This window comes from Hordeum vulgare, chromosome 5H, assembly GCF_904849725.1.
Source record: "Hordeum vulgare subsp. vulgare chromosome 5H, MorexV3_pseudomolecules_assembly, whole genome shotgun sequence".
NCBI lineage: Eukaryota > Viridiplantae > Streptophyta > Magnoliopsida > Poales > Poaceae > Hordeum > Hordeum vulgare.
In genome coordinates, this window is record NC_058522.1 from 309,100,917 (window position 1) to 309,173,005 (window position 72,089).

The 72,089-nt window shown below is 44.9% G+C and overlaps 1 protein-coding gene across 1 annotated transcript; it reads left to right on the top strand.

The window, feature by feature from the left end:
* Positions 1-31,547: 31,547 nt before the first annotated feature.
* Positions 31,548-36,473, top strand: LOC123398012. Its single transcript, XM_045092523.1, has 5 exons — positions 31,548-31,834; positions 32,259-32,365; positions 34,623-35,462; positions 35,637-35,798; positions 35,901-36,473. The coding sequence occupies exons 1-5, from the start codon at positions 31,762-31,764 to the stop codon at positions 36,291-36,293; spliced, it is 1,575 nt and encodes a 524-aa protein (XP_044948458.1). The 5' UTR covers positions 31,548-31,761; the 3' UTR covers positions 36,294-36,473.
* The last annotated feature ends 35,616 nt before the right edge of the window (positions 36,474-72,089 follow it).

Here is a 72,089-nt window from a genome sequence, read left to right on the forward strand (position 1 = left end):
AGGAGGAAGAAGGGGGCGTGGCGCAGCCGAATCTTATCTGACTGTTGTTGGCTTCGGTGATGCTGATTGGGCTTGTTGACCTCTAGTAGGCCGACTGCATGCGCAGCAGGCCGAGTGACGTGGTTGAGCCAATCATCGGCTCTTACATGGCTGACTAGCCACTAATCGGCCTTGTGTGGCCAACTAGTCCCTGTCGGCCCCAACAAAGCCGAGTGAAGCTAGTCGACATTGGTAAGGCCAACGTCGTATCGCAATATTCGGCTAATTTAATATAAAAAAATGTATTATTCTTAAAAAAATAGCTAGGCCTTACCCGGTAGAAACCGGTTCCAGTAGCTCACTCTTTAACTAGTTTCTTTTTAGACAAACTCTCGTTGAACTAGTATTTTTTTAGCGAAAACATGCTATCTTTATTGATGAAACAAAATGTTTACAGGAATCGCAACCAGATCATGAGGAAAACCTAACTAAATGTGCCTCCCAGGAAGGAGTTACACACTGAACCTAGCAAGTCTATGAGCATCAACGTTAGCTGCTCGAGGTTCAAAACAAAAATTACACGACTCAAATACTTCACAATTAACTAAGATCTCCTTTATTATTCGTCCATCTTCTCCTCCTTCCCCATTTAGTATATGCTTCACACACTGCTGACAACGTGAAGCCACGTGAACTCTTTGTAGCCCGAGGTGTTGAGTTAGTGCAATAGCTTCTCTACACGCTACAACGTCAAGAATTGTCAGATCGACTAATCCTTGTATTGTGACCACTGTGGAGCCAAGAAGTGTCCCCTCTTGACTTCTACATCTATACTACTAATAAACAAGCAAACAAGAACTTTTTTATGTATACCCAATAAAATATACACGGATCTATTGTCACCGCATGATTAGGCCCACTAAATTCAATCTAACGGCTAGAGTTAACCTAATCCATTCTCTGAGTGCACTTAACAATTTGCATTGACTGACCTACTCCACCGTGGAGAAAAATATGAAACTCCACACCCGATTAATTAGGAAACTATAATCACGATGACGCCTTATTAGAAAACTAATGATGACCGTGTATTATTAGGAAACTAATTGGGTATTCGCACATATTGACACGTCCATCACCTCAACCTCATCCCGACTGCGGCGGCGGGGAAGGAGATGGGCGCGCTTCCTATATCCGAATCAAGCACGAGGAGGAGCGGCGCGAGGCATCCTGGGACTGGAAGAAGCCCAAGGGTCAGGTCTTCTATGCCACCAAGGACACCGATGTCGCCACGCGCCTCGTCGAGCTCCACAATCAGATCCTCATCGGCAACGCCTCCTTCGCTGACCTCGTCGCTGCTCCTCCGTGAGATGCGGCGGCAACCTAGGTACGCCTCCACTTGCCCTGCCTACGCGCTTTGCAGGCTTCTAGATAGGGTCTCCGATCGTGGCGAACTGGAAGCACGAGCCAAGGAAGAGCTCGACAGCGCGGAGGTCCTCTCCAGTCAGGACTGCGTGACCAGCCCGAGATCCACCGCGAGGCAGGCACTTCTTCGTCCTTTTTGTTCTTCTGTTACCCAGCCAAACCAATTTTTTAGAACAATCTTATCTGGTTAGGACCAACACATGAACCTACAACACAAATAATGGGGGAGCGACTACGATAGAGGATGAACCCGTGGTTGCTCTCTGGCTCTTTTCTTCAAAACAATCTGAGAAAGGGTGCAAAGGAAACTATATTTTATTCCTGAGAGAGCAATCTTATATGAAACTAGATCATCGATGGCGCGCGTTGCAGCGCCCGTCTATTTTGGCAATTAAATGATAGTAAAATTCATTAAAAAAACCATTTCAAGAAATTGTACTAAATAACCTAATCAGACAGATATAGATGAGTTCTTTATCGTACATGCATCATATTGTCTCTTAATGTTAGAAATGCATGCAAGTGCTCTTGCACGATGCATAATTATCATTTAGAACAAATAATTACAATTTCACCATCCCTAATATTAAACATCAAGTAAGACCAGCAAGTTGTGCATAAGTCTACGAGGCATAAAAATGTAAATATTCAATTTTCTATGGACTGAATTCACAATTGATGCCGCCAACAAAACAAACCTATTCGCAAATTAAGGTGGCCTTTGTTTGAGCTTCAGCTTCTAATTCCGGGATTCTACTTCTCTGGAAATCTGAATCGTAAACAAACAACTAGTAGCTACCAACCATAGATTCTAGGAATCGATTCATAGACGTGGAATCAAATTGCACCTTTTTATATTTCCTCCTTTCTTCACCATAACAGTAGTTGCTCAATCATGAGGGTGTTATGGTGTAGAAAATACTAATTTGGTTCTTATAAAAAGAGTCTGGCTTGCCTCAATCCTTGCTCAATAAATTCCTTGTTGCAATACATTTTTAATTAACTTTCAGTATCACCATAAGATCACAAAGATGTAGTTGATACAGAGTATCCAATAAAACACAGGTTGATAAACAAGAAAAATTTCATGCAAGACCACCCTTAATTTGACGCCAAGTAATAATTCCTTTTATTTATTTTTCACTAATACATTCAACATAAACTTGGCAAGGCACGTGTTGCAGTGCCCGTTCATTATAGCAATGGAACAATAGGAATTATCTCACAAATATGGACTACGAATAATGGAAGTTAAAATTTCCATTACAGTCCTAGGGCATTTCTTGCAAAAAGAAAAACAGAAGTAAACAAGTTATATAATATAGGGACACTTCACAATTTGAAGTATAAGTTCCATATAAACACTTAATTACTTGATTTTCTAGTCTCGAAGAGGAATTCGTTGCAATCAATACTTGGTAAACACAGTATATGTAATAAATAATTTTAGACACCAATATGTAAGAGATAAGAAAACATTTCCACTGCACATGGTTGTGTTGCCATGCAACATTATGCCAATATTCAACATCTTGTAGATATAAATAATGCAGATGCCAATAGAGCTATTTAGGCATCATAAATACCATAACTGAATAGTGGCACAGGAAATAAAATGTGTTAGATGCAACATGTATGAACAAAAACACATCATTGTAAGTAAAAGAACCTTCTACAGTTAAATCTTGCTCAATTTTTCGAGTACAATTAATGAACTACAAAGCTTATTATTTATTTTTCTGGTGTCTAATTATTAGTAGTACATTTCACATGACCCACTAAATAGCTAATAGTGTTAAGGAACATAAAGATCAGTTATAAAATCAGAATTCTAACCGAGGTACGCGAAACCTGTTTTACTGGGAAGGAGATCGGATCATACTACTCTAGGTTTCTGTCTCATCAGCACATATTGTCTTTTTTAGCATATAGGCCTATAAACTAATCATTTTTTGTGAGAATACATGGCATAGCTTTCATCAAATTGCAGGCATTAAAAAATGTGGAACAGAGAATACAAATAACTAATCTTTGCTGCACAATGAATTTGTACAAATACAACCAGCTCAAGCCCCTCCTGATGCATGCATGTTTTTGCCGCTGTGACATAAAGCTCAGCAAGAATAAACATAACTAAAAATATTAGGGTGAATCACTTTGCCAACAGAAAGAGTATAGTTCCCAAATTACATAATTCAAGTTGGAAGTGTCTCGAATGGTATAGCATCTAAAGATGAACAAACTGATAGTGCAAACTTGGATTATTTTTTTGATTAGCCTGCAATTTATCATCAATTATCTGTGAAGATGTACAAAGCTACTAACTGATCATAACTATTATACGCCCAAGCTTGTCAAAACCAACGAACTAAAAGCACACCAAATACATTTGTAAATGGAATATTTTGCCTGATCCATGACATATGTTGAATAATTTCTCAATTGGGCTCGGTAACCAATATAACTAAGAAAGTTTGCAGCTGCATTAGTTTAGATTCACATGACCAATTTTCTCAACAAAACAGTGTCTAAATACTCTTAACTACATAGCCCTGACCAAAAATAATGATCTTGTTCTTAGTCGATGTAGTGCAACACGAGAAAATAGGCCAGACCAATGAATTGATATCTCACAGAAAGAAAGAACAAATCTCCATCTTAATATTTCTGAAAATAAGACTTACTTCCAGCTGAAACTTGAAGCCATCAGTGGTAGGGAAAAGAATCAATATCAAGGATGTAATTCTCGAAAGTATCTGCTAAAGGCCTCGCAAGGAGATGGAGAGAACTGGTTGTAACTTGTCAGCACTAAGACATTCCCTCGAGACGCGCGGATGGCCACCTCTCTAATCTATCATGTTCCACTTGCACCAAGGCTACGATGAACTTCCACCGTCCTGGCCACAGCCACAAGCTGGAGTGAGTTGAGAAGAAATAAATACGAGGCATAAGGTATATGAAAGAACCCATCAACAAAGAGCTAATACTATAGTAATGTACATGCAACACTTCCAACAGTTATATAAGGGAGACCGGGGAGCTTCAACGTCATTATGCGGCAGATTAGGATGATACACCATGAGGAGCATGAAGCTACATGAGTGCAGCGACCGATGGATCCCTTCACCTCCCAGCGAATTTTGGAGCATCTGCTGATATTGTTGCAAAGGGGGGGCATGGGGATGAACGAAGAGTTGGTGGCATGGGAGGCAGGGGTGTACCCAGTGTTCCACGGTCCGGCGGCAGCTGGATCGATCCCCTCCTATGTCTCCTCTTTCTATCTAGTGTCAGTCTGGTTGTCCTAAATATATATTATCTGTTGGCTGCATTTTTCAATATCTTCGTACCACATTTAAGTAACTCTCTTGGAAATATAGTGGACACTACGCTGCAAAAAGGATGCAGAATGATTTTTATCTTGGGAAGTGATTTTGTTCCCATTCATCTTTAGGAAAGGGTAACGAAAATACTTTGGAGAAAATAAACGGTACAAATATCTATGAAATTTGATCTATAGTGCCTCAACTTGTAGCACATACAGCAGTATATTTGCAGTACTATTAAAGAAGGCGCACTTCAAAGTTCAAGCAACAGTCAAATACCACGAGATGTACAGGGTGCCGCAAAATACTTTTAGCTAAATACCACAGCAGATAGATCTTTTTTTTGAAAGGTAACAATACATACATATGAAGGTACAAACATTTCCAATATATGAAATCGAAAGATGATGGGCCATATCAATCAACAAAATTATTGAAACGGTATAAGAAGAATACATGTCAGAATTATTAGAATAAGAGGCAGGGGAAGTTACATGTGAAGGGGTTCTTGTTGAACAGACACGAACAAAAGCATTTCAAAACAATGAATAGGTGATGTTTTTATATAGGAGTAATCCACTGATGGCTTCAGCGCATCGCTTTGCACTGTTGTCTGCTGAAGAACCAAAGCACTTCGAACCTGTATTTTTGCACTGCTAGACGACTTGGTATTTCGTGTGCTCGCCTCCATGCAGTAGCATGGTCCCACGAACGACGAGAGCCTACCGAGGCCAACCTGCACACCGTCGTCAAGGAAGACGGCCTACGCATCGGCTTACCAGATCCCATCTCTCTCGGACCGACGGACGGATAGCTTCACCCACTGGTATTGTTGCAACGCTAGGAACCTAGGGTAGGCAGCGGCAGGAGGCAAGCCTGTGGCCGGAAGCAGTATCCCACCGGCGCCGAGGCATGGGGTTGAATGAACGGGGTTGTTGGTGTGTGGGAGGCGGCGGCGACGTACCTAGGGTTTCATGGTCCCGTGGGGGCTGGATCGATCCCTTCCTCAGTCTATCTCGCGTCGGTCATCGGATCCCGCAACTCCGGTGGATCGAATCAAACTGACTTACCCCAGCTGCTGTTGTGCTTGTGCAGGCCTCGCATCGGGAGTCGATCTACGCGGTGCGCCTGCATCGGGAGTCGATGAAACTGGAGACTCCTCTGTGCGCGTCGCATCGGCAAAAAAAATTCCCATCGGGTCGAAGCCCAAACACGTCGCTGCTTCGATGGTTCGCTAGAAGCCCAGCGGTAGATTGGGCTGACAGACGGCCCAGTGCACCAGAGACCTTCATTTCGGCCTTTGGAGCAGCAGCACAGAGGACAGTTGGGCCAGGTTTTATACAGTGCGGGTTAGACTGCTTTACACAATAGATCCGACGGCCAAAAGCACTTAGATCACGAAAACGAACGACCTAGAATGCAAATCGCTGTGAGACCTCGGTTTAGATGCAGTTTTACTGTCCTAAATATAGTGTTGTGTTTGTGCGCCCTCATTTGGCAAGAGTTCATATTACTATTTGTGTCTGTATGAAAGTTCTCACATTAGTTGATGCAGAATATGTCTATATTTTTACCAAGGGGTTCTGATGATTCGAAGACTGCGGTATGTGCGGATCTAGAAACTCTTTCTTCCCACGGTGGGCAATGGGCCAAGCCGATCCGTTGTTTCCTTTGAAAGTGCACAGGCATTGTTTCTGTACAGTACTAATTATTAAAGGAATATGGGGCTGTTTGGACAAGAGCCAAGGGTTGCCCAACCAAATTTTTGGCCTTGACCAGCGCATTGGCGGATGTTTGGATCAACTCCAAATATTTGCATCTCCCTGAGCCCATCAGCTCTCCATGCTGATTAAGTAGCCAAAATATTGGTGAGACCGTGGCGGCTGAATTGTCCACCAATTTTTTGGCATGCCGATGGTTGGCAGGGCCACCACGAGCAGCAACCAAACAGACCCTATATTTCGTAAGGATCCATTTTTTATCGTGACGTCAACCATGATCGGCTTTGCAAAAAGCCAAGTTTAGTGACAATTGTCTTTCATTTCCTCACAAAGGTGTGTGCATGTGTGTTGAATATCATCTTTCGCTTTTTAGTTGGAGGTATTGCAGTCAGTAACAAAGTCCTTTTGTACTTATGACCAGGTGTCAGGTACAGATCAACTTAATGTTTATATTTGAACAAATACATAATTGTGCTTGATCTTCAAATAGAGGCACCGATTGGGAGGTAACTCACACTACTCTAAACACCTTATGCTTATGGTGTAGCCATATATAACACATTTTGCACAAGAAGATCACATATTTTGATTCACATCCATTTCTTACCACACGCATAATAGAAAACCTTGGTATGTATGATGGGGACCCTGGAACATAAGGTGGATAAATACAGTAGGGTATGGACATAACGGGAATCTATTCATCACATTGATTTCTCTCAATGGATTCATATTAAGGCCCGGGTGTATCTGAATGCCCAACATATTATCTGGCTGCAACTGTACGTTAGGGAGTTACAGTTATCTCAAAGCTAATGGCAGGCCAATTTTTTTTGAGTGTTTGCATCTCAAAGGATGAACACGTTTGTCATGACCTCCAGATTATGAGTAAGCGTGGTTCTACCGTCAACGAGTTCTACGACTGGTTTCACGTGTACGGTGTACCTGACATTGCTTGGACAGCCGCAAGATGTCATATTGATGCAACTTGATGGTTTGATTCTGTACGAACTAGCAATATTCTGTTTCTTACACGTACAAACTTGTATCTCACAAATTTGATGAAATTTGTCATTTGATCAACTTATATATGGATTTTCATTGGAGTGTGGACGTACTGAACCCATGGGCATATGAACCCGTTTTCTAAAAATTGTTTTAAAATGTTAAAAAATTTAAACAAAATTCCACACATACATCTTCACAACCTGTGTGCGTGGCACAAAGTTTTATGGAAGAATGTGTTTTTATTATGCCTTCATAAAAAAACAAATTTCAAGGATGGTAAATAGCGTTTCATTACATATATTATTTTTTTTGCACAGGCCAAACAAAAAGTTGTTTTTCCACAAAATTTTCTGTGCGCGCATAAAATGTGAAGATGTATACATGAAACATTTTTCAGAATTTTTAGGCAATTAAAAATGAATTTTCAAAATGGGTTCATATGCCCATGGATTCATCCATGACTTTTCCTTTCCATTGCCTCTATACACACACACTTGCATATCTTTCTTTCCTAGTGCTTATTTGCAATGGCCCATTCGTAGGTTCCAGCTAGAAGAAAATAAGATTAAAGATATATTTAGTTCAGTGTGGATACAATGATGACTAATTTCTGAATAATAGGTGAAGTACGTAAGTTATATAATTTAAGAGGTCATCTCTGCGATATACGGCAAATAGTTATGTCTGCGATACAGGACAAAGACCTATATTTTTGTACTGCCCCAAGTGTGTAACTTGTCATAATTGGAACCTTCTCTATGTGGGTCCACCTTGTCATTGCAATGAGAGCTTAATGCATGTGTTATTTCATGTGTCACCTTGTCATGTTTCCTTCCTTGCATGCATGCATGGCATATCATCTCTTCCATGTATCTTTGTGACTTGGTATTGCTAGGTGGTAGTGATGATGTGGGGTCTTGTGAGTTCTTGTGATGTGGATGCATTTGTGTTGTGGTGATTAGAAGTAATGTTGTGGTGATAGTTGGTTTGTAAAACCCTTTGACTCCAAAACCCCTCTCTCTCTCTCTCTATTAATCCCCTAGTTCAAATATTTACTTGTACCTTCTCTATTTTTAAAATGTCCAATGTTTAGAGAATATTGTGAGGATGATGGAGTGACATATTTGGTGTTTTGTTGAGTTGAGATAAGGGTGCAAATAAATCCAAAACAGTAAATAAATTGTTGTTTTGCATTTATTCAAGTTGCTCCAAAAATTCCCTTTGCATTTTATTCAAATATGTTAAATGTTTTCATGACCAGGGGCATTTTTAATTTGTTTTTATCTCCTACAGAAAACCCTGTGTTTATTTTTTCTCTTCTCTGGTATTTCTGTAAAAGAAAAGCACCAGGGTTACATCTCTCTAAAGTGGCGCCTCAGGTGGGATCTCTCCCTCCCTGGCGGCCCACTCCTTCTCTCTCGCGCAGCGACCAGGGCCCGTTTCCCTTTCATTCTTCTTCCTGACACCGTCACCCCCAGTGCGCACCTTTCCGTCAGGCCGAGAGACAAAGAGAGATGCCGCCGTTGCACTAACGTCGAGGGGGCCCATATAAGCATTGGTGTCCGTGCCTTCCCCCGCCTAGGGTTCATCTCCATTCCCTCCTGCCTCCGCCACCATCTTCTTCCCCATCTCCTTCTCTTCTTCCCCTCGGTAAGGCTCTATAGGTTAGGGTACCCGAGAGAGAGCAGCTCCTCGCCGGCGTCCACCACGCTCCCGTCTCCGTTCGCCGCCGTCGCCATGTCCCGGAGCTCGGGGTGGATCCCCGTGATCCATTCCCGGCGCTAGGAACCCCGAGGACCGACTACACCGACGGCCCCGAGCTCGTCAAGGGCGTGCCCGCGGTGCTCCTTCCCCTGCTTCGGTTCTGCAGATCAGGGGTTTTCTTCGTCAGCATATTCTTCATCTCCAGGGCTCTCCTCCTCCGATCGGATCCCCCCTTCCTTCCCAAGGTGAGGTTGTACCTCCCCTTCCTTCTTCCTCCTTAGGTCGGCCCGGATCCGGCAAGAGCATGAGCGTGTGCTTCTCTGTAGTAGCAGGGCAGCAGCAGCGTGTGTAGTGGTAGTAGATGGATGGCATGTAGTGTGTGGGTGTCTAGTGCAGAGAGGAGATCCCTTCCCCCACGCAGCAGCATCGGCAGTATGTCACGCCCAAGATGCGACCCTATCCTCAATTTGGCACGAAGGCCTCGTCAGGGATACAAGCGCATCTCGTCGTGTCGCAAGAATGGATATCGTTACAAGTACATGTACTGAAAAGAATAGATATATTTATAGAATTGGCTTACACTCGCCACAAGCTACATCAGAGTCACATCAGTACATTACATAATCATCAAGAGTAAAAGCAGGGTCCTACTACGGACGAAAACAAACCAAAAAAGAAGAACGACGTCCATCCTTGCTATCCTAGGCTGCCGGCCTGGAACCCATCCTAGATCGATGAAGAAGAAGAAGAAGAAGCAACTCCAAATGATCAATCAACGCGCTCGCGTCAAGTAACCTTTACATGTACCTGCAACTAGTGTTGTAGTAATCTGTGAGCCACAGGGGACTCAGCAATCTCATTTCCAAAGGTATCAAGACTAGCAAAGCTTAATGGGTGAGGCATGGTTAAGTGGTGAGGCTGCAGTAGCGACTAAGCATATATTTGGTGGCTAAACTTACGAGTACAAGAATAAGAGGGGGAAGATCTACGCATAACGGACGTGAACTACTGATGATCAAATGAATGATCCTGAACACCTACCTACGTTAGACATAACCCCACTGTGTCCTCGATCGGAGAAAGAACTCACGAAAGAGACAGTCATGGTTACGCACACAGTTGGCAAGTTTTAATTAAGTCAACTTCAAGTTATCTAGAACCAGTGTTAAACAAAGTTTCCACGTTGCCACATAACCGCGGGCACGGCTTTCCGAAAAGATTTAACCCTGCAGGGGTGCTCCAACTAGTCCATCACAAATTACCACAAGCCGCATAGAAATCCTAAATCACGAAGCTCGCGATCTCGTCGGATTCCCTGGTGGAAAACCTCAACTCTGAGATTACCCAAAGCATCACCGGAATCCCGATGCACAAGATATCTCGCCAAAGGTAAAACTAATCCAGCAAGGCCGCCCGACGTGTCGACGATCCCGATAGGAGTCGCGTACCTCGTTCTTAGGACACGGCGGATGGAAAAGCCTACAGGTACCAAACCTCGAGTTGCCCAGTGGTGGCCCCGCAGTCTGTCCATTTTGGACAAACACTCATGAGGAGCACTGGCCCAGGGGTTGATTAAATTATCCTCGAGTTAATTACTCCCTATGGAGTTCATTAGTTATTAGGCAAATGTAGTACCAAAGTTGGCCCCTGCCAGACCAGCTTTAATCAAAAATGAATTATCTAGGGGGTCCCCATAACAACCCCGATCGTGTTAGGAGCGCTCATTTATGGAATATAACACCGGTAGCCGAAACTAAGGGGGCAAAGGTGGAACAAAACACCAGGCTATGAAAGGCCGAGCCTTCCACCTTTTACCAAGTATATAGGTGCATTAAATTAAATAGTTCTAATATATGGTGATATGACAAGGGACCCATGTTATCACATGGAAGCATCTGCACCTGCAACTAGCAACGCTAACAACAGGGTTAAGGAAGCAGTAACATAGCCAATCAGTGGTTTGCTAGGTCGTACAGGTTGAAGGTGATCATGGCATTGTTGAGAGGCTGATATTTAACAGGTGGTAGGCAACGAGACATAATCGATAGAAACGGTAAAACTAGCATGGCAATGGTAGTAATGGTATCTGGGGAAATGATCATCTTGCCTGAGATCCCGCTTGGAAGAAGAACTCTGTGAAGTCGGCGAACCAACGAAGTCGAACGGGTCCTCACATTCCGGCACGCTTGTGGAACTCTAACGAGACGGAGCAAACAAGAAACAAACATCAACACAGATATTCACGACATGATGCACAACATGATGCATACCCTAATATGATGCATGATCAGTTCAATGATGCAGGGGATGGCATGGCAATTCACCTCAAGCAAACTCTACACATTAAGTGGAGCTCGATATGCAACGGGTTGCATATCGACGATAATCCACGTTTAATTATTTAATTCACTCCCGATTATTTACGCGATATATTAAGTTGTTGTTAACATGGCAAGGGGGTGAAGCGATGATTCTACCCGTAATACTAGTCGATAGCACGCGGGACTTAGAACGGAGCTACGGCACAAGAACATGCAACACAAGATGTATATGCCATGAATGCGTCATGCATGCGAGTTCATAACACGGGCAAGAAGGGAAAGAAACAGGTATCGCCACGACGAGCAAAAGGGGAACTATGGTGGCAAGATGTAAACGATGCCACGACAACGCTCCTATCCCGAAAACTCGTCGAGATATCGTGCCAACGAATAGGGAGCATGTGCGGGAACGCTAAATAAAGAATGGGGTGATCCCAGTTACCGGGTTCCCATGTGTCGAGGGCACGATGAAAAGGAAACAACGTGCAACAGGCAAACATACGGTGCAAACACACGATACAGCTCATACAACACTACACACGGTCACGACAACGTCTCAACGTTATACCTTCGAAGCGTGCACATCGGAGCGGATCGGTTCGTGGCGGACGTCGTGGAAGTCATGGTCGTCGTGGAAGTAGTGGTACTCGGGTCTCGTCGAGGGTAGTCGAACACGGTTCCGTAGATGTTCAGGGTCGTCGAGGACGTTGAGGTACTCGGCGAACTTGTCGGATCCACAATGGTGAGGACGGTGCACGCGGTCTTCAGCGACGTTCCCAAAAGGCAATAGGGCAAGGCAATGCAACAGCAAGTAGTAACTAAGCAGATTTTTGGTGGCTACAAGCAAGCAGCTCAGCAGCTAGCAACAACAGCGGCGGCATCAGCAAGCATCAAGCATCACTAGCAGCAAACTACAGCGTCAGCAAGCGATAGCAGCATGCACAAGCAACAGCAACTAGCACGCAAGCTACAGCAAGCAACACGGCATAGCAACAGCAAACAGCATCGGCGCACGCAGGCAAGCGACGGCAACAACAAACAACAGCCGACAGTAACTACAACACCAAGCAGCATAGCAGCAGGCAACAGCTGCACGCGGCAACAGCGACAGCAACAGGCGGCATCGGCTAGCAACAACTAGTAGCCAATAGCTAGCAGCAACAGCAGCAAACTCAGCAGCAAGCAACGCAGTCAGGCAAGCAAGCGGCAGCAGCACGGCAGCAACAGCAGGAGCACGGCTACATGGCGCGGTGGCAGGAGCACTGCGGGACTCACGCCGGCGGGGAGGGGGCGACGGGGCAAGCAGCGCGGGCACGGGCTCCCTGGAGGCGGAGGCCACACGGCGGCGCGGGCAGAGCACAACTACAGGAGCGGTGCGTCGTCGGCATCTAGTCGGGGCTGGCCGGTTCCTGGCCGGAGCGCGGGGAGGCGGCGTGGCGCGGCACTGGCGGACTGGGCGGCGCGCGGACGAGAGGCGAGGCGGCTGCGCGGGGCGCCATGGGGAGGCGAGTCCGAGGCGAGGCGAGGGGCAGCTGCATGGGCCGACAACGGGCATGCCATGGATGCAGCAGGGGGAACGGCGGCCGGCTCTGCGCAGCAGGTGAACGGGGCGAGCACGGGTGCCAGGGGATCCGGCTGGCGGCGGGTGAGCGCCGGCGGGGAGCGGGAGGCTGCGGCCGACGGACAGGCGCACCAGCGAGGGGAGAGGAGAGCGGATCGGGCAGAGGCCCTGAGGACGAAGGAGGCGCTGGGAGAACGAGGCTCGGGGTCGAGCCGAGCGAGGCCTCCTGCTCGCTAGGGTAGCGGGGGTTGCTGGGCCTGGGCCGGCTGGCCTAGGCAGGCTTCCCTTCCTGCTGGTTTTTCTTTTATCTTTTTTTCTAAAACAGAAAACTTAAACAAAACAAAAAAAGGTTTAAACAAAAATAAAATAAATAAATGCTTTTGTCTTCTTGAAAATAAAATAGACCCCAACTATAGAAATAGTTTGGGCATTTTTAAAACGAATAAAAAAACCTCTTTTAAAGAATACATTAAAACCTTTTTTAGAAGAGAATAAAATGAACCCTTTTTGAGATAGAAAGAGACTCTAATTTTAAAATAAAAGAAAGGAAAAAAAATAAAGGTTACCCAATGGGTTGCCTCCACCTTTAACAAAGGATTTTAAAAGAAGACAAACTTATTTTAAAGGGGTTGAAACTGAAATCTTTGGCAAAACCACAAAAAATGAAATAAGAGGGGAGAGAAGGTTTTAGGTTTGTGGTGCAACAAGGTTTGAGGTGGCTCTCACGCACCCACTCTCATCACTCCAACAAGACAACGCCACTCACAAGGCACGGACAAGCAACGACACGGAGCAACAAGTAACACCGACAAAACACAGTTGACATGATGCCATGCATGATGCGATGATGCAAACTAAATGACGATGCAATCAATAAAAATAACACACGACGGAAACGGAATAGAAGGGGGAATCTTCTGGGCGTCGGCATCGAGCTGTCACAACTCTCCTACACTACAAGAGGATATCGTCCCGAGATCCAAGAATGAAGAGGGGAGAAGATGAGAAAGAACAAGAGGTAAAACTTAGTCGCTTCTTTGACAAACGAGTGAAACCAACGATCCTTGAAAGTTGCAAGACGATGAGGAACGATATGAGAAGGAAGCAAGAATTCACGAAAAATTTCGGGAGCACTTCGGTAGGAAAATGGGACAAAAAATCGATAAGATGGAAGGAATAGACAATATTCACAACAAAGAAGTAAATAGAACAAGGGAGCACCATGAACTTGGTAGAACACATGAGCCTCCGGAACAATAGAATAGGAACTAGCTCATACGGAAGAAGAGAATGAAGAAAGAAATGACAACTATCATCACGATAGAATTGAAGAGCCTCCGGATAGAGAATAGACAGAGTAGTTGGAAAACCAACGACGAAAAGAACAAGATAGTAGTGGGCTTATGAAAATCATCTCAACAAATATGAGGTGACAACCAAACACTAAAGAAACAAGGATAGATTGGGAGAAACAAGATATGAACAAATCTTACACCAAGAGGATACATCGAGAACTTGGAATAATGACAAGCACCATGATAGCAACAAACCATAGGAAAAGCTTTAGGTGACATCCAAACCAAGATAGCTCAATGAAGAAACCATGAGTTGAAATATCTCATGACCATAGAATTGGTGGGTTTAATTATCTCATTCTTGAAAGGAAATCTCTTCGAGCCTCCTACACTAACAAGAATGTTATAATACCACCTCAAAGGATAAAGGAAGAACAAATGCACTTGGAAATGCAAGATAATAAAACTTGAGGTTCTCCAATTGAATCATGAAGAACACTTTGAGAATGAATTGATATCACGATGAACCACCATGAAGGACCTCCGTATACAAATGAATGATGCAAAGATATGAAGGAAGAAAGAATAAGATTATGACCTTCCCAAGATTTAGAAGAAGCCTCACAAAGGGATACTTAAAAGAACTTGGAACTCCGGAAAAATAAAGATAAGCACACAAGAAAAGAATTGACATAATGAGCCGCTCCGGAAGAAGAATTCAGATTACTATGAACAAGAATAAGAATTATGTTATGCTCATCCTTCATCAAATTAAATTGATGACAAAAACAACGGATTAAGCATACAACTTATTCCTCTAGAAATGAATCTTGGAGAAACAGAGAGAAACACCACTTGATGCATAATTGAAGGAAGCACCGGTAAGAATCCAGAATTGAATGGGAAACCCAAGAATTAATGGAGATACATGAGAACGAAGAGATCATAAGCCACCTGGGAGAAAACTTGAACAAGCCACTGGATAAATAGGAGACGAACGAAGAAGAAACAATGGAGACGAATTGAGGATGAAAGCTGAAAGCTGAGAACGAAGAATCTTCTGAAATGATGGCCTTCGGAGGATCGAGAAATAAAAACAACTCATAGAAGCATCGGATAGCACGAAAGGGATTACCATGATTGAAAACAATTGAAGATGATAGCACCAAGCTGAAATGATAAATCTGCAAGAGAATGGACAAAGGATGAGAGAAACACTCCTTCGGTCTTGAAGCTGAAATTTACGAGGAGAACACCACCAAGAATAACTGAGACACTCCGGAATAATGAAAAATGAAAGGTTGAGCCAAATATGAGAATTAATTAAATGGATCTTGAAGAAAGAATATGACTGATGAAATTCATACTTACGTCATAGCTAAAAAGAATTAAAGACCTCTGGAAAGATTAACAGAGCTAGATAATATCCTGGGAAAAACCTGTGGGTTATGGGCCCACTCGAAGAAACCACCGTTGAAAAGATTGCTAGAAAGAGGGATATTGCACCGGTATGAAGAGAACTAGATGAGGTTAGCACCTCGAAATAACTAAAAGAATTGAAAACAAGAAACTTCTGGGATAACTTCAACGCTCCGGGTAGAATAGAGAGAAATGACAACAAGAAAGGATGATAAGAATCTCCAACATGGGGAAGAATTTAATGGTTAAAAAGGATATGATGACCATGGATAACTGAACTGAATTCACCGGTAAGGATGACAAGAATGAATAAAGATGAACATGAAGCTCCTGAGAATCTTCACAACGAATCACCGGGTAAGAAAGAAAAGAACAGACTGCGGAAGCACAATGAAAAGAAAACTCTTGGGTGAAAATTGAATCACTGAAGAAAAAGGGCGGGAGGGTGGGAAAAAACAAAGACAACTCGGGACAGATGAGATGAACTCTGGAATAAATGAGAGAAAGATCTGCAAGAATTGGGGAGGATTGAATCCACTTGGAGAGAAACACACCGGTTGAAAAGACTTGACATGACAACTCCGGTTGAAAGGAATTGATAAGATAATTGATAGAGCAAAATAATTGCATTCACATAAAAATATGAGAACACCTCTTGGAAAGATCTGAAATCACCACTTGACATCGAAGCAACACGAATTACCATATTCAACAAAACAAAGGATGAGGCTTATGAAACAAGCCAGAACAAACTCATGAGAAAGATTTCGTCCGATATTTTCATGGACAGGATCGCACGGGCTCGATTTTACAGTAGCCATCAAGTGCAAGGCAGTGCACCCGACATACGAAGCATCCCCGAGTCGTAGCAAGCTACAAGGACTCTTTAAGACACAACATGTACCGCTATAAGTCGACCGTGAACAAACGAATCCACTAGATGTTGAACCCCCAACCTAACATCATGTATTTGTTGGAAGATTGTCCTATAAGCAACTACTTGAATTCCCATGTCACGTCCAAGATGCGACCCTATCCTCAATTTGGCACGAAGGCCTCGTCATGGACAGAAGCGCATCTCGTCGTGTCGCAAGAATGGATATCGTTACAAGTACATGTACTGAAAAGATGAGATATATAAAGAGAGTTGGCTTACACTCGCCACAAGCTACATCAGAGTCACATCAGTACATTACATAATCATCAAGAGTAAGAGCAGGGTCCGACTACGGACGAAAACAAACGAGAAAAATAAGAACGACGTCCATCCTTTCTATCCCAGGCTGCCGGCCTGGAACCCATCCTAGATCGATGAAGAAGAAGAAGAAGGAGAAGCAACTCCAAATGAACAAACAACGCGCTCGCGTCAAGTAACCTTTACCTGTACCTGCAACTGGTGTTGTAGTAATCTGTGAGCCAGAGGGGACTCAGCAATCTCATTTCCAAAGGTATCAAGACTAGCAAAGCTTAATGGGTGAGGCATGGTCAAGTGGTGAGGTTGCAGCAGCGGCTAAGCATATATTTGGTGGCTAAACTTACGAGTACAAGAATTAGAGGGGGAAGATCTACGCATAACGGACATGACTACTGATGATCAAATGAATGATCCTGAACACATACCTATGTCAGACATAACCCCACCGTGTCCTCGATGGAGAAAGAACTCACGAAAGAGACAGTCACGGTCACGCACACAGTTGTCATATTTTAATTATGTTAACTTCAAGTTATCTAGAACCAGTGTTAAACAAAGCTTCCACGCTGCCACATAACCGCGGGCACGGCTTTCTGAAAAGATTTAACCCTGCAGGGGTGCTCCAACTAGTCCATCACAAATTACCACAAGCCGCATAGAAATCCTCGATCACGAAGCTCGCGATCTCGTCGGATTCCCTAGTGGAAAACCTCAACTCTGAGATTACCCAAAGCATCACCGGAATCCCGATGCACAAGATATCTCGTCAAAGGTAAAACTAATCCAGCAAGGCCGCCCGAGGTGTCGACGAACCCGATAGGAGCCACGTATCTCGTTCTCAGGACACGACGGATGGAACTAGCTACCGGTGCCAAACCTCGAGTTTCCTCGCGGTGGCCCCGCAGGCAGACCGTTTGGGACCAACACCATCTGCACTGGCCCCCCCTGTTTATGTAAAATTACTCCTCGGGTAGCGCTAACTCCCTATGCATTTCAGTGTTAACAAAGTTTATTATGTTGGGCAAATGTAGAACCAAAGTTGGGCCTTGCCAGACCAACTTTAATCTAAAACGAATTATCAAGGGGGTCCCGATAACAACCCCGATCGTGTTAGGAGCGCTCAATTATGGAACATAACACAGGTAGCCGAAACTAAGGGGGCAAAGGTGGAACAAAACACCAGGCTAGAAAGGCCGAGCCTTCCACCTTTTACCAAGTATATAGGTGCATTAAATTAAATAGCATTTAATATGGTGATATGACAAGGAACCCATGTTATCACATGGAAGCATCTGCACCTGCAACTAGCAACACTAAAAACATGGATAAGCAAGCGGTAACATAGCCAATCAGTGGTTTGCTAGGTCGAACAGGTTGAAGGTTATCATGGCATTCTTGAGAGGCTGGTATTTAACATGTGGTAGGCAACGAGACATAATCGATAGAAGCGATAAAACTAGCATGGCAATGATAGTAATGGTATCTGGGGAAATGATCATCTTGCCTGAGATCCCACTTGGAAGAAGAATGCCTCCGTGAAGCAGACGAACTGACGTAGTCGAGCGGGTCCTCACATCCGACACGCTGCGGAACTCTATCGAGACAAAGCAAACCGGAAACACAAATCAACACACGGAATTCACCACACGATGCACAACACATATGATGCATGAGCAGTTGAATACATGCAAGTCACGGCATGACAGTTCACACAATCAAACACTACACATTAAGTGAAGTTCAATATGCAACGAGTTGCATATTGACGAAACTTCACATATGAATTATTTAGTTCACTCCCGGTTATTTACACGGCAATATTAATGTTGTCAAACATGCAAGAGGTGAAGCGGAAATTAAACTACCTATCTAGACATTTTAAATGAGGTCGGAAATGACATATAGCACCTCCGAAACGACCTCACATGGTAATTTTCAATTCTGTCCAGATCTGAACTAATGCATTTAATTAGTTGTTAAACAGCAAAACAAATAGGTTCACGTGATTCTACGCGTCAAGGCAAGCAATCTACACATAAAGAACATCTCCAACGGAGCTACGGTTCAAAAGATACAAGCATCACAAGATATGATGTTATGAATGCAATAGGTGTGCAACGACGGTCACGAGCACTTCAAAACATACAAACAGCAAGAGAACATGAAACTACACGAGATTCTAAGCAAGTTTCATGTAGGACACGATCAAATCGGAGCTACTGTTCAAAAACTACGAGCCAAAACAAGAAATCACTACAATCTGCCAAAATCAACCACATAGCACTTTCTATGCCCCACAACTACGAGCTACAAAATCCCAATAGGCTCAAGCAAGGCATCACACGAAAGAGGGCAAGACACACTACTACAAACAACTAACAACAACTAGCATGGCAGCAAGGAACACTAGGGAAAGAAGTCACAAAAAGGCATCGCACACACTATTTCAGACTTAGTGAAAATAACACTTCATGGAAGTGCAGTTTTCGATCTGAAGCAATATTGACAGCAGCAAAACCTATAGCTACAGGACTCCAAATGGCATGAAAATCTACAGCATGCTTGAGAAACACAAGGGGTACAACTAACTCCATTGGACCAACCTCAAAAGAGCTACGGATCAACAGTTAGAAGCAAGACAAGGCATCAACAAAATATAACAGATTGCAGACTTAGAAATATTTCAGCACGTCCAAAACAGCACTATTTCTAGCAACTTGAGGGCAATCAAAACACACCTAAACATGCCTTTCTATTGCAACTAAAAATACCAGGGGCTAGTCTAAACACCCAAGAACAACTCTCTAGTTGACAACTTAATCAAACGGAGCCCGGAATAAATCCTACGAATTAAACAAAAGGGCATCACGGCAAAATATCGCGTGAACTAACTTACTTAAAAGATAAAACTAATTGCACAGAAAAATCCAATGGATTTTTCTACCCCGTAAACATATAAAATATGTGGGGTTGCAACACAAAATAAAGCCACACTAAAATGCGAGATAATAACCTATACACGGGAAAATAAACTACCGGCAAATCCCTACACGTAAAAATACCAATGACCGCTCTAAAAAACATGGAAAAGTGAGTCTTAAAACATGGGCATTAATACTACGGCATACGGGCAGACCGGACTTGCACAAAAATTAAATACGGGGCGAAACAATATAGGACAGCTTGTTAAACTAGGCGTTTGGCACGTTAAACTACCTCAAACAATTATGCAAGTTTGGTAATCGTATTCTACACGAAATTCTACACCAAATCCATATAAAGATTACCTCGATCCGACTTACGGATTATAAGTTACGGGGGTTTTAAAATAGCTATTTACTTGAATTTATTAATTCCGGGAAAAAAACCTAATTAATCTAATGGGCCGAATAGGTGGGCATACGTAGCTAAAACGTCACCTAGGCGAAAAAGGAAAGAAAAGAGACCGGGGAGACCTCACCTTGGGCCTAGGGCGGCCTGGAGAGGACTCGATTGGAGGAGGAGGCCGAGTTGGTCGGCTGCGGGAGCTGGGCCGGCTTCGGAAGCTCAGGCGCGAAGGCGGCCATGGCTACGGCTTCCAGGGGGCGGCGAACGCGGCGAGGGACTCCGGCGATCCTCCGGCAGGCGGGGCGGCGGCCGGTGAGGGGCTCCGGCGAAGGAGGTGTAGCGGCGCGGGCACGAGGGCTCCAAATGGCATGCTGGTGCGGCCATGGGAGGGAGGCCCGGGAGCAGGGAGCTCGAGCCACGGCGGCGACGGCGCGATGGGCTCGGCCGGGCCCGATCTGGGCCTGGCGGGCCAACGGCGCGGGGGAGGAGAGAGAGAGAGCAGGTGGGAGGCTAGGGTTTCGGGTAGGTGGCACGGATTTCGAGGTAGAGGGGGAGTGGCTCTCTAATTAATGGCATGGGGGCTATTTATAGACAAACGGGGGGGCTCGGTTAACCGGAATCGCATTCCGGATCCAACCGCGGGGTCAGATTCGGACGATTCCGAATGCGGGTATGGATATGCGGTCATGTAGAGGGGATATCCGTAGACGAGAGGGAGAACGGGCGGCGCGACACGAATTTAAAAACACCGACATACGTCTGACGAATAACCGAAGACGGTGCCGCTACGGTCGACCGTTCGGGTACCAGACGAACTCCGATCGTGACAAAATTCGACAAGCGGCCTAACTAAATCAAATTACGATCGCATGCCAAGTTTCACCTTGATCAGAGAAAGTTTAACGCACACTACATAAACAGGGTTTGACGATGTCGCGGGCGCGTGCGTGTGCGGTCGGGCTCAGAACGGTCAACGACGAGAACCGGCAACTAAAAACGGATGCGAGTTTTGAAAACTGGGGGCAACGGGATGCCAATGCAATGCTGATGATGCGCATGATGCGATGATGATGCAACAAATAAAACAAGACACACGACGAAAATGGAAAGAAAAGGGGAATCTTGTGGAACGTCGGCATCGGGCTGTCACATCCCACCTATGAATTCCCGAAATATCTGGTCATGCAATCTGGTACACGGATACAAGGAGTAATAATCACACAACTCCTATACTAACCCGTCACTTGTATCACATCCGTCAACACACGACCAGAATCTCGGACCTTCATCTACTACAGACCCTCGTGATCACAACGATACAAAGTATGGCAGTACTCCTGAACAATCTGCACCAGTACTAGGGACATCGGGGTTATCTCACCACTACTAGTATTGACGCAATTACGAACATCCTTCGTTCTGAGATACTAAGAAATCTGAATGATAACGATGTGCTCAAGAATCCCCTGGAGCTCAACTCCCCTGAGACTTAAAGCAGATAGGAGGCACCAAGACAGAACTCCGTCACATCGGCATCATATAGATTCCAAAAAATATCCGTGTGATCCTAAAAAAAATTTGAGTGAGAAGAGGAGTAGAATTAAATATTACGTCAAGATTCCTCACCAGAGCATAGAAGAGGAGAAAAAAGAATCCTACTCTCCGATATATAACTAGACTATAAATGTTTTTCACTAGACTCGACTCGGCCATGTTCGATTAATCAAGGGGGCTCCTAGGTCGGTACTGCTCTAATACCAACTTGTCACGCCCAAGATGCGACCCTATCCTCAATTTGGCACGAAGGCCTCGTCAGGGATAGAAGCGCATCTCGTCGTGTCGCGAGAATAGATATCGTTACAAGTACATGTACTGAAAAGAAGAGATATATTTATAGAATTGGCTTACACTCGCCACAAGCTACATCAGAGTCACATCAGTACATTACATAATCATAAAGAGTAAAAGCAGGGTCCGACTACGGACGAAAACAAACGAGAAAAGAAGAACGACGTTCATCCTTGCTATCCCAGGCTGCCGGCCTGGAACCCATCCTAGATCGATGAAGAAGAAGAAGAAGAAGAAGCAACTCCAAATGATCAATCAACGCGCTCGCGTAAAGTAACCTTTACATGTACCTGTAACTGGTGTTGTAGTAATCTGTGAGCCAGAGGGGACTCAGCAATCTCATTTCCAAAGGTATCAAGACTAGCAAAGCTTAATGGGTGAGGCATGGTTAAGTGGTGAGGCTACAGCAGCGACTAAGCATATATTTGGTGGCTAAACTTACGAGTACAAGAATAAGAGGGGGAAGATCTACGCATAACGGACGTGAACTACTGATGATCAAATGAATGATCCTGAACACCTACCTACGTCAGTCATAACCCCACCGTGTCCTCGATCAGAGAAAGAACTCATGAAAGAGACAGTCACGGTTACGCACACAGTTGGCAAGTTTTAATTAAGTTAACTTCAAGTTATCTAGAACCAGTGTTAAACAAAGTTTCCACGTTGTCACATAACCGCGGGCACGGCTTTCCGAAAAGATTTAACCCTGCAGGTGTGCTCCAACTAGTCCATCACAAATTACCACAAGCCGCATAGAAATCCTCAATCACGAAGCTCGCGATTTCGTCAGATTCCCTGGTGGAAAACCTCAACTCTGAGATTACCCAAAGCATCATCGGAATCCCGATGCACAAGATATCTCGGCAAAGGTAAAACTAATCCAGCAAGGCCGCCCGACGTGTCGACGATCCCGATAGGAGTCGCGTACCTCGTTCTCAGGACACGGCGGATGGAAAAGCCTACAGGTACCAAACCTCGAGTTGCCCCGTGGTGGCCCCGCAGTCTGTCCATTTTGGACCAACACTCATGAGGAGCACTGGCCCGGGGGTTGATTAAATTATCCTCGGGTTAATTACTCCCTATGCAGTTCATTAATTATTAGGCAAATGTAGTACCAAAGTTGGGCCTTGCCAGACCAGCTTTAATCTAAAATGAATTATCAAGGGGGTCCCCATAACAACCCCGATCATGTTAGGAGCGCTCATTTATGAAACATAACACCAGTAGCCGAAACTAAGGGGGCAAAGGTGGAACAAAACACCAGGCTAGAAAAGGCCGAGCCTTCCACCTTTTACCAAGTATATAGGTGCATTAAATTAAATAGCATTAATAAATGGTGATATGACAAGGGTCCCATGTTATCACATGGAAGCATCTGCACCTGCAACTAGCAACGCTAACAACAGGGTTAAGGAAGCAGTAACATAGCCAATCAGTGGTTTGCTAGGTCGTACAGGTTGAAGGTGATCATGGCATTGTTGAGAGGCTGATATTTAACAGGTGGTAGGCAACGAGACATAATCGATAGAAACGGTAAAACTAGCATGACAATGATAGTAATGGTATCTGAGGAAATGATCATCTTGCCTGAGATCCCGCTTGGAAGAAGAACTCTGAAGTCGGCGAACCAACGAAGTCGAACGGGTCCTCACATTCCGGCACGCTTGTGGAACTCTAACGAGACGGAGCAAACCGGAAACAAACATCAACACAAATATTCACCACACGATGCACAACATGATGCATACCCTAATATGATGCATGATCAGTTAAGCGATGCAGGGGATGGCATGTCAATTCACCTCAAGCAAACTCTACACATTAAGTGGAGCTCGATATGCAACGGTTTGCATATCGACGATACTCCACGTTTAATTATTTAATTCACTCCCGATTATTTACGCGGCATATTAAGTTGTTGTTAACATGGCAAGGGGTGAAGCGATGATTCTACCCGTAATACTAGTCGATAGCACGCGGGACTTAGAACGGAGCTACGACACAAGAACATGCAACACAAGATGTATATGCCATGAATGCGTCATGCATGCGAGTTCATAACACGGGCAAGAAGGGAAAGAAACAGGTATCGCCATGGCGAGCGAAATGGAAACTATGGTGGTAAGATGTAAACGATGGCAAGACAACGCTCCTATCCCGAAAACTCGTCGAGATATCGTGCCAACGAATAGGGAGCGTGTGCGGGAACGCTAAATAAAGAATGGGGTGATCCCGGTTACCGGGTTCCCATGTGTCGAGGGCACGATGAAAAGGAAACAACGTGCAACAGGCAAACATACGACGCAAACACACGATACAACTCATACAACACTACACACGGTCATGACAACGTCTCAACGTTATACCTTCGAAGCGTGCACATCGGAGCGGATCGGTTCGTGGCGGATGTCGTGGAAGTCGTGGTCGTCGTGGAAATAGTGGTACTCGGGTCTCGTCAACGGTAGTCGAACACGGTTTCGTAGATGTTCGGGGTCGTCGAGGTACTCGGCGAACTTGTCGGATCCACAGTGGCGAGGACGGTGCACGCGGTCTTCAGCGACGTTCCCAAAAGGCAATAGGGCAAGGCAATGCAACAACAAGTAGTAACTAAGCAGACTTTTGGTGGCTACAAGCAAGCAGCTTAGCAGCTAGCAACGACAGCGGCGGAATCAGCAAGCATCAAGCATCACTAGCAGCAAACTACAGCGTCAGCAAGCGATAGCAGCATGCACAAGCAACAGCAACTAGCACGCAAGCTACAGCAAGCAACACGGCATAGCAACAGCAAACAACATCGGCGCACGCAGGCAAGCGACGGCAACAGCAAACATCAGCCGACAGTAACTACAGCACCAAGCAGCATAGCAGCAGGGGACAGCTGCACGCGGCAACAGCGACAACAACAGAAGGCATCGGCTAGCAGTACAACGGCATCGGCAACAACGGCTAGCAACTAGTAGCCAACAGCTAGCAGCAACAATAGCAAACTCAGCAGCAAGCAACGCAGTCAGGCAAGCAAGCGGCAGGAGCACGGCAGCAACAGCAGGAGCACGACTACATGGCGCGGCGGCAGGAGCACTGCGGGACTCACGCCGGCGGGGAGGGGCGACGGGGCGAGCAGCGCGGGCACGGGCTCCCTGGAGGCGGAGGCCACACGGCGGCGCGGGAAGAGCACAACTACAGCAGCGGCGCGTCGCCGGCATCTGGTCGGGGCTGGCCGGTTCCTGGCCGGAGCGCGGGGAGGCGGCACGGCGCGGCACTGGCGGACTGGGCGGCGTGCGGACGAGAGGCGAGGCGGCTGCGCGGGGCGCCATGGGGAGGCGAGTCCGAGGCGAGGCGAGGGGCAGCTGCATGGGCCGACGGCGGGCACGCCATGGACGCAGCAGGGGGGAACAGCGGCCGGCTCTGCGCAGCAGGTGAACGGGGCGAGCACGGGGGCCAGGGGATCCGGCTGGCGGCGGGTGAGCGCCGGCGGGGAGCGGGAGGCTGCGGCCGACGGACAGGCGCACCGGCGAGGGGAGAGGAGAGGGGATCGGGCAGAGGCCCTGAGGACGAAGGAGGCGCTCGGAGAACGAGGCTCGGGGTCGAGCCGAGCGAGGCCTCCTGCTCGCTAGGGTAGCGGGGGTTGCTGGGCCTGGGCCGGCTGGCCTAGGCAGGCTTCCCTTCCTGCTGGTTTTTCTTTTATCTTTTTTTCTAAAACAGAAAACTTAAACAAAAAAAAAGGTTTAAACAAAAATAAAATAAATAAATGCTTTTGGCTTCTTGAAAATAAAATATACCCCAACTATAGAAATAGTTTGGGCATTTTTAAAACGAATAAAAAAAACCTCTTTTAAAGAATACATTAAAACCTTTTTTAGAAGAGAATAAAATAAACCCCTTTTGAGATAGAAAGAGACTCTAATTTTAAAATAAAACAAAGTAAAAAAATAAAGGTTACCCAATGGGTTGCCTCCACCTTTAACAAAGGATTTTAAAAGAAGACGAACTTATTTTAAAGGGGTTGAAACTAAAATCTTTGGCAAAACCACAAAAAATGAAATAAGAGGGGAGAGAAGGTTTTAGGTCTGCGGTGCAACAAGGTTTGAGGTGGCTCTCACGCAACCACTCTCATCACTCCAACAAGACAACGCCACTCACAAGGCACGGACAAGCAACAACACGGAGCAACAGGTAACACCGACAAAACACAGTTGACATGATGCCATGCATGATGCGATGATGCAAACTAAATGACGATGCAATCAATAAAAATAACACACGACGGAAACGGAATAGAAGGGGGAATCTTCTGGGCATCGGCATCGGGCTGTCACACAGTAGCACCTCCCCGTCGTAGCACAGCAGCGGCAACAGGCATGCTGGCAGGGTCTCTGTCGCCGGCGTGCGCGTGTGTGCAGGGCATAGCCTGTAGGCGCTGGTTTTTCTTGCTTCAGTTCCCCTAGCTAGCAGTCTCTGATTCGTAGCACGGTGGTTGGGGTCTCGTGGTTGTTCTCGTGAGGTTTCGGGTTCGAGTCCCCCCTCAACCCTTTTGTTTTTCTGTCTAATTTGGTGCAGTAGTAGCGCAGAAGGGTGGCTCACCTTGCTTGCTTCTCTGTTCCTGTCAAGTGTATGTGCATGGCAGAGTGGTTGTTGTGGTGTGTGGCCAGCAGGGGATCTTGGGTTCGATCCCTCCCCCAGCTCCTTTTATTTTTTTTGTGCCACTCTTTGCTGTGTTATGTTGTTTGCTATTTTTGTAGCTGTTTCTTGCTTGAGAAGCTAGGTTTGCTTGCCAGACCTTATTCCAGCAAGTTGTACCTAGCATTTGTTGCTAGCATGATAGAGAGCATGTAGGTGTGTTCTTGTGTGTTATTGTAGATGTGTGTGTGTGTGTGTGTGGTGATGCTACCCTAGTAGCTGGAGAAGTATTTGTGTTGTGATCTTTGCTCGTGTGTCTAGTTAGTTGTTAGTAGGTTTGTGCATGTGTGTGTGTGTGTTGCACACACATGAGGTGTTGCTAGTGTATGTAATCATGTGTGAGCAAGTGCTATATGCATGAGTTAGCATTTTTTTGTGTTGCTAGCATGTGTAGGTGGAGTGGGTTCTACTAGATGACATGCATATAAGTTGATGATATGCATGGGGTGAAAACAGCCCCACTTTGCAACACTTGTGCTCCTCCTCATGTGCATATGAAAGAGGGCATGAGGTGTGTGTAAGAGTTATGTGGTGGTAGTGTTTGTGGTGTTGTTGTGCATGACACAAAACATGGGGTACAAACCCTCATGTCCATATTGTCTTTGTGCACATGAGCATAGCTATGTGATAGTTGTTCTAGTGAGGGTTGCATGAATTGTTGCACTATTCACTATGTTGGATTCTATGTAGTTTTTCCTTTCTAGTTTGTGCTCACTTGCTCCAAGTAAGTGCCCACATATTATATATGTTTTTGTGGTAGAAAGATCCTAGGAATCCATTGGTGAAATCATTTTTTTCCATTGGAACATTTTCTGGAAAAGTCATATTTACATTTTCTTCTAAGTTTAGAGCTTGGTTCCATGACTTGTGAAGTGCTCTTGTATTTGGTTCTTGGTTGTGGTAGTAGAGGGTGACCCCCTCTACCACATGTTGGTTTCAATTCATGATTTGGAATCCATGTGTGCAAGTTGTGCCCATGCAAAGTAGGCTTGGGGCTGAAATTCCAGCTTAGTGAAAATCTCTGATAATCTGTTTATATTTTCTTTCCCTGTAATTGAGGTAGTGCTGGTCATTTTGTAGTGATCTAGCCCTAGCTTTCTACTACAAAGTTAGACCTGATATGTTTGTCTAGCTCCCTGTAAAATTTCATATCATTTGGAGCCCTGTAGGTATTGTTTTGGCTGCTGTCAAAAAGCTTCAGAGCAAAGACAGAAAGTTAGGTGCAAGAATTTTCACTAAGTCCCTCAGATCTGATGGTTTTGGGAAAGTTTGCAGCCTTGTATCTTCCTGTGCTTAATTCCTTTTTGTGTGATTCTTGCTTGTGCTGGTAGTATTCTTGTCTAGCTACAGCCACATATATTATTTGTCATAGTTGGGTGGTTGTAGGCGCTTTGCATGTAGCTCACAATGTGCTAAGATGCAGTTTATGGCAGATTGTGTAGTTTTGTCATTTTGTTGTTTGTGAGTGATTAGTTGGTGATGTGGTGTTCTTCCTTGCTCCAATCCATTCATGTTGGGTTGTTATATGTCTTGGCAACCTGGGAAAAACCAGATTTGTGCCATTTGAGTGTGTGGTGAAGATTTTTACACGTAGGGCTTCATATCTTGTTTCGTTGATTCCCGTTGATCCGTAGCTCCGATAATATTGTTCTTTATATGGGTTTGCTTCGATTTCTCGAGACGCATCTGATCATGTCATTCTTATGCATGTCAAAATAGCTTAGGGTACAGTTCTGTCCAGGAACTTGTAGTAGCTTCTTTTGCTTGTGCTAGTGATAGAAATAGTGATGCATGCTCATTTTTCATCTCATGCATCATGTGCTTGTTGCATCTTGAGGTGCTGTTGTTCATTGGATGTTATTCTTATGTTGGGTAGCACCGGGATCGGAGAACGAATACGTGGAGTCAGGAGAGTACGTGCATGACGATCAAGAACCATTCCAAGCTGAGGATATCACAGGCAAGATGATATGACCTTGATTCCATCTCTAGACTTGTTATGCTAGTTTGCGTTTCCATGTCATATTGTTCTCTGCCTACCACTGAAATATTTGCCTCTTGATATGCCATGAACCCAAACACTGATTCCTTCCTAGCAAACTCGAATGGTTAAGTAGGCTTTGCTCAGCTACTAATGTTAGCGTTGCTAGATGCAGGTGCTTTGTCTAATGTGACAACATGAGCTTGATATCTACTTGGTAAATGACGGAAGGCCTAGCCTTTTGCCGGGTGCCTTGTTCCGTTATTGCCGCCATAGTTACCGGCTACACGTGTTTGATTCCATATTGATCGCTCCTAACACGTTCGGGGTAGTTATGGGGACCCCGTCGATAAATCGCGTAGTGTTAAGACTTGTCCGGCAAGACCCAACATTGGTTTTATTTGCTAATCACTTAATAACCTGCATAGGGAATAGCTACCCGAGGAATTTAATCAACAACCCGGGCCAGTGCTCCTCATGAGTGTTGGTCAAACCACCTAGCAGTCGGCAAGACCACCCCAAGGAAACTTGAGGTTTGGTCCTTGTCCACTTTGCATAGACGGTGTTGTCCTGAGACTGAGATACGCGGCTCTTATCGGGTCATCGACACACCGAGAGGTCCTGCTAGCCTTGCCTTATCTTAGCGATATATCTTGAGTATAGGAATCCGAGTGAAGCTTTGGTTTCCCCCAGAGTTGAGGTTTTCCTCTAAGGAATCCGACGAGGTCACGAGATTCGTGATAGAGGATTACTTTGCGGCCTGTGTACGTTTGTGATGGACTAGTTGGAGCACCCCTGCAAGGTTTAATCTTTCGGAAAGCCGTGCCCGCGGTTATGTGGCAACTTGGAATATTTTGTTAACATCCGGTATTAGATAACTTAAACATAATCTAATAAAATTATCAACTGTGTGTGTAACCGTGACTGTCCCCTCGAAGATCTATCTTCGATCGGGAACACGGTGGGGTTATGAATGACGTAGGTAGGTGTTCAGGATCACTTAGTGATCAAGTATTCACGATCGCTAGTATAGTCCACCTTCATACATGTTCTACGTAAGATAGCCACCAAATCAAGCTTAGGATGCTGCAACCTTAAACATTTCACCTTACCCTACCTAATAACTTGACTAGTTCTGGCACCAGGTCATAGATTGTTGAGTCCCCATGGCTCACAGATTACTTCACAACCCCACAGGTTCAGGTACCCCAGAGACAGTTGATCTCGACGGCACGCAGATGGCGTGGCAGTACGATGAGGAGACAGACCACCTGTACGTGAACTATCCAGAAGATTGAGGTGTGGTCGTGATCGTGGGCCTGCAGGCAGGGTAGCATAGCCTTTCTATGTTTTGTAGTCCGTAGCGGAACTACCTTGGTTGTATGTGTGATGTACTCTGAGATATTTATGAGAAGGCAATTGAATCTCTGATTGTCTATCTTTATTATTATGTATGTGCTGTGTTACCTGTTTGCGAGACGCTTAGATGCGCTCCTTTTCAATTCGGGGCCTCGATCCCCAGATCGGAAAGGACCGCATCTTGGTCGTTACAATTTTACTATATTTTTTTAACATAAGTACAATCAAAATGGCTCATATACATGTATACACACACATTCCTATGAACGCACGCACGCACACCTTATTCGTATGAGCATCTTCGAGAGACTCAGCCGACGAGGTGTTGCGATGGTGTTGGTTGACGAGATACACACGCTAGGAGGGGGGTTAGTGGATTGATATTCTACCAGTTAGTTAATGATCTTTGTTAGTTTCTAAGCAATGGGCATGGTCATGTTTGATTTATAAAGCACAATATTTTTAGTCATTTGTATGACTTGGAAATTAGGAATCACATGTTGTTTGTATGAGATTTAAGTTTTCAAGTAAATTTATGTTATATAAGAGTCATCATCATTATATTGTAGAACAGTATCTTGGTTTAGGATGACATAACATATTTTAATTGAGACGTGCGTTGCATTTGCATGCTTACTAGTATTGAATAAATTTCCAACAAAAGGGACACCTCCTCTCCTCCCTCATTATTCGCTTAAAAAACAGCAGGTTGTCATCTTCATACAACAAATGGTTAACCGATGGAGCCGATGAAGCCACTTGTATTCCTGCAAGATTGAATGACTGAACTCTGAATTTTAAAAGACATGAAAGGCTCTCTGCTGCCAGCAAAAAGAGGTAAGGTGAGATTGGATCCCTCACGAATACCACGGGTTGGAGCAAAAGCATCAAATTTCTCTTCTAACTAGTGATTTTGAGAAAATAATGATCGAGCCATATTGCTTCGAGGAGGCCTAGCAAGGCGTAGGCACGAAGTAAGCAACTTTAGGGTATACTTGGCCAAACGGGCCAACACGGCTGGTTGTAAACGGGTCCGACACGGTACAACCCACACGCCGCACCTCCAGGCCCAGGCACGACCAGGTTATTAAACGGACCGACATGTTGGTTCGATTAGCACGTTGGACTGCATATTTTTAGCCTCATGGGTTTATTTTTAAACATATCGAGTCATATATTATGTATATATACATATACTTAAAAATATAAAAAAATATATAAAATAAACGGACCGTGCCGTGTGGGCCGTGTGCCCAACCTCCAAACCCAGACACAACCTGAGACGTGCTACGTGCGTGCCTGTCACACGTCCGTTTAAGTCGTGGCGTGTCTGTTCCATGGCGGACCGTGCCGACGGGCTCGCGGGCCGGCCCGTTTAGTCCGACCCGTTTGGCCAGCTATACTATACTTTAGGGTTTGGTTCACGCGGCGGAGTCCTGCCATAGTTATCCCCGCGCGGCGGCGGCGATCCGGTTTCCTATCCCGCGAATTGCCTTTGTCCGATTTTCAATCAAATCGAAATTGCAACCCGGGACGGCGGTCACCTTTGTTGAGTTCAATTAAATAGAGGGGTGAAACCTGCCCCGATATCTTGTATTGGCTTCTGGAGGGTATCATGGGGCTGCTGGAGCTCAACCGGTTGATGTCCATGCGGCAGCGTCGGCGCCACCGGAAAATCCAATCCCGTAGTAAGTCGGATCTTGCCCCTCCCTCTCGTCGCATCGCCTATATTCTGTTTTGTGCAGATACACTACGTAGTACTTTTCCACTCTCTTATGCAGAAAGACTCGATTTTTATCCTTTCTGCTGTTTGGGATCTAATCCTGCTATATGTCTGTTCGAGTGTGTAGTCTTACTTTGATGAATGTCAAGATATTTACCTTGCTCTGATGATAGCAATTGATTTATCTCTTTGAGTATGCTGGATAGATAGATCTCTTTTCTAGCCCCAGTTTGCACTTGTAAGTAACTGACCCACTGACCAAATTAGTGACACAATATTACTGTTCGAGACGAGACAACCAATGTACATACCGAAGTACTACTGGTTTGTTGTTTTCTTATGTTCATGTCTGCACTATTCATGACCATGGATGATGTGTCCTATCCTAGGTATGTCGATTGCTTCACCGGCTAAACGAAAGGGCTCGCTCGGTCAACAAGATGACAATCCCCAAGCTCGCAAACGAAGGAAGTATTCGCTGCCGGACCTTCCAAAGGTATGCCAATACAACGCTGACGATTCCTAGCGGAACAATGATATTCAGTGCCGTAGCTAGGCTAAATGTAAGCTCTGACAGCATATGTTAATTAAGGACTTTATTCACTGATTTTGTTGTTAAAAGTGTGAAGAATAAACAACCAGCTTCCTTGGAATGCTGCCAACAAGTATATTAAAAACGTTACAACTCACAAATGCTGGGCTCGTTTTCTGCACAACCCACTGTTGTAAAAAACACACTCCTGGATGATTGAGATCATGCGACACATGGGCTTTGACAACAAATGGTTGGGGTTGGATCAAATGCATCTTCCAACCAGGGACCTCCTCGCCTCGGTATTACCCAATGGTCTGCCTGGGGGTCAGTTTGCCTGCCGTAGAGGCGTATGACAGGGTGACCCCCTGTCATCACTCATATGTGTGCTAGCCGCAGAGGAGTACGATCTTAGGCATGCCAGCATGTGTCATATAGGCTACGCTCATGAAGGCGTTGCTCGTGGATTATGCTCAGTCTATCGGTCTCAAGATCAACTTTCAGAGATCAATTTTGGCACTCATTAATATTTTGGATCAGACTACCACGCACCGGTACTGGACACGATTTTCCACTGCTCTGTTGGTACCATGCCGTTCACATACCTGGGCCTTCCGATGGGGACGATGCGCCCCTCTGTTGCTGATGTGATGTGGTTGGTTGATCGAGTTGAACGCGGGCTGAGGTCGACGCTGTCCTTGCTCTCCTATGGTATTAAGCTGATGTTGCTCAGTTCAGTCCTCACCTCCATTGCAATATACCCCACGTGCATCATCAAGATACGTCCCAAGTTGGTTGAGCAATTCGATAAAATCAGGCACCGATGTCTTTGGAGCAAGAAGTCTGAACAAGTAGGGAAATCCAGTTTGCTTGCTGCCTGGGATCTTTTGTGGCATCCCAAAAGTCGTCGAGGCTAGGAGTTCGTGATATCAATATGCAGAACACAGGGCTACTTCTCATACATCTCCATCGCTTCTATAACAAGCATGGCGTGCCCTGGAGCAACCTTATCTGGTCTAACACACTATGGTGGTGATGCTCCTCACACTTCTGACCCCTGTGGGTCCTTTTGGCGGCGAGATGCATTCCCGCTTAATGACATCTACCAGCTTATTTCAAGGGCTGATATTGGAGATGGCTTGGCCATGCTCTTTTGAAAACACGCCTGGCAAAATCTCACTCTCTTTCTCTATGCAAGAGATATCTTGGTCTGGGACTAATTGTGCATGACTGATCTGCAAGTCGGATTCCATCTGCCTTTGTCTGCTCATGCTCACCAGGAAGTCCGAGAGTTGCAATCATCTACGGCGTAAGTCACACTTGACGGTGCAACTGCTGATCGCTGGACGTGTTTGTGGGGAGGCTATCTACACGTTGGCAAAATTTTACAGATTATCCTCCAAAAAACCTGCTGGCTGAAGCGGCCCTTGGATGGATGTTGAAATTCAAATGCACTATGAAGCTTAAGGTTTTTGTCTGGGTTTTGATTGCTGATCGCCTTAATACTAGAAATATGCTTCGGCGAAGGCATTATAATGTTGGAAACGATGTTAATTGCACATTGTGCACCCTTGCGGGCGAAGAAACGGTGGATCACCTCTTTTTTCACTGTCCATTCAGCACTGCTTGCTGGGCATCTATCAACATGTCCTGGGCTGCTGGTGGTGATAAGAATCCCCAAACTGCAAGAACGTGCAAAGTTGGCAGTTTTGATAAATCTGAGCCCAAGTGTGATATTTCACTACATTGTTGAAGTTATTACTGCAACCACATGTTTCACATGGAAAACAATATAGATGGAGTGTTTCTGCACATTTTGTCTTAGTTTCATAATTCTCACCAGAGCATCAGTTTCCATGTTATGCCTTTTAGGAACAAGTAATACCGGTGCTTAACGAATAAAACAGGTCGCACTTGTTAGTAAGGCCGCTAATGATACTGTCAAAGAAAACCACTTGATGTGATGTAAATTGTTTAGCTACCACAATCGCATTGTGTGGTGCTATTTAACTCTGTAATTACACAGCAGACCTTTGCACAGAGCACCTGTCACAATCGCATTGTGTGGTGCTATTTAACTCTGTAATTACACAGCAGACCTTTGCACAGAGCACCTGTCATGTAATGTTTACTACATAAGGTCCTACTTCCCCCCTTGTTAAAGGATCCACTTCCCTATAAAATTCTGGTGTTAACGTTTCTTCTATTCTTGTGTTTGTAGGACATCTGGCATGATATACTGTCCCTGCTGTCACTGTCAGATGTTGCCCGAGCTGGCTGTGTGTCTCATACATTTCTAAGCTCCTGGAGATCCCATCCCAACCTCACCTTAAGCAAGGAAACACTGGGCCTGACTGGAAATGCATGTGGACAAGATGAACTGGCACAGATTTTCACCAACGGAGTTGACTGCATTATGAAAAAACACTCAGGCGGCTTGAAGACATTCCAGCTTAATTATTGTGGTTCTTTTTCCGACACCAGCCATCTCAACAGGTGGCTTGACATCGCTGTTACTCCAGGGATTGAAGAAGTCAAACTTTCAATGCCAATAGGATGCAACGCAGTTTATTACGACTTCCCATGCTCAGTTTTATTCAGTGGCAGTGGAACCCACTCGATTCGACGTCTTCACCTCAGCCGTTGTGCCTTCCATCCCACGGCAGGACTTGGTTGCTTGACAAGGCTGCATCTGTCTCAGGTGCACATCACGGGAGATGAGTTAGGGCACCTTCTGTCCAATTCTCTTGCTATGGAGGAGCTGACTCTCCATGGTTGTGATAATATCATTCGCCTCAAGATATCTTGCCTGGTACATCGGTTCAAGTGCCTGTCAGTGTTTGATTGCACAGCTCTGCAAGTGATAGAGAATAAAGCACCAAATGTTTGCCTTGTCCGCGTCGATGGTGCCCTAGAGGAACGTCTGGTTGGAGATTTGTCGCAGGTGAAGGAACTGCAAATGTTGGATTACTACGAATGTGGCGTTGTTCATTATGCTTGTTCCAAGCTTCCATTCATCATGCCAAATCTTGAAACACTCGGCCTATCTTCGGCTGGAGAGGTATACTCTGAAACTTTGTTTTTTCCATTATTGTTTATTTGTTTCTGGAAGGATGACCGGCAGTAGATTTGATTGTCAGATGCAGGCATTATTTTGTGATAGCAATAGTCCTGCCATTGATTAAGTTTAATCTATTTTTAGGGAAGAAAGCATTTAACATATATGTGTGTGCAGATGCTCAGCACGCCAATCCTAGCTGTCAAATTCCTCTACCTGAAGAAGCTGCGGATTGATCTTAATGATGGACAGATGGGGGGCTTTTCCCCGGCCTATGATTACTTTTCTCTAGCTTATTTCCTGGATGCGTGTCCTGTCGTGGAGAGGTTTGTGTTGAGTGTAAGTCACTTCTCCTCTAGCTTGCAACCACAATATCAAGTATTTATGTGCATGGTGTGGAACCATTTAACTCTAGCATGTGTTTTGTTCCTATGGATGCAGGTATCACAAACTCGAGTAAAGCATGAATTGATCTCTGACGGAGACTCGAACATGAGACAGATGCTGGGACATCGCCATTGCAACCTCAAGAACGTCAGGATAATGGGCTTCTGCTCTGCAAAGAGCATGGTTGAACTAACTTGCCATATTCTTGAGAATGCAACTTCACTCGAGCGCCTTACGTTGGACGCCATGTACGATAATAGTAGTTATGGGGACGCTGATAGGTCCTGTGTTGGGAAAAAGGGTGAATGCAACCCAAAAAGCAGGAGTATAATCATGCACGCCCGCAAAGGGCTGTGGGCTATTCGTAAATATGTCATGGAGAAGGTTCCCTCCACGGTCCAGTTAAGTGTGAAGAAGCTCTGCAAACGTTGCCATAAAATTAAATGATGGCGCCTGGCCATCCAGGCCTTAGAAATACAAGTGTATTCATGTGTTGTTTTTGATTTTATGTTGCAATTTTAGTTGGTCGTGTACCTTCAGTTGATGAAACATTCTATCAGTGTTGTACAATTATATGGGCTGTGCTTTCTATCTTTCTTAAAATGACCATTTGTCTAGTTATGTCAAGATCAGCTCCTGGTGAACATTCTATTTTTTGTAACAGCAAAAATTACATTTACAATGACCATCCACTTGTGGCATTAAATTCTACTCCCTCCTTCCCAAAATCTAAGATCATTGGTCTGCGGAGGGATTATGTACAGACCTCACATCTATAGTGAGTTTCCATGGTCTAGTGAATTAAATTTTACCACAAGAGACATTTAATGATCATTCTAAAAGTAAATTGGTCGGGGTGTAATTTGGGGACAAAGACAAAAATGTAATGCAGCAAAGTGGTAAACATTCATTGCCGATAACTCGAGTAGCACATAGAGCAAACAGTTTACAATCTGAAGCACTCATCCATGAAGATCGAACCAATCGGAACATTAACTACTACTAACTACAGCATCCTCACTTCTTGACGTTAGGCTTGCGCGGAGCGAACACAACACGGCGACGGGTCAAGAAGGCAGCATCCTCACTTCTTGACGTTAGGCTTGCGCGGAGCGAACACAACACGGCGACGGGTCAACAAGGCACAAATGTCGAAGGTAACAGAGAGGAGGATCTTGGAGAGACGCTTGTTCATGAACTGTGCATACCATACCTTCTTTGACAGTGAACCCATGCGCTTCACGAGATGATGCACGACCAGTGCGAAGGGGTAGCTCTTGCTGCTGCGTCTCTTCCTCTTGACTTTGGAGCAGCCCTTGATCTTCTTCTTCTTGCGTCCGCCGTTCTTGCCCTTGACTCCCTTGCGCATGCGCTTGACGACAACGACGACACGGCCAAGCGCTCCTGGGATGAAGCTTGGACGACGATCCTTGAGCCGGCATCTCCCGACCGGCATCGGCAGCGCGGCGAGCTGGCGGTGCGCGGTGATGAGCTGCTTCTTGGGTTCCGCCTTGATGTCGCGAGGCTTGGCCGGGTCCGTCAGATCTTGGGTGACGGCGAGGTACTTGTTGGTGGCGATCGCGATCTTGATGACGCAGCGAAGCTTGTTCCCGTTGACGATCTCGCAGCCGCCGTCGGCCATGACGTCGAGTAGCTCCGCCATCTTCTGCGCCCGCTAGACGGAGTCCACCGCCATGACCACGACGCGAACGCAGACACTCCCGGACGCGAGGTACCGTGCGACAGCACGGCGGGCTCCTTCAACCGACCACACCTCCACCGTGTCGCCTTCCCCTTCCCCCTCCATAGTTTGGGATTTCTTCTGGTGTGGCGGGAAGGAACGTTGCCGCGCGTTTTATAGCCGGCGAGAGGCGACGCCGCGGCGGGGAGAACGGCGATCCGCATGCTCTACTGTGATTGGCTAACAAGTCGATAGTTCCAAAACCATCGGATCCTCCACTAAGGGCCAAGATTACCCTGAGAAAGCACAGCACCCAAAAAAGAGCCACGCCTAGTCGATCGATCCGCGTGATCGCGTCCAATTCGCTGACCATCGACTATTTTTTCTTTTCCTTTCACTTTTGTTTTAGGCCTCCTTTAGTTTAGTTTGGCTTAGAGAATTTTGTGACAATTTTAAAGGACAGAAAATTTGAAGCAATTTTTCTTTTTAGCCCTTTGGATTGTATTGTAGTATAGGAACAAATCCTTCACATTTAGGAAAAAAAATCTTGGACGTCCATCGGACGGAGAGTACGCCTTTTACTTTTTTTTTCTTGTTCTGTAGGGTTCGGCCGCTCCGGAGGCGGCTGCCTTTGTTTTTTTTCCCTATTCTATTTTATCTTTAGGTCCATTCCAATCCCACATAGTGGGGCACCTTTGGGGAGGGAGGAGGGGGTGAGGGGTTTTCTAGGAAGCCGGGAGGCATCTTCCCTCGCTACAACATTCTTCTTGGATGTTGGGCTTCACTCCTCTTTAAAAAATAATAACATGATGATGTATTTTCCTCTCGTGAGGAAAACAAGGCTTAGGCTCCTCCGATGTTGTGTCCGTATCGGGTCCTGCCTTCGTTGTCGCACAAGCACGGAAGGCATAGCCGGCATGGCGAAAGGGTATCCAGGCCGGCTACGGCTTCCGTGCTTGTGCGACAATGAAGGTAGGACCCGATACATGTTAGATATCCGTCTTGTGGTGAAGTCGTTCTATACTTAGAGCATCTCCACCCGCGCCCCCGACGGGCCCCCAAGCCCCATTTTTAGCGCCAGCATCGAAAAAATCGCCCAGTCGCGCCCCCAGGACGCCGATTTTCGTCGGCATGGCCCTTTTTTGGGTCGACGAACCCAGGCCGAACCCAGCGCGCTGGGGGCACCTGGGGGCTCCGGCGGAAGGAAAATCCACAATATAAGATTTAAACTTATCACATGTAAAGACAACTGCTCGAAATTCCTTCGAGTAGTAGCATAATTTCCTTGGGCGCTGTCTAGAGTCTTACTAGCATAATGAACATCATTCAATTTCTTGTCTACTCTTTGCCCTAGGATAGCTGCAACATCATAATCACTAGCATCACACATAATTTCAAATGGTAAGTTCCAATCAGGTGGTTGAACAATAGGTGCATAAATTAAGGTTTTCTTAAGTATTTCAAAGGCTTCTACAAAATCATCATAAAAACAAATGTAATATATTTTTGAAGAAGATTAGTTAAAGGCCTAGAAATCTTTGCGAAATCTTCAATGAAACATAGAAACCAACATGAACAAGGAAACTTCTTATACCTTTAACATCTTTAAGGCATGGCATTTTATCTATTGCTTCAACTTTAGCTCTCTCTACCTCAATACCTAGTTCAAAAAAATTATGCCCAAGTAATAAACCTTCCTTCACCATAAAGTGATACTTCTCCTAATTCAATACAAGATTAGTTTCTTCACATCTCTGCAAAACTCGATCAAGGTTGGTCAAGCAATCATCAAAAGAGGTCTCGCAAACGGAAAATCGTCCATGAATACCTCAACAATCTTTTCACAAAAGTCCGAGAATATAGCAGATACTATTTCTAACATTTGATCAATAAAAGGCAAGGGGTAATGATCTTTTCTAGTAGCTTAGTTTATTTTCTTGAAATCAATTACCATCATATAGCCAGTTACTATCCTTGGGATAAGTTCATTTGTATCATTAGGAATAACAATTATACCTCCTTTCTTAGGGACACAATGAACATGACTTACCCATCTACTCACATTAATAGCATAAATTATTCATGCCTCTAGAAGCTTTATTATCTCAGTTCTTACCACTTCCTTCATTTTAGGATTCAAGTGGCGTTGATGATCAAAGACAAGTTTAGCATCCGGTTCCATATTAATCTTGTGCTAACATAGAGTGGGACTAATGCCCTTAAGATCATGTAGAGTATATTCAATAGCAACTCGGTGCTTCTTCAGAGTTTTGAGTAATCTCTTTTCTTCATGCTCTGAAAGGTTAGCACTAATAATAATATGACATATCTTCTTTTCATCGAGATAAGCATATTGCAATATATCAGGTAATTTATTTAGCTCAAACACATGACCTCCCTTAGGTGGGGGAGGTTCCCCTAAGATTCCAACATGCAAGTTAGTCTAAGGATAGGTATTTGTCTAAAGAATATCTCACCTATTTCATTTTCTGTCATCCATATGCATATCATTCTCATGGTCTAGCAAGTATTGTTCTAAAGGATTAGCGGGAGGCAAATACCTTCTCATATGGTTGTCTACCAAACTTAGAGAAATTAAATTCATGAGACACATCATCAAAGCTTACTATAGGGTGCGTTTAGCACCCGTATTAGTCGGCCCTGCATATGGAGAGGGTGGCTCACAAGAGGTTGGTTGAGAAAAAACAACCTCTAAAACCAACAACTGCCACTTGTTTGGTTGCCTGCATGTCATTCTCACACATTAGGGGTCATCTAAGCATGCTCTGTTTGGTTGCCCGCATCGTTCAAAGTCACACATAAGCATGTTGTTTGGTTGCATGCAAGCTGCAAGGTGTGATAACCTTGTATCCTATGTGGTGAGGTTACCTCACACATGATCACACCTAGCACACCTACGTCACAACAGAGCAATGGTGATGGACTGCACGACGATGATGAAGTTCTTCACTGCAAGGCGTGGCGCCGCCTTGCCAACTGCAACTTCAACCACACCAACTATGTGCACAAGGCGTAGCACCGCCGTAGCAACTGCAATGTTGGCAACTTCAACCACGCCAACTGTGTGCTTTCGGACATAGTTGGTGTTAGCTTGTTCTACTGCCCGCCTAGTCTTAAACCCTATATGGCTGATGTTGGGGACAAAGGCAACTTGTTCACTGCAATCTTCCCACAAACTGTAAATCCAAGGTACCTTCCGGACGAACACCGTGTACCATTTGTTTCCCTACCATTGCAGGAGAGGAGCAATTGAAGCAACAAACAAGGAGCAAGCAATGTAGCAGAAGTAGTAAGCATGCATGATCATATGGCACAACAAGTTCTAACCTAGCGCTACCTTCGTGTCAACCTACCACCACATCCAAAAGAGCATGTCATCCTACCACCGCAAGTTTGCGATCATCATGAGGGGATAGTACTTACCACCTCAACAAAAATATACATACCATCCAGCAGTTTTTAAGCCCTAGCTACACAAAATATTCGTCGTCGTCATCATCACCGTCGCCATCGCCATCCAGGATCATGCATGCGGTATCCAGCAACAATCTCTAGTAGTAGTGCTTGCCCAGCTAGCTCCTGAGCCAGAGCACCCTTTGGGCGTATGCCATGGAAACAAACCTAACACCTTGGGCCTTGTTGTCCAGCAGGTGGCTCAAAGCTGTCGTGAGAGCCTCATCACTGAAGCCACCTTGCTCCATGACAGCGATGTACAGGTCATGGTGGACGTGAGGGTCTTGCTCTCCCTAATGGCGGTTGCCACCTCCTTCACAACCCCAGTCATGCTGGAAAAGACAATGATCTCCCCGTCCATCGGCCGCCCCTCTTCCTCTTCCTATCGAGCACAGGGACATGCTCAAATGGCTTCTTAGGGCCGTCAAGCATTGTCTCTATTTCAGGGGTTCCTGGGATGTTCGGCTGTGGCCACGACGTTGGAGAACTGAGAGCCTCACCGGAGCCCACGGCATGCTTGTCGGTTGCTGTTAGCAGATCCTTGGCAATGGCTAGAAAAATGTTGTTCTCGATTGCTCAACAATTAGAAATTGTCTTGCAATAACCCACCAACGCGTGGGATCGAGGCAATTTTCGAGGGTAGAGTATTCAACCCAAATTTGTTGGTTCGCCCGTCACGAAGCGAAAGGTACTCTCAAGTATTAGCAACTAAATGTGTCAGATTCAACCGCACCTGAAAGATTAGTATCTGCAAGCAAAGTAGCAGCAACAAAGTAGTATGATAGCAACGGTGTTAGAAACGATCTGTTGACGGCAGACTATTCCTAACGGTTGTATCAATGGCGCCGGAAGTTGCCCGTGGACGGGAAATATTCTTTCCCGTCAATGTCGTGCGAACAAGTATTGTAGCAGGTAGCAGCAGTGTAATGAGTAACATCAGTGGCATGGAACAGCAGTAGTGACAGCAGTAGCAAGTAGCAACAGTAGCAGGTAACAGCAGTAGCAAGTAGCAGCAAAGCAAAGCAAGTAACATCAGCAGCAACAGTAGTAACAGCAGCAGAGCAAAACAAGTAACAGCAGCACAGCAAAACAAGTAACAGCAACAGCAAGTAACATCAGAGCAAGTAGCAGTAGAGCAAAGCAAGTAACAACAACAGAAGTGGGACAAACTCGTAGGCAATGGGTCGGTGATTTGTTTGGACGATATTCATCATGCAACAGTTATAACACAGAGAGATATGTGGCTAGCTCCCGTTCGTCAATGTGATGTAGGCATGCATTCCGTGTGTCGTCATACGTGCTTAGGGAAAAGAACTTGCATGACATCTATTGTCCATCCCTCCCGTGGCAGCGGGGTCCAAAAGGAAACTACGAGATATTAAGGTTCTCCTTTTAATAAAGAACCGGACCAACGCATTAGCACTTGGTGAAAACATGAACTCCTCAAACTATAGTCATCACCGGGAGTGGTTCCGGTTATTGTCACTCCGGGGTTGCCGGGTCATAACACATAGTAGGTAACTAAAACTTGCAAGATCGGATCTAAAACACACATATATTGGTGACAACATAATAATTTCAGATCTGAAATCATGGCACTCGGGCCCTAGTGACAAGCATTAAGCATGGCAAAGTAGTAGCAACATCAATCTCAGAACATAGTGGATACTAGGGATCAATCCCCGTCAAAACTAACTCGATTACATGATAGATCTCATCCTACTCATCACCGCCCAGCGAGCCTATGAATAGATTACTGACGAACGATGAAAAGCTTCATGGAATTGGAGAGGGAAGAAGGTTGATGATGACGATGGCGACGATTTCCCCTCTCCGGAGCCCAAAACAGATTCCAGATCTGCCCTCTAGATGAAGAACAGGATGTGGCGGCGCCTCCGGATCGCAAACGCGATGAAATCTTATCTCTTGATTTTTTCTGGGGGGAAAGTGAATTTATAGAGCTAAGTTTGGGGGCGACAGAGCCACGCGGGCCCCACAAGCTTGCTAGCCGCCACCAGGGGGTGGCGGCTACAGGGCTTGTGGCCCACTGGCCCATCCCCTCCGGTGGATCTTTGCGCAGGTATTTTTCATATTTTCCAGAAATATTCTCCGTAAATTTTGAGGACGTTCCGAGAACTTTCATTCTGCACAAAAACAACACCAAGGCAATTCTGCTGAAAACAGCGTCAGTCCAAGTTAATTCCATTCAAATCATGCAAATTAGAGTCCAAAACAAGGGCAAAAGAGTTTGGAAAAGTAGATACGATGGAGACATATCAACTCCCCCAAGCTTAAAACCTTGCTTGTCCTCAAGCAACTCAGTTGACAAACTGAAAGAGAAAGAAAAACTTTGACAAACTCTGTTTGATCTTGTTGTTGCAACTATGTCTAACTCGTAACCAGAATTTCAGCAAGATCACAAGTTAACCACATAAGCAAGTGACACAAAGGTCTCACGGTAAACTAATATCAATGGCATAATCAGCTAACGAGCAAATAATAATGAGTTTCAAATACCAACAATTCAATCAAAACAAGCATGAAGCAATATGAATAGGTGGTATCTCGCTAGCTCTTTGTGAGACCGCAAAACATAAATGCAGAGCACTTTCAAAGATCAAGGGCTGACTAAACATTGTAATTCATAGCAACGAAGATCCAGTCATAGTTATACTCAATATCAATCAAAAGCAAAGCATAAAAATGACAGAGGTGCTCTCTAATTGGTGCTTATATAAGAAGAGGATGACTCAACAGGAAAATAAATAGACAGGCCCTTCGCAGAGGGAAGCATTGATTTGCAGAGGTGCCACAGCTCAAGCTTTGAAAACAGAGATAATAATTTTGGGTGGCATGCTTTCATTGTCAACGCAATGACCAAGAGTTCTCAATATCTTCCATGCTACTCATGCTATAGGCGGTTCCCAAACAGAAAAGTAAAGTTTTAACTCCCCCACCACCAATCAATCACACTCCTCGGCTAGCCGAATCCTCGGGTACCGTCCATACTAACATCAATCCGGGGGGAGTCTTGTTTTACAGTTATGTTTTCGATTTAAGCGTGGAACTGGGCATTCCAATTACCGGCCCCTTTCTCATGAATGACAGTGAATAAACACATGTCGAGGATAACACGCCTAACATGGAAGATACCAATAGCCCCCTGTCACCACATGAGCAGTTCGGGTATGCAAAACAAATTATTTCTTGAAGGTCTAGAGAATGGCACATGCAAATTTACTTGGAACGGCAGGTAGATACCGCAAATAGGTAGGTATGGTGGACTCTCATGGAAAAACTTTTGGGTTTATGGAAGTGGATGCACAAGCAGTATTCCGCTTAGTACAAGTGAAGGCTAGCAAAAGACTAGGAAGCGACCAACTAGAGAGCGACAACAGTCATCAAGATGCAATGAGTTTGACTAACATTGAATGCAAGCATGAACAAGATATAAATCACCATGAACACGAACATCATAGATGCTATGTTGATTTTGTTTCAACTACATGCATGAACATGCGCCAAGTCAAGCCACTTGAATCATTCAAAGGAGAATACCATCCTATCATACTACATCATAGTCATCTCAAAATCTATGTTGGCATTCAAGACAAACCATTATAAGCTCTCAGCTAGTTAAGCATGGCATCAGAAACTATGATCTCTAAGTTGTCATTGCAAACATGGTACTCTCACAACAAAGCTGAGTCAGGCATGACAAACTAGTCATATTTACAAAACAAAATAGATAGAGTTCATACCAGCTTTTCCAGTCTCAGTCACTTCATCATATATCATCATTATTGCCTTTCATTTGCATGATCGAACGATGTGAACAATAATAAGAGTGCTCATGCATTGGACTAAGCTGAATCTGCAGGCAAACACAAAGGAGAATACAAAGTAATATGGCTCTTTGAAAGCTAAACAGGTATGCATGCAAGAGCCACTAAACATTGTAATTAATATCTTCTACCTTGACCCAAAGAAAAAGAAAACTATTTACACGGGAGAACTCCCAACAAGCAAAAGAAGAAAGGAAAATCTTTTTGGGTTTTCTCAAAAAGGACACAAAACAAGAAAACAAAAATAAACTAGCATGGATAATACAGTGGCAAAGTGTAAACACCGACTAACAAAGTGAAAGCATAAGCATGAATGTAAGATCGGCGAGAGCACGTACTCCCCCAAGCTTAGGCTTTTGGCCTAGCTTGGTCTACTCCCATGGAGGGAAATAACCAGCTCCGGGATACTCCAGAGCGGACTGTGGATGCCACTGCTGTGTGAGCTCCTCTGTCTCCCACTGATAAACTGGCGTCTGGTACTCGACTGGCGGCTCGGGCATGGGCACCTGTGGTTGGGCCAAGCCCCAATATGCGTAGATGTCCGAGGGCATAATAGTGTACCTGCCTGCATGAAGATCGAACAAAGAAGGAGCAGGCAAAGTAATAGTCTCTCAAGTACCCTGACTAAATACCAGATTATAAATCATCCGTCTACTAGCATCTCTATCCAGAAAATCATGGCGAACCATGCTGCCATAATCCAGATATTTCTCAGGAAGAAGCATCTCTCCTTCCTCTCCCAGTCTAACGGGTATCTCAAAGTGTCTGGCAAGACGGGTAGCATAGATACCTCCATAGACGACACCCTTGGAACGATTGGTGTTCAGCCGCTAGGCTACTATAGCACCTAGGCTATAAGTCTTATCATTATAAAGGCCTTCGCGCAAAACCGCAAGGTCTGGAGAGCTAAGTGATCCAGCGTCCCCACGGCCAATCAAACATTTTCCTACAAACAATGAGAAGTACCAAAGCACATGAAAATGTTTGCTAGCAATTCTAGCGCGAGACACTCCTCTCTCCTCTCCAACATCAATAGTACCTATGAAATCCTCCAAGTCCCATGGACGAGGGTCACGGATATCCCCAACATAAGGTAATTTGCATACATTGCAAAAATCCTGTAGTGTCATGCACTGGGGGATGTCGTATAACATGAACTCAACCATGAGAGGATTCTTCCTCGGATAAAAATTGAAGCTTTGAACGAAAATATTGGTGAGGAGAAGGTATTGTGAGCACTTATCTTCAACGAACGCAGTAAGACCTGCGTTCTCCACCAAGTAATAAAACTCTTCATAAAGCCCAGCGGCGCGCAAAAATTCATCACTTTTGAGCTGCGAAACAATTTTTTCTGGAGGTGGAAGAAGAGGATGGGAGCTGGAATGAGTGGAGGGGGTCCCTGTGGGCTCCACAAGCTTGGTAGCCGCCACCAGGGGGCGGCTACAGGGCTTGTGGTCCACTGGTGTGGCACCCAGGCCAGCTCTCAGTCGCAATATTTTTCAAATATTCCAGATAAAATCATACTAGATTTTCAGGACCATCGGAGAACTTTTATTTTTGGGGTATTTTTCTCCAGGACGCTAAAACAGAAAACAGGAAAAACTGAACTAAATCCATCATTTTTCTTCTAAGCAACAGAAAGTGAAAGCTTAAAACAGAGGTATCTGACTCTTTGATTCATCCATTTCATGGTCATCGAAAGAAATGCGTCAATGGGGTTGATCAAATCCTCATGACAAAACCTTTTCGAATTGCAAGAGGAAATGGAGAACTGTCGAATAGCCACTAAGTCACCTCAATGGGGATATGTATCTCCCCAACAAGCAAATCATACTTCATCTTGACACGAGGAATAGGGCATTCAAAGCTCCCAATAAGAATCGATGAAGTTTTTTCGATAGCATTGATGCAATGTACTTGATATCGTTTCTTCAGAAAGTGCACTGTATGCTCATTACCGTTGACATGGATAGTGACATTGCCTTTGTTGCAATGTATAACAGCCCCTGCAGTGTTTAAAAAGGGTCTTCCGAGGATGACATCCATGGCATCATCCTCGGGAATATTCAAGATAACAAAGTGTGTTAAGATAGTGGTTTTAGCAACCACAACAGGCACATCCTCGCAAATGCCGATAGGGAAAGCAGTTGATTTGTCAGCCACTTGTTGAGAAATTTCAGTGGGTATCAACTTATCTAGTTCAAGTCTACGATAAAGAGATAGCGTCATAACACTAACACCGGCTCCAAGGTCACATAAGACAGTTCTTATGTAGTTTCCTTTAATGGAGCAAGGTATAGTGGGCACTCCGGGATCACCAAGTTTCTTAGGAGTTCCACCTTTGAAAGTGTAATTGGCAAGCATGGTGGAGATCTCAAGATCTGGTATCTTCCGTTTATTAGTCACGATATCTTTCATGTACTTGGCATACGGAGACATTTTGAGCATATCAGTTAACCGCATCTGCAGAAAGATGGGTCTTATCATCTCAACGAAGCGCTCAAAATCCTCATCATCCTTTTTCTTGGATGGCTTAGGGGGAAAGGGCATAGGTCTCTGAACCCATGGCTCCCTTTCTTTACCATGCTTCCTAGCAGTAAAGTCATTATTATTATATCTCTTAGGTTGTGGGTTATCAGGATTAACCGTAGGTTCAATCTCCATATCCTTATCATTGCCAGGTTGAGCATCATCATGAACATCGCTGTCTATATTGTCACCAGGTTCATGTTCATCATGAGATTGTGTTTCTGCATGAGAAGCAGAAATATCATTAGGTTCTTCGGGTGTGACAGTATTTGGTGAACTGGCATGTAGGTTTCTATCATCCTTCTTCTTCTCCTTAGGATGACTGGGGGTATCAGCATTAATTCCTTGAGAATCTTGATCAATTCTCTTAGGATGACCTTCAGGATACAAAGGTTCCTGAGTCATTTTGCCTCCTCTAGTAATGACTCTGACAGAGTTGTCATTTAATTCATTGAGCAAGTCATTCTGAGCTTTAAGTACTTGTTCTACTTGAGTAGTAATCATAGAGGCATGTTTACTTAGAAGCTTCAGATCATTGACATTTCTGTCTACACAAGCACTTAAATGACTAAGCATACGAGTACTTTGTTCCAAATGTCTGCTAACATAATCATTGAAACTCTGTTGTTTAGCAACAAAGTTGTCAAATTCGTCAAAGCATAGGCTAGCAGGTTTGTCAAAAGGAATATCACTCTCATCAAACCTACGCAGAGAATTCACTTCTACTATTGTATCGGGTTATCGAGACCATGGATCTCTTCGATAGGTGGTAGATTTTTGACATCTTTAGATCTAATGCCTTTCTCTTGCATAGATTTCTTGGCTTCTTGCATATCTTCGGGACTGAGGAATAGAATACCTCTTTTCTTAGGAGTTGGCTTAGGAGGTGGTTCGGGAATAGTCCAAGCATTATCGTTGATCAAGATATTATTCAGAAGTATCTCAGCTTGTTCGATAGTTCGTTCCCTAAAAACACAACCGGCACAACTATCTAGGTGGTCTCTAGAAGCATCGGTAAGTCCGTTATAGAAGATATCAAGTATCTCGTTCTTCTTAAGAGGGTGATCAGGCAAAGCATTCTGTAGCTGGATGAGCCTCCCCCAAGCTTGTGGGAGACTCTCTTCTTTGAGTTGAGCAAAGTTGTATATTTCCTGCAAGGCAGCTTCTTCTTATGGGCAGGGAAATATTTCTCATAGAAGTAATAGACCATATCCTGGGGACTACTCACACATCCAGGAGCAAGAGAAGTGAACCAGGCTTTAGTGTCATCCTTTAGAGAGAAAGGAAACATCTTAAGGATATAGTAGTAGCGGATCTTCTCCTCACTAGTGAAAAGGGTGGCTATATCGTGTAGTTTGGTGAGATGGTCTACGACCGTCTCAGACTCATAACCGTGGAAAGGATCAGATTCGACTAGAGAGATTATCTCAGGGTCGACAGAGAATTCATAGTCCTTATCGGTGATAAAGATAGGTGAAGTGGCAAACTTCGGGTCGTATTTCATCCTAGTTTTGAGAGATTTTTCCTTCCACTTGAGAAGTAATTTCTCAGCGTCATAGGCATCCTTACACGCAAGAAAATCCTCAGCTATCTCTCCCTCCATAACATAACCCTCAGGTATATCAGGAAATTCATATCTAGGAGAGCTAGATCTAGCAGGAGCAAAAGCAGGTTCTATCTCGATAGTATTGGCAGTTTTAGAAGCATCACGAGCATTGGCAGTAACTCTAGCAATATGAGCATCAAGGTATACCCCTAGTGGCATATCAGGCAAAGTAGTATCTCTAGCAGTATCAAGCATAGCATCATCAGGCAAGGCAGTATCGGGCATAACATCTCTAGCAGTATCAGGCATAGCATCTCTAGCAGTACCAGGCATAACATCTCTATTAGTATCAGGCATAGTAGCATCATAAGCATCGTCAAGCACATGCGACATATCAAGATTTCTAGCAGGAGGTGATGTCGCAAGCTTACTCATAACTGAAGGTGAATCAAGTGTAGAGCTAGACGGCAGTTCCTTACCTCCACTCGTAGTTGAGGGCAAAACTCTGGTTTTTGGATCTTTCAGATTCTTCATAGTGATCAGCAGATATAAATCCCAAGTGACTCAGAAAATATAGCAATCACTTCCCCGGCAACGGCGCTAAAAAAATGCTGTTAGCAGATCCCTGACAATGGCTAGAAAAATGTTGTTCTCTATTGCTCAACAATTAGAAATTGTCTTGCAATAACCCACCAGCGCGTGGGATCGAGGCAGTTTTCGAGGGTAGAGTATTCAACCCAAATTTGTTGGTTCGCCCGTCAGGAAGCGAAAGGATACTCTCAAGTATTAGCAACTGAATGTGTCAGATTCAACCGCACTTGAAAGATTAGTATCTGCAAGCAAATATCAGCAGCAAAGTAGTATGATAACAACGGTGTCAGAAACGATCTGTTGACGACAAACTATTCCTAACGGTTGTATCAATGGCGCCAGAAGTTGCCCGTGGACGGGAAATATTCTTTCCCGTCAACGTCGTGCAAACAAGTATTGTAGCATGTAGCAGCGGTGTAATGAGTAACAGCAGTGGCAAGGAACAACAGTAGTGACAGCAGTAGCAAGTAGCAACAGTAGCAGGTAACAACAGTAGCAAGTAGCAGCAGAGCAAATCAAGTAACAGCAGCAACAACAATAGTAACAGCAACAGAGCAAAACAAGTAACAGCAGCAGAGCAAAACAAGTAACAACAGCACCAAGTAACAGCAGAGCAAGTAGCAGCAGAGCAAAGCAAGTAACATCAGCAGCAGTGGGACAAACTCGTAGGCAATGGGTCGGTGATTTGTTTGGATGATATTCATCATGCAACAGTTATAACACGGAGAGATATGTGGCTAGCTCCTGTTCATCAATGTGATGTAGGCATGCATTCCGTGTGTCGTCATACGTGCTTAGGGAAAAGAACTTGCATGACATCTATTGTACATCCCTCCCATGGCAGCGGGGTCCAAAAGGAAACTACGGGATATTAAGGTTCTCCTTTTAATAAAGAACCAGACCAATGCATTAGCACTTGGTGAACACATGAACTCCTCAAACTATGGTCATCACCGGCAGTGGTTCCGGTTATTGTCACTCAATGGTTGCCGGGTCATAACACATAGTAGGTAACTACAACTTGCAAGATCGGATCTAAAACACACATATATTGGTGACAACATAATAGTTTCAGATATGAAATCATGGCACTCGGGCCCTAGTGACAAGCATTAAGCATGGCAAAGTAGTAGCAACATCAATCTCAGAACATAGTGGATACTAGGGATCAATCCCCGTCAAAACTAACTCGATTACATGATAGATCTCATCCTACTCATCACCGCCCAACGAGCCTACGAATAGATAACTCACGAACGATGAAGAGCTTCATGGAATTGGAGAGGGAAGAAGGTTGATGATGACGATGGCGACGATTTCCCCTCTCTGGAGCCCAAAACAGATTCCAGATCTGCCCTCCAAACGAAGAATAGGATGTGGCGGCGCCTCCGTATCGCAAACGCGACGAAATCTTCTCTCTTGATTTTTCTGGGACGAAAGTGAATTTATAGAGCTGAGTTTGGGGGCGGCAGAGCCACGTGGGTGCCACAAGCTTGCTAGCCGCCACCAGGGGGTGGCTACAGGGCTTGTGGCCCACTGGCCCATCCCCTCCGGTTGATCTTTGCGCAGGTATTTTTCATATTTTCCAGAAATATTCTACATAAATATTCAGGACGTTCCGAGAACTTTAATTTCTGCACAAAAACAACACCAAGGCAATTCTGCTGAAAACAACGTTAGTCCATGTTAGTTCCATTCAAATCATGCAAATTATAGTCCAAAACAAGGGCAAAAGAGTTTGAAAAAGTAGATACGTTGGAGACGTATCAGTTGCCATGCCGAAAGAGAAGAAGTGCTGCACCTGGTTGTAGTTCTAGATGGGTGTGTTGAAGAATTCAACAACCTTGGGGTGATCCTAAGATAGAAGCACAAGTGTTGTCAATTGCTAGAAGACAATGTTTTTTGCAATCTGAAAATATAAAAATAGCAAGGTAGCAAGTGACAAAAGTGAGCACAAACGGTGTTGCAATGCTTGAAAACAAGGCCTATGGTCTGTACTTTCGCTAGTGCAATCTCTCAACAATGATAATATAATTAGATCACATAACCATCCCTCAACATGCAATGTAGAATCAATCCGGAGTTCTTATCTAGCACAGAACATAGGAAGAAATAGTTTGTAGTGTACGAAACCACCTTAAAGTTATCCTTTCTGATCAATCTATCCAAGAGTTCGTACTAAGATAATACCAAGTTATCCTTTATGACTGATCTACTCAAGAGTTCGTACTAAAATAACACCATATGATACGCATCAACCAACTCTAATGTCACCTAGATACTCCAAAGTCATCACAAGTATCCATGAGTTAATTATACGACACGCATCAAACATGCATAGATTACCCCAATGTCACTGCGAAAATCTGCAAGTTGAGTACCAAGACATAGATCAAGTGTTCTCAAATCCAATATTCAATCCAACATAATGAAATATCAAAGGGAAAGACTCAATTCATCACAACATGATAGCAAGGGAATAACATCATATCATTCGACTATATTAACAAAGCCTGTGATACATCAAGATCATAACATCTCAAGAACACGAGAGAGAGGGAGATAGAGATAGATAGATAGATAGATAGATAGAGAGAGAGAGAGATTAAACACATAGCTACTGGTACAAACCGTCAGCCCCGAGGGTGGAATACTCCATCCTCATCATGGAGATAAAGAGAGAGTTGTTGATGGAGAGGTGCAACCCCAAAGAGATGGAGCCGATGGCGACCATGGCCCCGACGACGGGCGGCGGCGGTGGCGATGGGCGGCGGCCCCTTGCCCCCCTTTCTTCCTTGGTCTTGGTGCTGCAGTGGAGGGACCTCTCCCCTTCCCGGCGGCTGCCAAGGGATAGACAATTTCGTGGTTCTCGGTTGTTCTTCCAAAATCAAGGTTTTTCTCTCCTTATTTATGCCTATCTGATGCTTTATGGCCCTCCGATGGATGTACCCTTGATGTAATGGCTCTTGGGAACCTCTAGAACCTTGATAGGGACTCCTCACATCCCTCATGAGTCCCCAAATTCGTGGCTTGGTCGAATACACCGCATATGGTAAGAGTTGGACTCAATCACGTCATCAATTCTCGTAATCCCTGATAACCCACAAGTATAGGGGATCGCAATAGTTTTCGAGGGTAAAGTATTCAAACCAAATTTGTTGACTCGACACAAGGGGAAGCTAAAGAATATTCTCGAGTATTAGCAGTTGAGTTGCCAATTCAACCACACATGAAAGACTTAGTATCTGCAGCAAAGTTTCAGTAGCAAAGTAGTGTGATAGTGATACGTCTCAAACGTATCTATAATTTTTGATGGTTTCACGCTGTTATCTTGTCTTCTTTGGTTGTTTTATGTACCTTTTATATCTTTTTTTGGGACTAACTTATTAATTCAGTACCATGTGTCAGTTCCTGTTTTTTCCGTGTTTTTGACTCTTTTCAGATCTGATTTTGGAACAGAGTCCAAACGGAAGAAAAATCCCGAAATGATTTTTTCCCGAACAAAAGAAGATCAGGGGGCTTTTGGGCCTAGCCAGGTTGGCTCTAGGGAGCCCACAAGCCCCCACTCCGCCACCAGGTGGGAGGCTGCGGTGGGCAGGCTTGTGGCCTCCCTGGCCGCCCCCTGACCTAGGTTTTTGGCCTATAAATTCCCAAATATTCCGCAAAAAATCAGGGGAGCCTCGAAAATACTTTTCCGCCGCCGCAAGCTTCCGTTTCCGCAAGATCTCATCTGGAGACCCTTCCCGGCGCCCTGTCGGAGGGAATTTGGAGTTGGAGGGCTTCTTCATCATCATCATCGCCCCTCCAATGACTCGTGAGTTGTTCAGTTCAGACCTACGGGTCCGTAGTTAGTAGCTAGATGGCTTCTTCTCTCTCTTGGATCTTCAATACAAAGTTCTCCATGATCTTCATGGAGATCTATCCGATGTAATCTTCTTTGGCGGTGTGTTTGTCGAGATCCGATGAATTGTGGATTTGTGATCAGATTATCTATGATATATATTTGAGTCTTTGCTGATTTATTATATGCATGATTTGATATCCTTGTAAGTCTCTCCGAGTCTTGGGTTTTGTTTGGCCAACTAGATCTATGATTCTTGCAATGGGAGAAGTGCTTGGTTTTGGGTTCTTTCATGTGGTGACCTTTCCCAGTGACAGTAGGGGCAGCAAGGCACACATCAAGTAGTTGCCATCAAGGGTAAAAAGATGGGGTTTTTTATCATTGGTTTGAGATTATCCCTCTACATCATGTCATCTTGCTTAAGCCGTTACTCTGTTCTTATGGACTTAATACACTAGATGCATGCTGGATAGTGGTCGACGTGTGGAGTAATAGTAGTAGATGCAGACAGTATCGGTCTACTTTTTTTGGACGTGATGCCTATAGAAATAATCATTGCATAGATATCATCACAACTTTGCACGGTTCTATCAATTGCTCGACAGTAATTTGTTCACCCACCGTCTACTTGCTTTCATGAGAGAAGCCACTAGTAAACACTACGCCCCCCGGGTCTATTCACATCCATCGTTTACACCTCCGCTTTGACTTTGCTTTGTTACTTTGTTGCTTTCAGTTCTCACTTGGCAAACAATCTATAAGGGATTGACAACCCCTTCGTAGCGTTGGGAGCAAGTTTTTGTGTTTGTGCAGGATCTTGAGATACTCCTCCATCGGATTGATACCTTGGTTCTCAAACTGAGGGAAATACTTACCACCACTGTGCTACATGACCCTTTCCGCTTCGAGGGAACACCAACGCAAGGCTCCAAGGCCACGGGGGAAGTCCTTTGCATACTCGCCTAGGAAGTCCCTTAAGGCATAGCCGGAGCTGAAGGATTCCTGCTGCCGTCGAGACGACAATTTCTGGCACAGTTGCCAGAGATCTTTTTGAGGTAGCAGAAGTATATCTAGCGCCGTTGCAAGGGAAGCACATCTGACATCAGATAGCAACGGTAACAGCGGTAACAATAGCAGCAGTGACAACAGTAGCGGTAACAGTAGGAGTAGTGACAATAGTAGCGGTAAAGTAACGTAGCAAGGACTAGTAGGAAAAACTCGTAGGCATTGGATCGGTGACGGATAATTATGTCGGATGACATTCATCATGTAACAGTTATAACATGGGGAGATATGTAACTCGCTCTAGTTCGTCAATGTAATGTAGGCATGTATTCCATATATAGTCATACGTGCTTATGGAAAAGAACTTACATGACATCTATTGTCCATCCCTCCCGTGGCAGCGGGGTCCTAATGGAAACTTAGGGATATTAAGGTCTCCTTTTAATAGAGAACCGGAACAAAGCATTAGCGCATAGTGAATACATGAACTCCTCATACTATGGTCATCTCCGGGAGTAGTTCCGGCTATTGTCACTCCGGGGTTGCCGGGTCATAACACATAGTAGGTGACTACAACTTGCAAGATAGGATCAAAAACACACATATATTGATGAAAACATAATAGGTTCAGATCTGAAATCATGGCACTCGGGTCCTAGTGACAAGCATTAAGTATACCAAAGTAGTAGCAACATCAATCTCAGAACATAGTGGATACTAGGGATCAAACCCCATCAAAACTAACTCGATTATATGATAGATCTCATCCAACCCATCACTGTCCAGAAAGCCTACGATGAGATTACTCACGAACGGTGAAGAGCATCATGGAATTGGCGATGAAGGATGGTTGATGATGACGACGACGTCGATTTCCCTTCTCCGAAGCCCAGAACGGACTCCATATCTGCCCTCTAGAGGAAGAACACGTGGTGGCGGCGGCTCCGTGTCATGAAATGCGATGAACTCTTCTCTCCTAATTTTTTCTGGGCGAGAGAGACTATATAGAGCTGGAGTTGGAGGCGGCGGAGCCATGAGGGCGTCACAAGCCTGCGAGGCGCGACCAAGGGGGGCCTCCTGGGCTTGTGGGCTCTGGCTTCGTCCCTCCAGGTAATTCTTGCGCCAATATTTTTTATATATTCCACAGAAAATCCTCGTAAATTTCCAGGTCATTCTGAGAACTTTTACTTCTGCGCAAAAACAACACCATGGCAATTCTGTTGAAAACAACGTCAGTCGGGGTTAGTTCCATTCAAATCATGCAAATTAGAGTCCAAAACAAGGGCAAAAGAGTTTGGAAAAGTAGATACGATGGAGACGTATCAACTTCCCCAAGCTTAAAGCCTTGCTTGTCCTCAAGCAATTCAGTTGACAAACTGAAAGAGACAAAAGAGAAAATTTTATGAACTCTACTTGATCTTGTTGTTGTAATTATGTCTAACTCATATTCAGATTTTCAGCAAGATCAAAAGCTAACCACATAAGCAATGACATTTAGGTCTCATGGTAAACTCACATCAGTGGCAAAATCAACTAGCGAGCAATAATAATAAGTTTCAAAAGTCAACACTTCAATCAAAACAATCATGAAGCAATATGTACAGATGGTATCTCGCTAACTCTTTCTGAGACCGCAAAACAAAAATGCAGAGCACCTTCAAAAACCAAGGGCTGACTGAACATTGTAATTCATGGCAAAGAAGATCCAGTCGCAGTCATACTCAATATCAATTAATAGCAAAGCATAAAAATGACGGAGGTGCTCTCTAATTGGTGCCGTTATAAGGAGAGGATGACTCAACAGAAACATAAATAGATAGGCCCTTCGCAGAGGGAAGCATTGACTTGCAGAGGTGCCAGAGCTCAAGCTTTTAAAACAGAGATAAATAATTTTGGGTGGCATGCTTTCATTGTCAACGCGATGACCAAGAGTTTTCACCATCTTCCATGCTACACAAATTATAGGCGGTTCCCAAACAGAAAAGTAAAGTTTTGACTCCCCCACCACCGATCAATCACACTCCAAGACTAGACGAATCCTCGGGTGCCGTCCATACCAAAAACAATCCAGGGGGAGTTTTGTTTGCAATTATCTTTTTGATTTGAGCATGGAACTGGGCATTCCAATTACCGACCCCTTTCTCGTGAGTGATAGTGAATAAACACGTATCGAGGATAACACGCCTAACATGGAAGATACTAACCTCCCCTTGTCACCACTTGAGCGGTTCGGGCATACAAAACATATTATTACTTGAAGATTTAGAGAGTGGCACATGCAAGTTTACTTGGAACGGCAGGTAGATAACACATATAGGTAGGTATGGTGGGCTCATATGGAACAACTTTGGGTTTATGGAAGTGGATGCACAAGCAGTATTCCCGCTTAGTACAAGTGAAGGCTAGCAAAAGACCGGGAAGCGACCAACTAGAGAGCGACAACAGTCATCAATATGCATTGAAATTAACCAACATTGAGTGCAAGCATGAGTAGGACATAAATCACCATAAACATGAATATCATAGAGGCTATGTTGATTTTGTTTCAACCACATGCGTAAACATGCGCCAAGTCAAGCCACTTGAATCATTCAAATGAGGATACCATCCTATCGTACTACATCATAATCATCTTGAAATTCATGTTGGCATCCAAGACAAACCATTATAAGCTCCTAGCTAATTAAGCATGGCATCAGAAACTATGATCTCTAAGTTGTCATTGGAAACATGTTTCTCTCATAACAATGCTGAATTAGGAACGATGAGCTAGTCATATTTACAAAAACAAAATAGATCGAGTTCATACCAGCTTTTCTAGGCTCAGTCACTTCATCATATATCGTCATTATTGCCTTTCACTTGCACGACCGAATGATGTGAATAATAATGAGAGTGTTCGTGCACTAGACTAAGCTGGAATCTGCAAGCAAACTTAGAGGAGAAGACAAAGTAATATGGCTCTTTGACGGATAAACAGATATGCATGTGAGAGCCACTAAACATTTTAACCATGGTCTTCTACCTTGACCCAAAGAAAAAGAGAACTATTTACACGGGAAAGCTCCCAACAAGCAAAAGAAGAACGATAAATCTTTTTGGGTTTTCTTTTTAAACACCACTAAGCAAGCTGGAAAGCAAACTTACAACTATTTTTTTTTGTTTTTCTCAATCTGAACAAACACACGAGAAGAAAGCGAGAAAAAGAAATAAACTAGCATGGATGATACAATGGCAAGGTGTGAACACCGACTATCAAATTAAAAGCGTGAGCAAGAATATAAAGTCGGTGAGGAACATGTACTCCCCCAAGCTTGGGCTTTTGACCTAAGTTGGTCTACTCCCATGGAGGGAATTAACCGTCTCCGGGGTACTCCGGAGTGTACTGAGGGTGCCACTGCTGGGTGAGCTCCTCTGGCTCCCACTGATAAACTGGTGTCTGGTACTCGACTGGTAGCTCGGGCACGGGCGCCTATGGTGCCGCTATGCCCCAATATGCGTAGATATTCGAGGGCATAATAATGTACCTGCCATTAACATGGAAAGTGACATTGCCTTTGTTCCAATCAATAACAGCCCCTGCAGTGTTTAAAAAGGGTCTTCCAAGGATGTCTGCCATGGCATCATCCTCGGGAATATCCAGAATAACAAAGTCCGTTAAGATAGTAACGTTAGCAACCACAACAGGCACATCCTCGCAAATGCCGATAGGAAAAGCAGTTGATTTGTCGGCCATTTGCAAAGACATTTAAGTGGGTGTCAACTTATCCAATTCAAGTCTACGATAAAGAGAGAGAGGCATAACACTAACACCAGCTCCAAGATCGCATAAAACAGTTCTAACAAAATTTCCTTTAATGGAGCAAGGTATAGTGGGCACTCCGGGATCACCTAGTTTCTTAGGAGTTCCACCCTTGAAGGTGTAATTAGCAAGCATGGTGGAAATCTCAACCTCAGGTATCTTCCTTTTATTAGTCACAATATCTTTCATGTACTTAGCATAAGGAGACATTTTGAGCATATCTGTCAAATGCATTTGCAGAAAGACATGTCTAATCATTTCAACAAAGCGCTCAAAATCCTCATCATCATTTTTCTTGGATGGTTTGGAGGAAAGGGCATGGGTTTCTGAACCCATAGTTCTCTTTCTTTACCTTTCTTCCTAGCAATGAAGTCATTCTTATCATATCTCCTGTTCTTAGGTTGGGGGTTATCAAGATCAACATCAGTTTCAATATCCACATCCTTATCATTACTAGGTTGAGCATCATCATGAACACCACTATCAATGTTATCACTAGGCTCATGTTCATCACCAGATTGTGTTTCGACATCAGAAACAGAGATATCATTTGGATTCTCAGGTGTAACAGCATCAGGTTTGCTAGCATGCAAGTTCCTATCATCTTTCTTTTTCTTCCTATTACTAGGATGACTAGGTGCATCAGTGCTAACTCCTTGAGAATCGTGTTCAATTCTCTTAGGATGGCCCTCAGGATACAAAGGTTCATGAGTCATTCTACCACCTCTAGTGACGAATCTAACAGAATTGTCATTCAACTCATTGAGCAAGTCATTTTGAGCCTTAAATACTTGTTCTACTTGAGTAGTGACCATAGAGGCATGTTTGCTCGAAAGCTTAGGGTCATTGACATTTCTATGCACACAAGCACTTAAATGATTAATCATGCGAACATTTTGTTCCAATTGTCTGCTAACATAATCATTGAAACTTTATTGTTTGGCAACAAAGTTATCAAATTCATCTAAGCATAAGCTAGCAGGTTTATCAAAAGGAATATCACTCTTATTGAATCTACGAAGAGAATTTACCTCTACTACATGTGTCGGGTTATCAAGACCATGTATCTCTTCGATAGGTGGTAGATTCTTAACATCTTCAGATTTAGTACCTTTCTCTTGCATAGATTTCTTAGCTTCTTGCATATTTTCAGGACTGAGGAATAGAATACCTCTTTTCTTTGGAGTTGGCTTCGGAGGTGGTTCGGGAATAGTACAAGCATTATCATTGCTCAAGATATTATTCAATAGAATTTCAGCTTGTTCCACAGTTCGTTCCGTGAAAACACAACCATCACAACTATCTAGGTGGTCCCTAGAAGCATCAGTTAGTGAATTATAAAAGATATCAAGTATTTCATTTTCTCTAGAGGGTGATCAGGCAAAGCATTCAGTAACTGGACAAGCCTCCCCAAGCTTGTGGGAGACTCTCTTCTTCAACTTGCACAAAGTTATATATATCCTGCAAGGCAGCTTGTTTCTTATGGGCAGGAAAATATTTCTCAGATAAGTAGTAGATCATATCCTGGGGACTACGCACACAACTAGGAGCAAGAGAAGTAAACCAAGTCTTAGCATCACCCTTTAGCGAGAAAGGAAACAACTTAAGGGTATAGTAATGGCAGATCTTTTCCTCATTCGTGAATAGGGTGGCTATATCGTGCAGCTTAGTAAGATGTGCTACAATCGTTTCAGACTCATAACCATGAAAAGGGTCAGATTCAACCAAAGTGATCAACTCAGGATCAACAGAGAATTCATAATCCTTATCAGTCACAAAGATGGGTGAAGTAGCAAACTTAGGATCATATTTCATTCTAGCATTCAGACATTTTTCTTTCCACTTGCGCAATGAATTCTCAAGATCATAGATATCCTTGCAAGCAAGAAAGTCCTCATCTACCTCTCCCTCCATAACATAACCCTCAGGTATATGAGGCAATTCATATATAGGAGAGCTAGTTCTAACAGGTGAAACATCAGGTTCTACTTCAATAATTTCAGCAGTTTCAGAAGTATCATCACATTTAGCAGCAACTCTAGCAATTTGTGCATCAAGGAATGCACCCAGTGGAAAAGAAGTATCAAGCAAAGCATCATCATAAGCATCATGGATAGAAGAAGTAGCATCATCAAGCACATGCGACACATCAGAATTTCTAGTAGGTGGTGTCGCAAACTTACTCATAACTGAAGGTGAATCAAGTGCAGAGCTAGATGACAGTTCCTTACCTGTCCTCGTAATTGAGGGCAAGACTTTAGTTTTTGGATCTCTCGGATTTCTCATAGTGATAAACAGACGTAAATTCCAAGTGACTCAGAGAATAGAGCTAGGCCTCCCCGGCAACGACACCAGAAAATAGTCTTGATAACCCACAAGTATAGGGGATCGCAACCGTTTTCAAGGGTAGAGTATTCAACCCAAATTTGTTGATTCGACACAAGGGGAAGCAAAAGAATATTCTCGAGTATTAGCAGTTGAGTTGTCAATTCAACCACACCTGAAAGACTTAGTATCTGCAACAAAGTTTCAGTAGCAAAGTAGTGTGATAGCAAGGGTAACAACGGTAACAGTAGCAGCTGTGAAAACAGTAGCGGTAACAGTAGCAGCAGTGACACGAGTAGCGGTAAAGTAACGTAGCAAAGACCAGTAGGAAAAACTCGTAGGCATTGTATCGGTGATGGATAATTATGTCGGATGACATTCATCATGTAACAGTTATAACATGGGGAGATATGTAACTAGCTCTAGTTTGTCAATGTAATGTAGGCATGTAATCCGTATATAGTCATACGTGCTTATGGAAAAGAACTTGCATGACATCTATTGTCCATCCCTCCCGTGGCAGCAGGGTCCTAATGGAAACTTAGGGATATTAAGGTCTCCTTTTAATAGAGAACCGGAACAAAGTATTAGCGCATAGTGAATACATGAACTCCTCATACTATGGTCATCTCCGGGAGTGGTTCCGGCTATTGTCACTCCGGGGTTGCCGGGTCATAACACATAGTAGGTGACTACAACTTGCAAGATAGGATCAAGAACACACATATATTGATGAAAACATAATAGGTTCAGATCTGAAATCATGGCACTCTGGCCCTGTGACAAGCATTAAGCATAGCAAAGTAGTAGCAACATCAATCTCAGAACATAGTGGGTACTAGGGATCAATCCCCATCAAAACGAACTCGATTACATGATAGATCTCATCTAACCCATCACCGTCGAGCAAGCCTACGATGAGATTACTCACGAACGGTGAAGAGAATCATGGAATTGGCGATGAAGGATGGTTGATGATGACGACGGCGTCGATCTCCCCTCTCCGGAGCCCAGAACGGACTCCAGATCTGCCCTCCAGAGGAAGAACAGGTAGTGGCGGCGACTCCATGTCATAAAACATGATGAACTCTTCTCTCCTAATTTTTTCTGGGCGAGAGAGACTATATAGAGCTAGAGTTTGAGGCGGTGGAGCCATGAGGGCCTCAGAAGCTTGCCAGGCGCGACCACCGGGGGGAGGGGGCTCCTGGGCTTGTGGGCTCCTGGCTCCGTCCCTCTAGGTAATTCTTGCGGCAGTATTTTTTATATATTCCACACAAAATCCTCGTAAATTTTGAGGTCATTCCGAGAACTTTTATTTCTGCACAAAAACAACACCATGGCAATTCTGCTGAAAACAGTGTCAGTTCGGGTTAGTTCCATTCAAATCATGCAAATTAGAGTCCAAAACAAGGGCAAAAGAGTTTGGAAAAGTACATACGATGGAGACGTATCAGACAGCCCTACCGGAGCTCTAGATTGGTTCTGCTCAAGTTGCGCCTCGTGGCGGCGGCGATAACTCCCGAAAGCCTCCTCTAGATTTTTTCTGGGACAAAACCCTCCTTATAGCAGAAGATGGGAGCCGGAAGGGTAACAGGGGGCCCACAATCCACCCAGGCGCGACCAGGGGGAAGGTCACGCCTGGCAGGCTTGTGGCCTCCTGGTGGCTCCCCTCTAGTACTTCTTCAGCCCAATATTTTTTATAAAATCCAAAATAATTCCTCGTTGATTTTCACGGCTTTTGGAGTTGTGCAGAATAGGTATCTCAGACTTGCTCCTTTTCCAGCCCAGAATTCCAGCTGGTGGCATTCTCCCTCTTCATGTAAACCTTATAAAATAAGAGAGAAAAGGCATAAGTATTGTACCGTAATGTGTAATAACAGCCCATAATGCGATAAATATCAACATAAAAGCATGATCCAAAATGGACGTATCATCGCGCTACTTATGTTATTACTACTAAAGCTACATCCTAGCAATATAGTAAACACATCTACAAACACAAACGTTAGTTTAAGGACAACCCTATGGCTCCTGTCGGTTGCCGTACCATCGACGTGCAATCAATATTAACTATTACAACATGATCATCTCATACATCCAATATATCACATCACGTCATTGGCCATATCATATCACAAGCATACCCTGCAAAAACAAGTTAGATGTCCTCTAATTTGTTGTTGCATGTTTTACGTGGCTGCTATGGGTATCTAGTATGATCGCATCTTACTTACGCAAAAACCACAATGGAGATGTGCAAATTGCTATTTAACCTCTCCAAGGACCGCATCGGTCAAAACCAGTTCAACTAAAGTTGAAGAAAGCGACACCCACCAGTTATCTTTATGCAACGAGGTTGCATGTCAATCTATGAAACCAATCGTTCGTAAGCGTACGAATATTGTCGGTCCGGGCCGCTTCAATCCAACAATACCGCCGAATCGAGAAAATACTAAGGAGGGCAGCAAATCAAACATCACCATCCACAAAACCCTTTTTGTTCTACTCGAGATAACATATACGCATGAACCTAGCTCATGATGCCACTGTTGGGGAACGTTGCATGGGAAACAAAAAATTTCCTACGCACACAAAGACCTATCATGTTGATGTCCATCTACAATAGGAGATTTGGATCTACGTACCCTTGTAGATCACACAATAGGAAGTGTTAAGAAACTCGGTTGATGTAGTGGAACATATTCATGTCCCTCGATCAGGCCCACGAACCGTCCCATGAACCGTCCCGCGATCCGTCCCACGATCCGTTCCGTTCTAGCGCCGAACGGACGGCACCTCCGCGTTTAGCACATGTACAGCTCGACGATGATCTCGGCATTCTTGATCCAGCAAACAAGATGGAGAAGTAGATGAGTTCTCCGGTAGCGTGACGGTGCTCCGGTGGTGGTGACGATCTAGTCCTGCAGGGCTCCGTTCGAGCTCCATAGAGATACGATCTAGAGGAAGAACTATGGTGTCTAGATCTGAGTTGCACGTGGCAAAATTTGTCTCAAATCAGCTCTAAATCACCACTATATATAGGAGGGAGGGGGAGGAGGCTTTCCTTGAGGGCCAATCCCTCAAGGGTGCGCCGGCTAGGAGGAGAGGAGGAATCCTACTCCAATTAGGATTGGAAAGTGGAGTCCTTCTCTTCCTTGCCACCTCCCCTTTTTTTCTTTCTCTTTGTTTTTTCTTCTCTTGGCGCCAAGGACCTCTTAGGCTGTCCCACCAGCCCACTAAGGTCTGGTGTGCCACCCTAAGGCCATTGGGCTTCCTCCGGGTTTGTTGCCCCCCTCCCGGTGAACTTCTGGAACCCATTCGTCACTCCGGGTACAATGTCGGTAATGCGCGAAAACCTTCTGGTAACCAAATGAAACCATCTTATATATCAATCTTAGTTTCCGGACCATTCCGGAAACCTTGTGACGTTCGTGATCTCATCCGGGACTCCGAACAACATTTGGTAACCACAGACATAACTCAACTATACTAAAACATCATCGAACCTTAAGTGTGCAGACCCTGTGGGTTCGAGAACTATGTAGACATGCCCCGAGGTACTCCTCGGTCATAATCCAATAGCGGGACTTGGATGCCCATATTGGATCCTACATATTCTCCGAAGATCTTATCGATTGAACCTCAGTGTCAAGTATTCATATAATCCTGTATGTCATTCCCTTTGTCCTTCGGTATGTTACTTGCTCGAGATTCGATCGTAGGTATCCGCATACCTATTTCAATCTCGTTACCGGCAAGTCTCTTTAGTCGTTCCGTAATACAAGATCCCGTGACTTACACTTAGTCACATTGCTTTCAAGGCTTGTGTGTGATGTTGTATTACCAAGTGGGCCCCGAGATACCTCTCCGTCACACGGAGTGACAAATCCCAGTCTTGATCCATACTAACTCAATGAACACCTTTGTAGATACCTGTAGAACACCTTTATAGTCACCCAGTTACATTGTGACGTTTGATGCACACAAGGTATTCCTCAGGTGCCAGTGAGTTATATGATCTCATGGTCATAGGAACAAATACTTGACACGCAGAAAACAATAGCAATAAAACAACACGATCAAGATGCTACGTTCATAGTTTGGGTCTAGTCCATCACATGATTCTCCTAATGATGTGATCTAGTTATCAAGTGACAACACTTGCACCTAGCCAGAAAACCTTGACTATCATTGATCAACTGGCTAGCCAACTAGAGGCTTGCTAGGTACATTGTTTTGTCTATGTATCCACACATGTATCTATGTTTTCATTCAATACAGTTATAGCATGGATAATAAATGATTATCTTTAAACAAGAAATATAATAATAACTATTTATCATTGCCTCTAGGGCATATTTCCAACAGTTCTCGCTTATTATAACTGTCAGTTTTCGGCTTTCTCCACTAAGGTACTTGAGCTAGGCTAGCTAGAAATACAATTGCAGTGGTTCTCACTTTACCCCTTTAGCTGAACTAGTGAAACGTAAGGGGGTAAACACAGGAGCGGGGCAACCCAACTATTGACCCAAGACATAATTCCAAAATGATTCATATAAAGCAATATCCAAGTTGTCAAACACTCACAAAGTAGTGATGGGCTAGCGCTCGGGCGGTATTTTCGTTCAAGCCCCCGCTCTATGAACCGGTCACATTTAACATGTGCTGAGCAAATTTGACTTTCAGCGCCAGCAAGCAGGAAACATATATATTAGAATAATGTGAAGAGTTTATGAATAATATTTGCTATGATTTTTTATAATTCGAGGTGCCAAGGCAGCTGTTACATGGAAGTATTGTCTAGAACAACAGATTGTTACAAAGTAGTGGCCTCCAAGGCCTTCAGTGGGTGACTTGATGTCCGCCCTCTTTCTTGCTTCGCAATTGTCCCTAAGCTTCTTGGAGGGTAGGGTCGAATTCATAAAAGGTGGTTGTTGCCGGCAGACGTACCTTGACTAGAGGGTCTTGAGAAGCTACTGTGACGCCCTCGGCTTAATCGTACGCTAATCATACACGCAAATGCGTACGATCAAACCCAAGGACTCACGGGGAGATATCACAACACAACTCTAGACACAAATAAAAATAACATCAGCTTCATATTACAAGCCAGGGGCCTCGAGGGCTAGAATACGAAAGCTCGATAAACACACGAGTCAGCGGAAGCAACAAATATCTGAGTACAGACATAAAACAACATGGGGTGCCTTAGAGAAGGCTAGCACAAAAGATACAACGATCGAACGAGGCGAGGCCTCCTGCCTGGGAACCTCCTAACTACTCCTGATCATCAGCGGCCTCCACGAAGATGACACCATCGGGGCGGCAGACGTCGGCAGGAAACTCCACTCCTGGGCTCCATCATTTGGTCGCAGCAAACGTAACAAGGGGACAAGGGGGGAGCAAAGCAGCGGTGAGTACTCATCCAAAGTACTCGCAAGTCTTACATCAGAACTATTCTAATTATGCATCAGTATCAAAGAAGGGGGTTATATGTGGACTGACTGCATCAATGCGAGAATAGAGAGAGAAGGCCTAGTCGTATCGAAGACTAGCATCTTCAGGGTCTTGCAGCAATAGACGAGAGTAGAACAGGGGTAAAACAATAATAGTCATATTGTTGCAGCAATATTAAAGTGAGGTCACGCCTAAAGATCCTCCCTCGACTCCCTGCGAGGAAGCAATCCCGAGGCAAACTAATTCCAGTTAAGTAACAATTGTAGTTGTATAAGATCGGGGCACAACTCCAAGTCGTCCTGTAACCGTGGACACGGCTATCCGAATAGTTAATTTTCATCCCTGCAGGGGTGCACCACATGTCCCGTCACGCTCGATAACACTCTGGCCGGACATACTTTTCTGGGTCCTGCCCGGCCTCGGAATATCGACACGTCGCAGCCCCACCTAAGACTAATCAGAGAGGCCAGCCCGCCGGTCTAAATCCTAAGCACAAAGGGTTCGTGGGCCCAGTTCCCCTTCACGCTCCTGCACGTGGCGTGGGCGCCCGACGTCAGTCCTAGCATCCCTTAATCACAAGCGCGATGCATCTCGGGACCACTCGGGCGCGCGCCGCTACACTGCTGGCATCTGAAAAGCTTCGGCTGATACTGCGACGCCGAGTACCCATAATTCTTCCCGCGTGGCCGGTTAGTGCGAAAAGGTCTCCGACCAACCCAGATCAAATACCCAAATCCATTAGCATTTTAATTAGGCCAGCAACACAGTCTCGCGGGAATCCACCCGTCTTACAACTAATCACCAATGATCCCAGTAACATGGTCGAGTAACTGTGTGGTTGTAACATCGGGGGAATCCGAGGTATCACCCTCGTTGGATTCCGAACGATGTACCCGTCAAGGTGGACTTAGAGGAATCACCCTCGGGGGTCCCACACTCGCGGGGTTGCACGACAGAGGCGTCATCGGGAATGGTGAAAGAGGAATCACCCTCGATAACCACGACCGACTAGCTATACTACAGAGATATCATCAGGAGTACTTAGCGAGGTGTCACCCTCGGTACCCGATAGTATCTCTGTAGCGTCGTACAACGAAGGGGGGTGAATGTGCTGTGTCGGGTCTGGCTCGTCGATCAGAGATCGAGATTTGAAAACAAGCGGGGCAACTGAACTACGGGGTCAGAGGGGATGACTGCTCCACCTATACTAAGCATATTTAAAGTACAGGACTGAAAGTAGCAGTTCATCAAAAACAGGCTATGCATCAGATATAGGAGCTAACTACAACAGTAGCAAAATACTAATGCAAGCAGTAGAAAGAAAGACATAGGCGATATAGGAATGATCAAGGGGGGTTTGCTTGCCTTGCTGCTCTGCGGCAAAGGACTGATCGGCAGGGTCGTAGATGTACCCGGCAGCAGCGTCAGTCTCGGGGTCTACCGGTAAGAAGAGGGGGAAGAAACAATAAATAATAGCACCGATGCAACACAAAGCATGACATGAAAAGATGCAGGCTAGACATGAACTAACGCAGCAACATCCGTCATAGACGGGTCGGAAGAATATCTGACGATATTTTCCGGGTCTCGGGCTACTACCGGTAATACTGGAGATGATGGAAAAGTTCCAAGTCTGCTATGCTAGGGATGCGTGACAGACGAACGGGCCGTGTATCCGGGTTCGTCTCGTTTTGCTGATCAACTTTCATGTTGAAAATATTTTGATGAGACTTACGGATTATTTAATATTAATTTTCAAAGTTTTATTAATTATTTAGGAATTAAAAACAGATTTAAAAGATTTAATAAAATCCTATTATGACATCATCGCGATGTCAGGCTGACATCAACGTTTGACCGGTCAACTGACCTGCGGGTCCCGAACGTCATAGACACAAGTTTTTATTAAGATTAATTATTTATTAATCAGATTAATTCAACGAGGGACCCACGTGTCATACTCTAATTATTCTAATTAATTAATTTAACTAAATATATCTATTTATTTAATAAAACATTATTTTTATTTTTATTTTAACTATCGCGTGGGGCCTCCCTGTCATAGACAGCGGGTGCATTGGCCCCACCGGTAAGTGACCCAAGGCCATGTACTCATCTTTTTTTATTAGATACCTAACCGTGCAAATACCGTATTCCTCTAAATATCCATATACGCAAATACATACATCACATCTCATACATACATACATACATACACATTTAATACATCGTTTATGCTTTTTATTTTTTTCTCTCAAAACTCTCAACACTCATCTCTCTGTTAACAGAGACAGAGAACTCTCTCTAACTCCACCTAGAAGAACACAAACTTCAAATCCTCCTACCGGAGTCCACCGTCGACGGATCGAGGCCCCGTTTGCCGGAACGGAACCGGGACGGCGAGGAGATCGACATGGTGGGAGGAGCCCGAGGAGGGGCTCACCGACGGTGACGAGACGGCCCGGTGAAGCCGGAGTTCGCACGAAGGTGACGGTGGAGACGGCGTGGTTCCGGTGGAGACGGGCGTGCCGGCGAGGAGGAGCCGGCCGGAGGTTCGCCGAGAGGGGCCCCGGTGAGGAGGGCCCCCCGAAGATGGAGCCGCCGACGGGGAGGGGCGGCCACCGTAGAGAGGGCCGTCGGAGATGGACCTCCCGGAAGGGGCCGGCCGCCGAGATGGGGGGGCCGAGATGGCCGGCGCCCCTGCCGGCAGGGTGGAGGCCGAGAGGGGGCTCGCCGCGGAGAGAGGGGAGGGGCCGCCGGGGGAGGAGAGGAGCCGTGGGGGGGGGGGCGGCTCGCCGGCGGGATTAGAGGGGAGGGCCGCCGTGGGAGGAGGATGAGGGGACCGACGGGGGGGGGGGGGGGGGGGGGCGCCGGGGTAGGAGGAGGCGGTGGAGGGAGGAGGCCGGCGGGGGAGGATCTGGGAGGAGGGGAGGCGACGGGAGCAGAGAGGTGGAGGAGGGATCGGCAGGGGAGGAAGGCGAACGAGAGGTGAGGGGAGGGGTCTGGTGTCGTGGGGTGTCGTGGGGGGGGGGGGCTGGGGCTCGTGCGCTCGGGAGGGAGAGTGAGCGAGCAGGGGAGGGAGTCCGTGCCGGCGGGGTGGGGGAGTAGCGAGGCAGGGGGGTTCGCTAGGGTTTGGCCCCCCAGTCGGGCCGGTCGGTGGTGGCCAGCTGGGCCACCACGCCCAGCTGGGCCGGGGGGGGGAGGGGTTGGTCCCTTTTTCTTTTTTTTTGTTTCTCTTTTTTTTTTCTTTTATTATTATTATCTATTCTAATCCCTTTTATTATTCTATTCTTATTTACTTTCTTTTATAATTTATAATTTATACTTTTAGTCCTTTCTTTTGTTTATTTATTTTCATTTACTATATTTCTTTACTTATTTTGTTAAAGCTCCTTTCTTAATATATCGGGATCATCAATGATTCCAAAAGTACCCGACTTGATATTATAATCTGTTAGGGAATCTTTATAACTCCCCGACGTTGTTATCTCAACAACATAAAAATCTTTTCACGTTTGACTTAATCCCGAAGCTTCGAATTACGATTCGATTTCAACCATCACGAGAACATTGATATAGTTATCGATGACGTGGCATCATTAGCGTAGGATCACTGTAGCTTAATTACAATAATCACTGTAGCAAAAGTCGAGGATGTCACAGCTACCATGTAGTGGGTAAGCTTGACGCTTGGGGGATTCTTAATGACATCGCGCTTTAATCCACCGAGGAGTTCGGATGTAATTTGGTCGAACCGAACACATGGTTCTTGGTAGTGGTTCCCCACAGCTGCCCATGGTATTTTGAGAAAAAAATTGTGCCTATGAGGGACATACCTTATGGGTAACCGGGTTGTGCCGTGGGAGGCGTATCCCTATTTGTGTTGGGCTGGAGATGGAACCTCCGGGTCCAATCGAGCTTAGGATCGCTTGCCTGCTTGCCGCGCCTTGATGGGTAGCTTGAGGTTCGGTGCTTCGCTGTCGTATTGGCATTCGGCTGTCAAGGCTGCCGTGTGCTCCTCGGTCCGGAGGGAGCGTTTTGTGTTTTCGTTGACGGTGATAACTCCCTTGGGTTTGGGCTTCTTGAGCTTTAAGTAGGCGTAGTGCAGAACAAGGTTGAAGCGGGCGAATGTCGTGTGGCCGAGCAGTGCGTGATAACCACTGCGAAAGGGGACGATGTCGAAGATTAAATCTTCGTTGTGGAAATTGTTGGGTGAGCCGAACACAACCTCCAATGTCAGTGTTCCAGAGCAGCGAGCTTTGATGCCTAGGATCACTCCTTTAAAGGTAGTGTTGCTAGGTTTAATCCTTGATGGGTCTATGCCCATCTTTTTCATCGTGTCTGGGTAAATCAGGTTAAGGCTACTTCCTTCGTCCATGAGGAATCTAGTGAGGTGTTACCCATCTATGATGGGGTCTAGGACAAGGGTGGCCGACCCTCCGTGACGGATACTGGTCGGATGGTCCCTACGGTCGAAGGTGATCGGGCAAGCCGACCATGGGTTTTACTTTGGGGCTACATGATCGACGACGTATACCTCCCGAAGGGCTCGCTTCCTCTCCTTCTTTGGTATATGGGTAACGTATATGATATTCATGGTTTTTACCTCTGGTGGGGGACTGTTTTTGGCCCCCGGTGTTTGGTCTGTGAGGCTTGTTGTCGTCTTTGTTTCAAGGGCTCTTGCCTTGTTCCTCGGCTGCTAGTTTGTCGGCATGTTTAAACACCCAACAGTTACGGTTGGTGTGGGTGGCGGGCTTGTCTTGAGTGACATGGATCCGGCGCCTTTGTACATCCCCTGCCAAGCAAATGGGTGGTTTTTTCATGCCCAATGCATGCAGTCGATGCTTGCTGGATTCTATGCTAGGATCCGAGCATCGCTTCAGCATTGGGTGATCGCAAATACTGTGGTCCAAACACTACCACCACTGCCGTGCAAAACTTGTACAAACACTCAATGGTGCTGGACTCGGTCATGCGTCCATAGTCTTCATGTATATCACCAGGAGCTCCGTATGTAAGCATACTCATAGCTGCGGTGCACTTCTGAGGGGAAGAGAATCCAACCGTGCCGGTGCAATCCTTCTTGCAAATGAGATAGCTATCGAACTCCCGGATGGCATTCACAATCCTCAGGAAGATCTTTCAGCCCATCCAATAACGGTGCTGAAATAATTTGTCGTTGTGCAGAGGATCGTCGGCGAAGTAGTCGACGTAGAGCATGCGATAGCCCTCCATTCAATGCCCCTATTTTCTCTTGCACCTCATCGTGGTTTGGCATTGTTTGCGAATAGGTTGGTCAGCGCGGTGAGGATCATAAGGTGCTCGGCGTCAGCGGTGTCGGCCTCGGCTTCCTTCTTCATTAGAGCCGCGAACGCCTACTCGTCATCTAAGTTCACGGCGAGGATGGAAGGTGGGCGACGCTGGAATCGGTCGGAATCAACGTGCAATCGGCATGGCGGCAGGCGTGTTGTGCCGCACGAGGGGAATCTAGAGGGGGAAAGGCTTGGGATCGCCGGCCCAAAAAAGGGCCCAACGAGCAAAAATTGGCGTCCCGGGTGCGCGACTGGGTGATTTTTTCGGCGTTGACACTAGAAAAGGGGCTTGGGGGAATGTTGGGGGCGCGGATAGAGATGCTCTAAGTATAGAATGACTTCACCACAAGACCGATATCTGATACGTCTCCAACGTATCGATAATTTATGAAGTATTCATGTCTTATTTATCTATATTTTTACTATGGTTTTATGATTTATTAGGACTAACCTATTAATAGTTGCAACAGTGCACAAGTTCTTGTTTCACACTTTGATGTGTAGGAATTAATTGGAAATTGGCGAAAAAACACAAAAGGAGCCTTGTTGGAGGAGGACTCTGAGTTTCCTGAAATCTGTCCACAAACAGCTTTTAGAGATCGTCAGTTTGACCCCCGACGATTGAGTCAAATGGAAAAAACTAAAACTAGGAAAGTGTGGGGATTTTATGGCATTGATTTTGCACTCCAAAATCGTCCAAAACAGAGTTCAGATGCAATCTGTAGACCCGTTTTACTGGAGGAAAATATCTAATTACGGGATTACGAGAATTGATGACGTGAATGAGTCCATCTCTTATCATATGTGTTGTATTCGGCCAAGTCACGAATTTGGG

Bases quoted from the DNA above. Each gene is read 5' to 3' on its own strand.
- LOC123398012 (XM_045092523.1), top strand. From the start codon at position 31,762: ATGGGGCTGCTGGAGCTCAACCGGTTGATGTCCATGCGGCAGCGTCGG. The intron at 32,366-34,622 runs GTATGCCAATAC...TTGTGTTTGTAG, and splicing joins CGCTGCCGGACCTTCCAAAG to GACATCTGGCATGATATACT. The intron at 35,799-35,900 runs GTAAGTCACTTC...CTATGGATGCAG, and splicing joins TGGAGAGGTTTGTGTTGAGT to GTATCACAAACTCGAGTAAA.